Consider the following 70306-nt stretch of genomic DNA (forward strand, 5'->3'; position numbering starts at 1 on the left):
ATGCAGAACATATCAGTGATCTGGAAGACAGAATAATGGAAATCAAGCAGGACAGCAAAAAGAAAAAAGAATTTCTAAAAGTGAAGATAGGTTAAGGAACCTCTAGAACAACATCAAGAATGCTAATATTTGCATTATAGAGTTATCAGAAGGAGAAGAGATAGAGAAACGGGAAGAAAACTTATTTAAAGAAATAAATGCTAAAAACTTCCCTAACAAGGAGGAAAAAAGACATCCAGGTCCAGAAAGCATAGAAAGTCCCAAACAGAGGTGCCTGGGTGGCTCAATTAGTTAAGTGACTGTCTTTAGCTCAGGTCACAATCCCAGGGTACTGGGATTGAGCCCTGAGTCAGGCTCCCCACTCAGCGGGGAGTCTGCATCTCTTTCTCCCTCTGCCCCTACTCTTGTGTGCTCTCTTGCTCACTCTGTCCCTCAAATAAATAAATAAAATTTTTAAAAAATGAAGCCCCAAACAAGATGAACCCAAAGAAGCCCATACCAAGATACATACTAATTAAAATGTCAAAAATTCCAGACAGCAATTCTTAAAAGCAGCAAGAGAAAAGCAAATAGTTATGTAGAAGGAACATGCATAAGACTATTAGCTTATTTTTCAGCAAAACCTTTGCATACCAGAAGGCAGGTAGTATGATATACTCAAACTGTTAAAAGAAAAAACTTACTTCCAAGAATACTCTACCCAGCAAAGTTTTCATTCAGAATTGAAAGAGAAATAAAGAGTGTCCCAGACAAAAGTTAAAGGAGTTCATCACTGTGAAATAGGCCTTACAAGAAATGTTAAAGGGACTTCATTAAGTGGAAAAGAAGATATTAACTAGAAGTAAGAAAATTATGAAAGAAAACACTATATGAAAGCAAACATATAATGAAGAAATAAATCAAACACTTACAAAACTAGTATGAAGGTTGAAAGACAAGAGTAGTAAAATCAACTCTATCTACAATAATAAGTTTGAGGTTCACAAAATGAAGAGATGGAAAACATGACATCAAATACATAGACTATGGGGAAGGGGTAAAAATACAATGCTTTTAGACTGTGCTCAAACCTAAGTGAGCATGAACTTAGAGTGCTATTACATAGTGTTATAGATGAACCTCAAGATAATTACAACTAAAAACCTATAAGAGATAAAGAAAAAGGAATGCAAGCATAACACTAAGAAAGTCAATGATCACAGGGAAGAGAACAAGGAAGGAACAGAAAAGAACTACAAAAACAATCAGAAAACAATTAACAAAATGGCAATAAGTACATACCTATCAGTAATTATTTTAAATGTAAATAGACTAAATGCTCCAACCAAAGTGATATTTATGCAAAGAGATATTAAGATATTATGCAAAGAGAAATGGAAAAAAACTGGGGTAGCAATACTCATATAAGACAAAAGATCTTTTAAAACAGAGACTGGAAAGAAAACCAAGAAGGGCATTATGTAATAATAAGGGGATAAGTCCAACAAGAACAATATAACAATTGCCTCTACACAACATAGAAGCACCTAAATATATAAAGTGTTAACAGACATAGTAGGAAAAATTGACAGTAATACAATAATAGCAGGAGACTTTAACACTGCATTTACCCTGCAATGAATAGGTCATCCAGACAGGAAATCAAGAAGGAAACAGTGGTTCTGAAAGACACATTAGATCAGGTATATTTAACAGATATTTACAGAATATTCTAATAAAAACCAGCAGAATACACATTCTTTTAAAGGGCACATGGAACATTCTCCAGGACTGATCACATTAGGTTACAAAACAAGTCTCGATAAATTTTTAAAAGATTGAAATCATAACACGTAGGAGCACGAAAAGATGGTGGAATAGGAGGATCCCAAGCTCACCTCATCCCATGCATACACTTAGACGATATCCACATCAATGTAACCGACTCAGAAAATGAACTAAAGACCGAGAACAGACTCTTTACAGTTAATCATGGAGAGGAAGACACACACACACACACACACACACACACACACACTAGTAAGGGCAGAGACATAGTGGGTAACCAAACTACCTGTGAGACTAAGCACAAAAAGGAGAACCACCACAAGCATGGAGAAGGGAGAAGAACAGACCCCACACTAAGCACCCCAGAAATAAGGGACCTGCACTGAGAATACAAGTCCCCATAACATTCGACTTTGAAAAACAGAGGGGATTAACTTTGAGAGTTTTTAATCAGCAGAGCTTAACACCTAGAATTTTAAAGATTTTTATTTATTTACTCATGAGAGACACACACAGAGAGAGGCAGAGACACAGGCAGAGGCAGAAGCAGGCTCCCCACGGGGAACCTGATGCAGGACTTGATCCCAGGACCCCAGGATCATGACCTGAGCCAAAGGCAGACACTCAACCACTGAGCCAGTCAGGTGCCCCAACACCTGGAATTTTTAAAATCAAAAGGCTTGACTCTAGGAGACCCAGAAGGCCACAGAAAACAGTCCCTGCCCTTAAAAAGAGAGCATAACAAACAATCCCTCCAAGATACAGTCTAGAAGCAGCAATTTAAAAAGAACCTGAGGTTTGTAGGAAGGTTTATTTGCTAATCTCAGAAACTGCTCCAGAGGGGCAGAAGTCTTTAGGAGATTTCTCCAACAACAAAAGAGCTGATGGGTGCCATTTCTTTACCCTGCCTACCCCTCAGCCTTAATACCCAGACACCTGTGAGAACCAGAGCAAACTCACCAACTAGCATGTTGACACTATGCACCCTGCCCCACCCTGTTCTCCTGCAGACTCACTCCACCCAATGCAACCCATTCAGGAGGAGTTCATCCAAAGTGGCACCCGACAGTGCAAGAAGTCCAGACAGTGGCCACCATCACTCCAAAGTAACTCATCCTGAGGAGAGGGGAAGATAACCATACACACCAGGGTAACTGCAGCCCCAGCAGTGGGCTGGGGGTGGACATCTGAGATGACTGCTAGTTCTGCCTATTGACAAAAACCTCACAGGGGGTATCACAAACACTAGTTTAGAGTCACTGCACCCCCAAAGGACACTGGAAGCAGACATCCAGCCTGACTGCAGGCTGCACTCACCAACAAAAATCTCAGCAAACAGGCTGCAGGCAGGCATGTGGTTTGACCCAACTACAAGACAAAAGTGGTCCCAGACTGGTCCAAATACTGTCCACAACAGACAAAAAGGACTACTGCAGCAGACTGTACTAAGGCAAATGTGACTCAACCACAACAGCAGGGTACACAAAACACACATGAGAGACACCCTTGAAGAGCATGGCTTTGATGGACAGAAGACTGTACTGCAGGGTACCACAGGCCCTCTTCTTCATAAGGCCATTACTTTCAATATCAAGAGACATAGCAGACTTTCCTAATACATAGAAACAGAGTTAGACAAAAGAGGTAACAAAGGAATATGTCCCAAATGAAAGAACAGGACAGAATCACGGCAAAAGAGCTAAATGAAATAGAGACAAGCAACATGTCTAATAGAGAATTCAAAGTAATTGTCATAAAGATATTTACAGGATTTGAGAAGAGTGGAGGATCTCAGTAAGACCTTCAACAAATAGAAAATATAAAAAAGGATCAATCAGGGATGAAAAATTCAATACCTAAAATTAAAAATATACTGGAGGGTATAAACAGTAGACTAGAGGAATCAGAAGAATGGATCAGCAAGTTGGAAGACAGAATAATGGAAAGCAACCAAGCTGAACAGGAAAAAGAAAATAAATAAATACAAATTGAGAATCTGTTAAAAGACTCAGCAACACCATCAAGTGTAATAACATTTGCATTATAGGGATCTCAAGAGAAAGGATAGAAAAGGGGGTATAAAATTAAGAAAAGATAATAACTAAAAACTTCCCAAGTCTGTGGAAGAAAATAGAAATTTCACCAAAGAAGACATACACATGGCCAACAAGCACATGAGAAAATGCTCTGCATCACTTGCCATCAGGGAAATACAAATCAAAACCACAATGAGATACCACCTCACACCAGTGAGAATGGGGAACATTAACAAGGCAGAAAACCACAAATGTTGGAGAGGATGTGGAGAAAAGGGAACCCTCTTACACTGTTGGTGGGAATGTGAACTGGTGCAGCCACTCTGGAAAACTGTGTGGAGGTTCCTCAAAGAGTTAAAAATAGACCTGCCCTATGACCCAGCAATTGCACTATTGGGGATTTACCCCAAAGATACAGATGCAATGAAATGCTGGGACACCTGCACCCCAATGTTTCTTAGCAGCAATGTCCACAATAGCCAAACTGTGGAAGGAGCCTCGGTGTCCGTCGAAAGATGAATGGATAAAGAAGATGTGGTCTATGTATACAATGAAATATTACTCAGCCATTAGAAACGACAAATACCCACCATTTGCTTCAACGTGGATGGAACTGGAGGGTATTATGCTGAGCGAAATAAGGGAGAAGGACAAACATTATATGGTCTCATTCATTTGGGGAATATAAATAATAGTGAAAGGGACTAGAAGGGAAGGGAGAAGAAATGGGTGGGAAATATCAGAAAGGGAGACAGAACGTGAAGACTCCTAACTCTGGGAAATGAACTAGGGGTGGTGGAAGGGGAGGAGGGCGGGGGGGGGGGGTGAATGGGTGACGGGCACTGAGGGGGGCACTTGATGGGATGAGCACTGGGTGTTATTCTGTATGTTGGCAAATTGAACACCAATAAAAAATAAATTTATTATTAAAAAATTAAAATAAAAATAAATAAAAAAGACTGAAACCTTATCACACATTATATTCCCACCATATCAGTATGAAACTAGGAATCAATCCCCCCCCCCCAAAAAAAAGTTCTGGAAAAAACACAAACACGTGAAGGCTAAATAACATGCTACTAAACAATAAATGAATCAACCAAGAAATCAAAGAGTAAATAAAGAAATACATGGAGACAAATGAAAATGAAAACACAATCGCCCCAAATCTTTGGAACACCAGAAGCTGTTCTAAAGGGGCAGATTATAGCAATATAGGCCTACCTTAAGAATCAAGAAAAATCTCAAATAAATAACCTATATTTACACCTAAAGGACCTAGAAAAGGAAGAGCAAACAAATCCTTAAGCCAGTTGAAATAAGGAAATCAATGAAATAGAGACTAAAAGTGTCTCATGACTATTTAAGAGCAGAAATAAAGGAGCTAGAGAATAAAAAAAACCCAATAGAACAGATCAATGAAACCAGTAGTTGGTTCTTTGAAATGATCAAAAAAATTAATAAATCTTTAGCCAGATTGATAAAAAAAAAGACTCAAATAAAATTAGAAATGAAAGAGGATATATAGCAACCAATATGATAGAAATATAAAGGATTAAGTCACTAGGTTATGAAAAATTATATGCCAAAAAAGTGGACAACCTGCAAGAAATGGATAAATTTCTAAGAATATATAATCTCCCAAAATTAAACCTGGAAGAAATAGAAAATTTGAACAGATCAATTCCTAATGAATTGAAATGAAATTGAATTAGTAGTTTAAAAACTTCCAATAAAGAAAAGTCCAGGACCAGACAGCTTCACAGGTAAATTCTACCAAATATTTAAATAAGTTAAAACCTATTCTTCTCAATCTATTCCAAAAAACAAAACAGGAAGGAAAGCCTCCAAATACATTCTATGAGGTCAGCATTACTCTGGTACCAAAACCAGATAATGACACTACAAAAAGAAAACCACAGGCCAATATTTCTGAGAAACATAGATGCAAATATCCTCAACAAAATATTAGCAAATTGTTTTCAACAATAGTTTCAAAAAATCATTCACCACAATCAAGCGGGATTTATTCCAGGAGTACAAGTGTGGTTCAATATTTGTAAATCAATCAACATGATATATCACATTAACAAGAGAATGGATAAAAATCATATAATAATTTCAATAGATGCAGAAAAGCATTTGACAAGTATAATATCCATACATGATAAAAAAAAAAGCCCTCAACAAATAAGTCTAGAGGGAACATATCTCTAACATAATAAAGTCTATATATGAAAAACCAACAGTAAATATCATACTCAATGGTCAAAACCTGAGAACCTTTCCTGTAAGATGTGTAACAACACAAGGATGTCTTCTTACTGCTTTCATTCTACATAGTACTGAAAGTCCTCGCCACCACAACCAGACAAGTAAAATAAAGAAAACGCATCCATATTGGTAAGGAAGAAGTAAAACTTTCACTATTTGTACTATTTGCAGATAATATGCTATTATAGATAGAAAACCCTAAAGACTCCACCAAAAAACTACTAGAATAAATAAATTCAGCAAAGACACAGGATACAAAGTCAACATATAGAAATCTGTGCATTTCTATACACTAATAATGATGGAGCAGAAAGAGAAATAAAGAAATCAATCCCATTTACAATTACACCAAAAAGAAATGTAAAAACCTAGAAATAAACTTAACAAAGGAAGTGAAAGACCTAGAACTATAAAACACTGATGGAAGAAATGGAAGATGACACAACAAGTGGAAAGATATTTCATGATCATGGGTTGGAAGAATTAATATTGTTAAAATGTCCATAGTACTCAAAGCAATCTATAGATTCAATGCAATCTCTATCAAAATATGAATAGCATTTTCCACAGAACTAGAACAAATAATCCTAAAATCTGTATGGAGTCACAATGACTTCAAATAGCCAAAGCAGTCTTGAAAAAGAACAAAAATGGAGTTATCATAATTCCAGATTTCAAGATATATTATAAAGCTGTAGTAAGCAAAACAGTATGGTACTCACACAAAAACAGACACATAGATAAATAGAACATAATAAACCCATGCTTATCCGGTATGCCAAAGGAGATGAGAATATGCAATGGGAAAAAGACAGTCTCTTCAATAAATGGTACTGGGAAACTGGACAGCTACATGCAAAAGAATAAAATTAGACCATGTTTTTATATCACACACAAAAATAAACTGAAAATGGACTGGTAACCTAAATATGAGACCCAAAACCATAAAAATCCTGGAAAAAAAAAAACATAGGCAGTAATCTCTTAGACATCAGCCATAGAAACAGTTTTCTAGATATGTGTCATTTGGCAAGGGAAAAAAAAAGTAAAATGAAACTGTTGGGACAACACCAAAATAAAAAGCTTGTGCACAGAGAAGGAAACAATCTACAAAACTAAAAGACAACCTACTAACTGAGAGATGATATTTATAAATGATATATCCAATAAATGGTTAACATCCAAAATACATAAAGAATTTATAATTCAACACTAAAATAGCAAATAATCTAACTTAAAAATGGGAAGAGATTCTGAATAGACATTTTTCCAAAGAAGACATACAGATGGCCAACAGACACACGAGAAGATGCTCAACATCACTCATCATCAGGGAAATGCAAATTAACACCACAATAAGATACCACCTTACACCTGTCAGAATGGCTAAAATAAAAAATAAAAGAAGTAACAAGCATTAGAGAGGATATGGAGAAAAAGGACACTTTGTGCACTGGTGGAGTAATGCAAGCTGGTACAGCCAGTGTGGAAAATAGCTTGAAGGTTCCTCAAAAAATTAAGAATAGAATTACCATATGATTCAGTAATTCCAATACTGGGTATTTACCCAAAGAAAACAAAAACACTAGGTGTGAAAAGATATATATGCCCTTGTGTTCATTTCAGCATTATTTACAATAGCCAAAATATGGAAGCAACTCAAGTGTCCATCAATAGATGAATAGATAAAGATGCGGTATATATGCATACAATGGAATATTATCCAGTCATAAAAAAGAATGAAATCTTGTAACAACAAGAATAGATCTAGAGGGTACAGTACTAAATCACAGAAAGACAAATACCATATGACTTAAGAAACAAAACAAAGAGAAAAAGAAAAAAAAAACACGGACTCTTAACTACAGAGAATAAACTGCTGGTTGTGGGTATGGGTGATATTTGTGAGGGGGATGAAGAGTACACTACTCATGTCCATACAGTAATGCATAGAATTGTTGAATCATTATACTGTACACCTGAAAACTAATATAACACTGTATGGTAATTATACTTGAATTAAAAACTAAATTAATTTTTAGTATATTGCAATCATATCAAGCATCTTTTCTGACCACAACTAGATATAAAAACAGAAATCAATTCTAAGAAAAAACTTTAGGAAAAAACAAACACATGGAATCTAAACAACATGCTCCTAAATAACCAATAAGTCAATAAAGAAATCAAAAAAAAAAAAAACAAAAAACAAAAACAAAAAAAAAACAAAAACAAAAAAATTAAAAAAAAAAATAAAGAAATCAAAGAGGAAATTTAAAAATACATGGAGACAAATAAAAATGAAAACACAGTGTTCCAAAATTTTTGGAACACAGCAAGAGCAGTCCTAAGAGAAGTTTATAGTGATATAGGCCTGCCACAAAAAAACACACACAAAAAAAATAAAATAAAATAAAAATAAACAAATAAAAATCTCAAATAAATATTTAACCTTACAACCAAAAGAAGTAGAAGAAGAACAAATGACAAAGTTAGTAAAAGAAAGGAAATTATAAAGAGGAGAGCACACACAAAACAAAGGTTTAAAAATTTCAAAATCAATTAAATTAAGATCTGGTTCTGTGAAAAGACAGACAAAATTGATAAGTCTTTAGCAAGGCTAGTCAAGAAAAAAAGAAAGAGGACTCAAATAAATAGAAAGAATACTTACAAGCAATACAAAAGATTTTAAGAGACAGCTACAAAAAAATTATATACCAACAAACTGGACAACCTAGAAAAAAATAACATCTTCCTAAAATGTAAAATTTTCCAAGACTAAATCAAGAAGAAATGGTAAATCTGAACAAACTGATTACTAGTAGTAAAACTGAATAAATAATCAGAATCTTCAAACGAAAAAAAGTCTAGGACCCAACAACTTCACAGGTGAATTCTACCAACATTTAAAGAAAGTTAGGGGATGCCTGGGTGGCTCAGCGGTTTGGCACCTGCCTTTGGCCCAGGGCGCGATCCTGGAGACCCAGAATTGAGTCCCGCTTTGGACTCCCTGCATGGAGCCTGCTTCTCCCTCTGCCTGTGTCTCTGCCTCTCTGTCTCTCTGTCTCTGTGTCTATCATGAATAAATAAATAAAATATTTAAAAAAATAAAGAAAAGTTAATATCTATCCCACTCAAACTATTCCAAAAAATTGAAGAGGAGAATTGCCCTGATACCAAAACCAGACAAAGACACTTCACAAAAAGAAAATTACTGGTCAGTATCTCTAATGAAAATAGACACAAAAATCTTCAAGAAAATATTAGTAAACTGAATTCAATAATCCATTAAAAGGATCATTCACCATGAAAAGTGGGATTATTCAGATATGCAAGAATGGTTTAACAGCCACAAATCAATCATCATGCTAAAACACATTAACAAAATGAAGGATAAAAATCATATGATCATCTCAGTAGATGCAGAAAAGCATTAGGCAGAATTCAACATTCATTTATGACAAAAAACTCTCAACAAAGTGGATATAGAGAAAACATACCTCAGCATAATAAAGACTATATATGACAAACCCACAGCTAACAGACTCAACGGTAAAGAGCTGAAAAGCTCTTCCTCTAAGGTCAAGACAAGAATGTCCACTCTTGCCGCTTGTATTGTAAGTCCTCATCACAACAATCAGACCAGAAAAAGAAAGATCATATTCAATGATAAAGAAGTAAAACTGTCATTATTTACAGATGACATGATACAATACAAAGAAAATCTTAAAGATTTCACAAAAAAACTTTAAGAACAAATAATGAATTTACTAAAGCTGTAGGATACAAAATGAATATACAGAAATATGTTTTTTCTACATTAATAGTGAACTACTAGAAAGTAAAATTAAGAAAGCAATCCCATTTACAATTGTACTGAAAAGGATAAAATACCTAAGAGTAAATTTAATCATGGACATAAAATACCTGTACTCTGAAAACTAGAAGACACTGATAAAAGAAACTGAGTATGACACAAATAAATGGAAAGATAGTCCAGGCTCATGGATTGGAAAAATTAATATTGTTATTTTAATAAATAACTCATAATACTGAAAGCAATCTACAGGTCAATAGACACATGAAAAGATACTCAACATCACTAACCTTCAGGGAAATAGAAATCAAAACCATAATGAAGTATCACTGTGACTGATGGGAGAGTCCGCACTGTGTAAATGAAGGTTTCGTTTCTTGGATTCCCCAAGAAAGATTTATGTGAGGAACCATGCTCAAAAAAAAGACAGAGGAAAGTAGCAAGCACAAAGCAGCTAATTAAGGACAATACACTCTTAATAAGGGAGAGTGGGCAGGCCCAGGGGTGGCAACTGCACTGGGATTAGGGCTGTTTTTTCTTTTTATGTTTGCAGAGGTTATGGGTCATGGTCACCTTCCCCCATGAGGGGGTAGAAGGGTTGAAACCACAATATAAATATATTACAATGAAGTTACCGGTACTCTGGGGCAAAGTTTGAAGAGGAAAGCACATGTTCTGCACCTGTGGCTCTGGGTCTGTCATCACTGGGGTGTTGGAAGCCATTAGGCCAGGATGTTAAAAGCTACAAAGTCAGACTATAGTGTCCTCAGCCTTCTAACGTGTCACTTATTTATCACCACCCTTCCCTCCAGCTCAAGTCTAATTGCTACTCTATGGTAACCTCACAGAAGTTAGAATGACTAGTATCAAAAGATAAGAATTAACAAGTCCACGTGGGTGTGGAGAAAAGCAAACCCTCATGCATGTTGGTGAAAATGTAAATTGGTGCAGCTACTTTGGAAGTCTGTACCTGTTAATTCCATTCATCTATTTTTCTCATCTCCCTACCTTCACCCCCATCCCTCTGACAATCTTCAGTTTGTACTCTGTATTTAAGAGTAGGAATGATATATATCACTTCTAGTTCTGTTCTCCAGAATAAAATCTCCCAGAGTATGATCCACTTTCTTTCCCCCTATCTCCTAGTTGGTTCCTTATAGCCAACATGACTTGGAAATTCATATATTATAGATGCCAGAGCCTAGCAGGGCCTATTAGATGGTATGAAGTAGAGGCCCCACTTCCACCACTAGCCAGAAAAACCCAGACTGGGATTTTATTTATTAAACCAATAACATTAGGGGCTTTTATCCACTAGACTATGTTTAATTTTTCACATCAATTTGCTTTATGTAAGTTTAATCTGCTTAAAACAATATAAACAATTTTTAAAATTTAAATCATGTCGCTATCTATAAGATATGAGCCAGTATTCAAATTACAGCCACAATACATTTTGTCTAATTTTGATATATAAATTATGCTATCTCTGATTACATTTTATACAAATTAAATTTTCTATGACCCTACCTAGAGCATCCCACTTAATTCTTTTACCTATCAATGTGGGAATTACTTTATAGATAAAAAGACTGAGGTTCAGTGTGGCCAATCAATTTCTCTTAAGTCACTGAGCCAGAACTTAATCTAAGTATGTCTGGCTCTAAGTATGTCTTTCCACAGTACCACTCTAACTGATGTCTACTTACTGTCATGACACTTCCCAACACAGTTGGGCTGAAGTGCTCAGAGTTGATTTGAGGGCACTGCAATATGGACCCATTGGTGTGTTTTGGTGCTATAGACCCTATTAATTACAGACCTTTTAATACATTGCATTGGCCTTTGTCCATCTCTTATACTCTGATTCTACTCAAGATAGCCACTTACATAGTAAGTTTAAGTATCAATGCGCTAACCTCATTACAACAAATTTAAAATTAAATATGTCATATGTCCATTAAAAGAGGAGTACACCAATTTTCACTACAGCTTTCTTCATGATAGAAAAAAATCAGAAACAAACCAAATGTCCATCACAGGGGTATGAATAAATAAATTGTGGTATATTTATGTAATAGAATATCATTCATCAATAAATACAGTAAACTGCTAATGCATGCATCAAAATTGATAAGTATAAAAAGCATTACGGTCAGCAAAAGCAGTCAGATGCAAAAGGGGATTTACTATATAATTCCATTTTTATAAAGTTCAACCGGAGGCAAAACTAATCTATGGGATAAAAACTAGAAGAGTGTTAGAAAAGACACTTCTTTTCTTTCTTAAGATTTTATTTGAGAGAGAGAAAGAAAGAGAGGGTGAGCGCATGAGCAGCGGAGATGGGCTGAGGGAGAGAGAGAACCAGACTCCCTGCTAAGCAGAAGTCTGCTGCAGAGCCAAAGCTGGGCTCAATTCCAGGACCCTGGGATCATGACCTGAGCTGAAGGCAGCCGCCTAACCAACTGAGTTACCCAGGCACTCAAGAAAAGACACTTCAAAGTAATAGAGTGTTAACCAGAAAATATAACTCATTGTTCTACCTTGACCAAATAACACTATCATTCTGCTCCAAGAAACAGTTTCTCTCACTTCTCTCAGATGTGTCATAAGAAACTATATTTCCATGAAACTCTAGATGTATAATTTACATCAATTTCAATTTCCTTCATTATTCTGTTGGGTGATTAATAATAGTCTTAAGAGTAAGCAGTACACTACTTTATCAAGTTGGAATTGACTCCTTCACCCCCTGAGTGGCTCAAAGGCATTTATTAAAACATACCATTTTTATATGGTTTTTATAAAGAATAAACGAGAATTATTGACATAGAGATTACTTCATGAATGTTTAAAATGTCTTTTACATTTACTATAAAATGAATGACAAAATAGCCATATAACATTGAATCTAGTTGTAAATTAAATAGTTACAGTAAGGTGTAAGGGTACAGAGAGTAATGAGGAAGAGGCAGTAAAGGAATATTATTGCTTAGCAAAAATTTATTTTAGAAAATTATAATCTTTCATTTTTCTTATTTTGAGATAAGTATCTAGATTCTGTTAACCAAAGTCTAACTTGAAATATGAATTTTATTTTAGAAAACAAATGAGGCAAAAAAAATTTTCTCCCACTAGTATCATAGCTTTATTAAGTTCTGAAATTTCTGTGCCTTTCTTATGTTTCGGCACAGTAAGATATTTAGTTTTTCCATTAGATCCATCTTTTTCTGTCATCATCTTGTTTCCACTTTCCACTCCCACCCCGGTTACCCCAGCTATTGCTGGTATTATGCTTGTAACTTCCCCACAAGGTACCTGAGCTGGATAGTCATCCCCTTGCAATCCAGTGCCTCATTTGATACATTCCACTGCTTTCTTTACAGTCCTTTAGATCCGATTATTCTAAAATAATCTGCTCTTTTGTGAATTCCCCCCCTCTAGTACTAAATAAAATCTACTAACAATTTTTTTAAAGTTTTTATTTAAACCCCAGTTAGTTAACATACAGCATAATATTAGCTTCAGGTGTACAATTTAGTGATTCAACACTTCCAATGTAACACCTGGTGCTCATCACAACAAATGCACTCCTTAATCCCCATCACCTATTTAACCCATCCATCACCCACCTCCCCTCTGGTGACCATCAGTTTGTTCTCTATAGTTAAGAGTCTGTTTCTCTGTTTGCCTTTCTTTTTATCCCCCTATGTTCATTTGTTTTGCTTCTTAAATTTCACATATGGGTGAAATCATATGGTCTTTGTTCTTCTCTGACTTATTTCACTTAGCATAATACTCTCTATCTTCATCCACGTTATAATTATGTTTTCCTGTAATAGCTCAAAAGCTCCTGCTCCACATTCAAGTTCATACTTAATTAAGGTAAATGGGCAGAGTCTGCTAGTGTTGGTGCTCCTATGTCAAAGAATGAAAAGCCACCACCACCCATGGAGACCAGACATGGTCTTTGTGGTGGAAGGAGTGTTGGCCACCATGGTGGTCTGCTTTTTACTCTTTGACATAGGAGTACCAACACAAGCAGAGACTCTGCCCATTTACCTTAATTAAGTATGAACTTGAATGTGGAGCAGGAGCTTTTGAGCTATTACAGGAAAACATAATTATAAGGAGGACTTGGCTCTGGTTTGAATCAGCCTGAAATTGTAGGAAAATCCTTTGACCCCCACCTTAGATGTAAAGCCACAACACCAAGGAAAGACTTCATCTCCTGATGCCAGCTCATCAGATTTAACAAAAAATAAGGAGTGCAACATGTTTTAAAAGACCTTTCTGGGCAGCCCCCATGGCTCAGCGGTTTAGCGCTGCCTTCAGCCCAGGGTGTGATCCTGGAGAGCTGGGATCGAGTCCCACGTTGGGCTCCCTGCATGGAATCTGCTTTTCCCTCTGCCTGTGTCTCTGCCTTTCTCTCTCTCTCTCTCTCTTTGTGTCTCTCATGAATAAATAATTTTTTTAAAAAAATGATTTTTCTAACACTGTAGAGTTAAGTTACAAAACTTGACTTTTAATGGGCTCTCTAGTCCACCATCCCATAATTGTATTTACTATCTTCCTTATTCTATGGAAATACTGAATCTGGCCTATTTGGGCTGTTACTTAATTTTATATTTCTATCAAGAAATGACTATGTCTAGGTTTTTAGATATTTCTATCTAAAACTGAGAAAAAAACAGACATTTTTTACATATAGAAATTGATCTAAGAGGAAGACAGGTTAAAATAGGCATGTCAACATTTTTGATAGTGATAGTGATGATAGTAACAAAAATCAAGTTTTCCAGAGTTGTTACATTACTTGCTTAATTTCATTTATGTTATTTCTAACTTGACCTATCACTTAACTCACCATCACTTTATCCCATCTAATTTTATAAGTTGTTTTAAATTTTTTTAGATTTTAAAAAATTTAGGAGAGACATGGCTCTACCAGTAGAATAGAAAAACATATGTATAACCGTCTGGAGTTTTAAAATCCTTTTAGGAGGGGCACCTGAGTGACTCATTGGTTGTCTGACTCTTGATTTCAGCTCAGGTTATGATTTCAGGGTTGTGAAATCAAGCCCTGCCCCTGTCCAGGGCTCTGCTCTGGGTGTAGAGCCTGCTTAAGATTCTCTCTCTCTCTCTCTCCCAGTCCCTCTGCCCCTCCCCCTCATTCTCTCACTCCTTCTCAAAAAAAAAAAAAAAATCCCTCTAAGAAATGCACTTCTTAGGCATTTACAATCTTGAATCTAACTGACTGGTATTTTATTCTTTAGGGTAAAAGTAAGTAGGATTAGGAGGATGGAGGAACTCCCATCTGCAGCTCAAATTCAGAAATTGCAGGAAGACTTCATCTTCAGTAATAAGGGTCATATACAAGAAAATCAGTCATTCATCCAGTCATCCAGTATTTAATAAGTTCTTTCTATGTATGTGGTACCATGATAGAAATATAGGAAGTTATTTGGGAATAAGAAAAATCAATAAATTAACTAGAAAATCGAAAAAGAAAAAAAACACTAAAATCAGAAAATTTTAGGACAGAAAATCTAGATGAAAACCCAGGTAGGGGAGATAAACCAGCTTCAAGAAAATGAGACATACATAAATTATTCTTCCAAAAGGCAGATAATTGCTTGGAATGTACTAGGCCAGAGGTATCTCTAAGAATCCACTTTGGACACATTGAAGCAAAAAATATCAAAGTAAATCCCAATAAAAGTCCACCAAATGGCCAGCTGGCCTCAGGTTTCCCATGAGTGCTGTAACCTTTATGGTTGATGCAATGCAATGAGCCATATCACACAAAATTACAGCAAGCCCACAACTAAAGACTGGCAGTGATTTGTTTTCTGTGGAATCACAAACTGTTATTATTGCAGATCATTGCAAAGGGCTCAAGGCAATGAAAAACCTAAGAAATACCAAAAATATAACCCCAGCTGGTAACTAAAAGACTATGTTTGTCAATTCTGAAATCCCTGAAATGATTTCTCAGAAAACATTTTCAGTTTTTCACTAAAGAATGTACTGATTTTATATATATATATATATATATATATATATATATAATATTATATTAATATTAGGTATTTTAACACCACAAAGTGAACATTCATGAAATAATCAGGTTATTCACAAAGTAACTGAATAATTAGGGAACAGCATGAAACAGAAAGTTATTACTTTCTGTTGTTTTATTAGCTAGAAATTTGCTTCTAGCTAATAAAACAAAGAAGGGTAAGGAAAACTATTAATAAAGAGCAAGATCAAAAGTACCTCTGCATGTAGAAAAGAGTTTTTGTTTGTTTCTTCTTTCCTTAACTGTGGCTGGTATGGGTATAGACATGACTGCCTTCTAGAAATCATTATAGATTCCCTCCTCCATTCTCAGGTACATTACAGTGGTATACGACCCTTCAAAGCTCAACTCTTTCCAATAAAATCTTATTCCATAGTATTCAATGTTTCTCCTTAGGGAGACATTAATTTAAATTAAATTTTTCTCCTTAGTGGGTAATAATGAAAAACAATGCGACATACTCTAACAGTCTTTTAGTCATTCATTCTTAGTCATTATTTCAAAAACATTTATTGAAATAAATGCCCAACATCCAGGAACTGATGAATGGTCAGAGATATAAGGGTAAATAAGACCCTCCCCCTGTCCTCAACAACTCTTAATATATTCAAACAGCAAGACTGTTAAGCAACTAGCCACAATAAAGGAGTGCTTGGAAACACAGAAGAGGTATCCAACTCAGCCAAGGCAAGAATAGGAATCAGGACAGGATCTCTGAAGGACAGGGCTTCAAAACTGAGTCCTAAATGACAAATCAAAGCTAGACAGACAAAGATAACATGTATAAAGGGTCCCAGAGAAACACATGGGGCACAGGGAGGGAAATGAAATACTTTAGTATGACTTAAGCTTAGTGTGAGGAAAGAAAGTATAAGGAGTGGGGCTGAAATCTTATGTAAAAGTCAGAAACTGAAGGGCTTTCATACAACATTGAGAGTTTAAAGTTTTTCCTGAAGGTATCAGAGCCACAGAAGATTTTAAGCAGAGATTAAAAATACATTTAGTCTTTTTGAAAATTTATTTTGGCCATGGTGTGGAAAACGGACTGCAGAGAAAGTAAAAATATTCTTATATTAATCCAGGTGAGATAACATTGGCCTCAAATAAGATAACCAGGGCGTGATGGGTATGGATGAACGTAAGATCTGAGGGCTGTGGAAATGACAAGAATTGACAGCAGTAGAGGCGATAGAGATAAAGGACAGATAGATGATAAGGATGACATCAGTTTCTAGCTTAAGCAATTGGAACAGAAACAGAAGGAGGATTAGTTGGAATTTGAGGTAATTTTGGAACTTCCAGGTAGAGATTTTCATTATATGTATGATATTCAACCGTGAAACACAGGAGGAAAATCCTTGTTAAAAACCAAATGAGTAAGTGAAGCCATGAGAGTAAAAGAGATCATCAAGAGAGACCTTGGAGAATGAGAAAAGGAAATGGACAAGGACAGAACCCTGAAAACAAAAACATCTAAAATATGCTTGAGAAAGAGTAGCACATAAGAGCAATTGAGAAATAATAGGAAGGAAGAGAAAATCAGACAATACAGTACATGCATGTGGTAGGTAGGTAGGGCTTTTGAAAGAGGAGAAAACAGTCAGTGGCATCAACTGTTATCAATTCTAGCAAAGAAAGTGACTGAAAGTGTTCTTCCAGTTAACTAGCAAGCACTCACTGACTAACCAGAATGAATTCATTGGTAATCTTTATGAGACAAGTTTCCACAAAGTTTGGGGGCAAAAAGCCATATTATAGTAGGTTGTGAAATGAGCAGAAAATAAAGAAATTGTGTCATTAAAAGGTGACAACTCGGGATGCTTGGGTGGCTCAGTCGGTTAAGTGTCTTCCTTTTGGCTCCAGTCATGATCCCAGGGTTCTGGGATTGAGTCCCACATCAGGCTCCCTGCTCAGTGGTGAGCCTGCTTCTCCCTCTCCCTCTGCCTGCCCCTCCCCCTGCTTGTGCATGGACACACACACACACACACTCTCTCTAAAATTAATTAATAAAAATCATTTTTTTTAAATGTTGACAACTCTCAAGAAACTTAATTGTGAAGAAGAGAGAAATATATGAGTAGCTGGATGGGAATGTGTATGAACGAAGGATGGTTTTTGTTTCTGTTTTATGAAGGAGATATGAAAATTAGGTATGAATGAGAAAGAGCCAATAGTAGAGAGAGTGATAAAGAGAGAAAGACACCTAGGAAAGCTGTAGAAACTTCCAACAAGACTTAACTGTTTTTCATTCCTCCCAAACCTTAAATAATGACTTGGAGAGAGAGAAACAAATTCAGGAGCTTTCCCTTGGAGACAGGAACCATATCAAGAGAACAGTCTATTAGTAGTCTGCCCTTAGATCTACCATCTGCTAAGAGCATTGTGTGTTAACCTTCACCTTGTCTTTTAGAAAGGGCAAGGAATCAACTGATGGATCTTACTAATGTTCACCTGATGTCAGTTTCCATGAGAATGTCCAGTCTTATGTAAATAACCATAGATGTGGTCTCCTTGATTCTATATACAGTAATTTAAATAGATACACTCCTTGCCCTCCAGAACCTCACAATAAAAAACAGATGACAGGGACACACATCTACCACCACCATGACCACATGAGGTCACAATATTACAGTAAGAGAACATGATGCTTCTTAAACAGGAATTTATATTAGGTACGAGTTTGGTATTTGTTATTTCTGGATATGAAATACATGAAAGCTTTATTGGAATATTGGGTGGGGTTAGGAAAAGCATTACTGGACTTCCACAAAAACAGAAGAGGCCTGGGAAATAAGTGGGGAGGGAGAGTGTGACTGGATTATAAATTCTGAGGAAAAAAACTTGTATGTTGTATCTCCCACCACCAGGCTTACAAAAAGCTCAGTGAATGACAGCAATTGACTGATTGTATAAAGTCCTAGATCCAGAGACTCATTAATAAAAAAACTAGGTTTTTCAAATAGGTTCAACTAAGGTTGAACAGGTAAGCCTGGATGGAAGGCAGAATGCATTCTGGGAATCAAAGGATTAAAAGGGTATGAAACCTTAGACTGGCTAGACAAGGTTTTCAGTGATGGAATATTACAGACTAATCAGGCTGATGATGAGACAGTTCGGGAGAATACCGTAGAGATTAGTGTTGGAACCCAAACTAGATACTACTACCTCTTGGTTTCAGAGAGAAAAAGTGGATTTGGAAGAACAGAAGTATTTGGTAATAAATAGAATACTGGCATAGCCAAGATTTTAGCATTTTACTAATGGAGGGGAAGAAATTTTAACATTTATTCTAGAAAATTCTAAGTTCTTAAGATTTCAATTAAGAGCTGCAAAGAGAACTCACATGAAAATAGGTTTTAAAAGTATTTATCTACTTTTTTGACTTGGTTATTCATAAATCTTACTTAGAACATCTTTTTTTTTTTTTTTAAGATTTTATTTATTCATGAGAGACACAGAGAGAGAAAGAGGCAGAGAGAGAAGCAGGCTCCATGCAAGGAGCTCAATGTGGGACTTGATCCCAGGTCTCCAGGATCACACCCTGGGCTGAAGGCGGCGGTAAACCGCTGAGCCACCTGGGCTGCCCATACATAGAACATCTTGCAATGTATTCTAGCAGGCGAGAAGTATAAATGACATTGGAAAAGAAAGTTGGGGTCAGATTTTTTATGTTAACAGAGTTTTACCCATGGTTAAAAGCTAGCAAAAGCAGTATCAGGACTCTACCTCAATCTTTGATTCTAAATCCTGTGGTCCCAGAAATTTTGGAAGGATAAATGGGCAATATGCCACAGTTAGACTATTACTACTATAACTTGGCAAGAAGTTGAGGACTTGAACAAACAGGGACAAGAAAGGGAAGCCTGGGAGCTCCTGGGTGGCTCAGTGGTTGAGCATCTGCCTTTGGCTCAGATCGTGATACTGGAGTCCTGGGATCAAGTCCCACATCAGGCTCCCTGCAGGGAGCTTGCTTCTCCCTCTGCTTATATCTCTGCCCCTCTCTCTGTGTCTCTCATGAATAAATAAAAAAAGAAAGAAAGAAAATAAAAAAAGAAAAGAAAAGAAAGAAAGAAAGAAAGAAAGAAAGAAAGAAAGAAAGAAAGAAAGAAAGAAAGAAAGAAAAAGAAGAAATGGAAGTATGGATTCCAAAGAACTGTGGAGGTGATGTTAACAAGATCTGACAACTGAGTATATGGTGCAGGTAAGAAAGAAGGATACATCACAATGAGTGTGGGGTTTCTCCAGAGATGACTCACCACACAGTGCAATTTGGTTGTGGCATGCCAATGAGATGAATGTGTGTTCTTATGTCATCTAAGAGAAGGAATTCATAACAATCTGCTTAAATAAAGATTATCATGACAATGAGACTGCAACAAAAAGTACTGCTGAGACGGCCCTGATTATAGAAAAAGCAGAATTATTAAGGATCTGTGATTTTTTTTTCCCCTCTACCACTAGTCCTTAGAAAATATGTTCCAGTATTTTCTAGTCAATTGAGAGGTAGAGTTTGACTGGATTAGAGGGTTGCTGGAAAGTATATAGCAGGGTTAAATAACTTATTGATACTAAGAGATTACAGAATATTAGAAATTGAAAAAGTATTAGATATCACTTAGTCCAATTATTTCCATTTTTTTAAAAAAACCATTTATAGACCATTTCAAACATACATAAAGTGAAGAAAAAATAGCATAATGAATCCTTAGGGTAACCTATCACCAATTCAATGGTTATCAATTTATAGCCACTCTTGTTTTATCTTTATCCACACCCTCAGGTAACTATAATAGTATATATTTTAGTATGAATCTCTAAAATAAAAAAATTATTTTTTAACACGTAATAATGTCAGAAGGTGTTAGCAAATGCTATATCCAGTAAGGGGTTAATCTCCAAATATATAAAGAACTTTTACAACTCAACACCAAAAAACCCAAATAATCCAATTGAAAATGGGTAGAGGAATTGAATAGACATTTTTCCAAAGAAAGATATAAACAGTCAACAGACACATGAGAAGATCTCAACATCACTAATTATCAGGGAAATACAAATCAAAACCACAATGAGATCTCATCTTCTACCTGTGAGAGTGGCTAGTATCAGAAAGACAAGAAATAGCAAGTGTTAGCTAGGATGTGGAAACAAAGGAACTCTACTGCACTTCCAGTGGGAATGCAAGTTGGTACAGCTGCTGTGGAAAACAGTATGGAGGTTCCTTAAAAAATTAAAAATAGAAATATTATATGATCCAGCAATTCCACTAGAAGTTCTTTACAGAAAGAAAACAAAAACACTAATCTGAAAAGACATATGTACACTTATGTTCATCGCAGCATTATTTACAAGAGCCAAGATATGGAAACAACCTAAGTGTCCATCGATAAATGAATGGATAAAGAAGATGCGGTGTATATACACAATGGAATATTACTCAGCCATAAAAGAGAATGAGATCTTGCCATTTGTAACAACATGGATGAACCTAGATGATATTATACTAAGTGAAATAAGTCCAACAGAGAAAGACATATGTGAATGTGATATCATCTCACGTATATGTGAAAACTAAATAACAAAACAACTAACAAACAACACAAAAAAGCGAAACAGACTCATGAATAGAACTAACTGATGGCTGCCAGAGGGGAGGAGAGCAAAAGGATTAACAAATGGGTAAAGGGGAGTGGAAAATACAGGCTTCCAGTTATGGAATGAACAAGCCATAGGGATGAAAAGTACAGCATAGGAAATACAGTCAATAATTCTATAATAGCAGTGTATGCTGACAGGTGGTAGGTATACTTGTTGTGAGCATAGCATAAGCTAGCTGTTCAATTACTATGCTGTACACCTGAAACTAATGTAACCTTAAGTGTAACTATACTTCAATTGAAAAAGAATATGAATTCAATAGAAGTTAGCAAATTTTTTCTAAAAAAATCATCACATACCCCCAAATTAACAATAATTTCTTAATACTATAAAATATTTGATCAGCATTCAACATTTCTCCAATTGTTTCATAATTTTTCTAGATACATCTCTGAAGTCTTTTTCATCTATAGATTCCCCTTCTTTTTAAAAATTTTCTTGCTACTAAAACAGAAGCCAGGCAATATGTCTTATAAAGTTACCCACTTTCTAGATTTTGCTAAATGCATCCCAATGGTGTCATTTTATGTATTCTTCCAAACCTTGTATTTCCTCTAACCTGACATATAGAGAGGCTTCATGAGATTCAAGTTCAATTATTTGGCAATAATGCTTCACAGGTGATAGAGAAACACATGGCTGGCTCTTTTTTGGTCCAAACCAAGCCCCTTATTTTTATTCAAGATTATTTATTTATTTGAGAGAGAGAGTGCATGTGCACAAGCGCATACCCTACTATGATCAGAGGAAAAGCAGAGGGAGAAGCAGACTCCCCACTGAGCAGGGAACCTGACCTAAAACTCAATCCCAAGATGCTAGGATCATGACCTGAGCTGAAGGCAGACGCTCAACTGACTGACCACGGAGATACCCCAAAAGCCCTTATTTTTTAAGTATGGATTAAATTAAAGACTCAGTATTGTCAAGTGGTTCACATAGTGGTAAAATCAAGAACAAAACCCAGCCTTTTTGTTCTCTGTTCTCTACTCCTTTCATTATATCATAAACTGTTAACATCTTGCTGAGTGATTATAATATACCAATTACTCTGCTATGTATTATATGATATGGTCCCACCACTCACCACTTATTACCTAAGCTATAAATCCAAAAGTCATTCTAGGTTTCTTCACTTCTCTTATTTTCATTAAGTCTTATTTTCATTAGTTTTATCCATTTGTTCCATCCTTTCTACCCCCACAGCTACTGGTTTAGTTTAAACCTTTTGCATTGCTTTCCTGAATCACTAAAATAGCTTCTTGGAGCCCCCATTCTCCATAACTATCTTGCTTTCTTCAACCCAAATCTACCTTTTCAACAAAAGATTTTTCTAAGTTACAAACTTAAATATATTATTTTTCTGCTTTAACCCTTTGACATTCTCTCATTTCCATGGGGGAGTCCATATTCGTTAATGTACCTTATAGGCCCCTCCATCACCTGGCTTTTGTCTCTCCAACTGCTCTCCTCTTCATTACTTCCACTCACAATATTCCAGTTTATTGAATCATGGAAGCTTTCTGAATGTTCCAGCAAGGATACATAGTGATTAAAAGTAGACTCTAGAATTAGACTTGACTCTAATCTCTATATTCCCCTATTTACTAGCCATGCAACCCAGAACATAATTACCATTTCTGTATCACTTACCTCACCTGTAGAATGGGAATAACCCCCTGAATTATTTCTCTCTCTGTGTGTGAAGGATGACTGAAAAAGCACAAGTAAAAAACTAGCATAAGAGCACTCAGCAAGTATTAGACACTGCTGGTATCATTATGCTGTTCATTCATTTCTATATCCTTTAAATCTATTCCTAAGAATGTTTTCCTTTTCTTTCTTGATAACCTCTCCCTAATTAATAACCTAGAAAATTCCTATTCTGATATCTAAGCCTTGTAGATATTTAATTGCTATGCCCTATGGCTATAAGTCTTCCTACACCACTGTGAAAATTTTAGACAGGGACCAGATCATTCTTATATTTGGCTCTTCATGGCCAGGAATATGGACTCTCCACTGTCCTGGTTCAGTGGAAAGATAAAAAAATTCAAGCTTGGTAAACTGAACAAAATTGATGCTGTTGACTTTAATTATATCAATATTAATTCACGAGTCACTGAAGCATATTTTAAGAAAAACATAAAATAATTCATATTAAAACATTAACTGTTCATCAGCTCCTTTCCTTTTTATTTAATTTCTTTTATTACTAAATTAGTAATGTAGAATTGAATCTGAGTATAAGCTTCCTTTGCTTTCAACATATTGAAAACATGTATAATTATAAAATTTTTAAATGGCTAAATCTTTTGCTATTTATTTTAACTCAAATCCAGTATATTATTATATATATTCAGAATTCAAACTATTCATCTTCTTCTAAACCTTCAATTAAATTCCACAATGCAAACCGCTTGGCACTAGAACCACATTTCATGTTTATTCAACTGAGCCTGTGTCTTGAAAAAGTGTTGAAGTTTGGGGGTTTTCTGGTGAGAATCCACGTTCTGACATCACCTTGCTCATACCAGTGATTGGCTGTTGGAAGGCAAAGAAGAGTTTATAGCCAGTCACAGAGAGCAAATGAGTGAGTGAGAGAGCAGAGGAAATATTCAATCTGTGTCACTCACTCCTGTGAGCCTGCTTCCTCACTCCAGAACTGCAAAAGGGTAAGATTTACTATGACAACTTCATTTTCTTAAACTTGAACACTCCACATTTTACATCTCTGGATCTGGTTTTGAATTTTTTATTTAAATGTTGATGTTACTGAATTGTATGGAATGGCTATGTAATTTAACATTTGCTTATCATTAAACTAGTACCTCAGACTTTAGATTCTTCCAAAAGGTTCAGCCTATTAATCTATGCAAGTAAATAACTTCTTAATATTGTGCACATAAACTAGAAAATTTTGCGTTCTACTTTCTACCTCTTCACCTCACAAATAACTGTTTCCTCGTTCTGATGTATTCAGGATACCCTGACTGAAATACTATTTTTCACTTGTAAATATCTATAAAATCAGTGTGGAAAAATATATACTACTAGAGAAATAAATAATCTTGGTAGTTTATGGTACTCTTCCCAATGAAAACTTGTAATTAGATTTCCAAAACTATCCTTTAAAAATGTTCGAATTGTTGTCTGGGTTAGTAGTGGTCACTATAGACGTCTTTGTTTTTTATGAATCACAAAGTAAATAAAATGAGATTTATGTAGGCAGCCAATTGCTGCCTACATGAACCACTTGGTTCTTTTTATATCATTCCTGCTATGTTTTTATCTAGTTGTTTTTATGGTTTGCTATGAGAAATTTATGTAATCAAAACCCTTTCTATAGTTCCATGTATTTAAGTTTTTAGCTCTTTAAGGGAGCAACTCGTTTCATAAAGCTGCAGTAATAATCTTCCTGTTTGCTGGCAAGCTTAACCATGGTGACAAAGTTCAAAGTATTATTTAAGCACTCAATAGCAATAAGAAAAACTTCTTAGATAGATGGGCCCCCTTCAGGGGCAAAGCCTCTTTATTGTTGTGTAGCCATTAAGAACTTTTACTAAAGTAGACAGACTGTGAGGAAGTATGTAGGCATCAATATCAAAAGATCTAGACTGCCACAAATAGAATGTGACTTATGACCCAAGACACCTTCTTCAGGCTTTACATCTTACTCGGTATAATGTTTTAGTGTTAGATACTCAGTAAGGACGCAATAAATTGTGGCTAATGACAAAATGCAAAATCAGACTGCAGAATATAGTATATGACATGGGTTTTATACTACATTTTAAATATTACTTTTCCAAGTGTGTTTATGGGGAAATTGCCATCATCAATACATATTGCTTATAAAATGCTGCCAAAGCTGTCACTCTCAGCTAAACACTCTTAGTTAACTTATGTATACGTCAATGCAAATACGGGGGTATTAGTAGTAGGCTTTTAGCTAAATTTATTCAACCTCTATTAAAATAGGATTTTATCAAATAGAATAAAATTAAAGTAGGATAGAATTTTGCCATCCCTCTCTTTTTATTTATGTAGAATCTATGTGGAGGTGAGATCTTTGCATGGCCACAAACCCCAGGAGAGTTTGGGAACTACTCTCATTTTGAGAGTTGCATCCTCAATTCCTCCATAGAACTGCAGTCTCCATGATGACTATTGCCTTGACCCTGAAGAGCCCTTGATCCATCCTGTGACAGTCTCCAACACTAGTGATGGAAAGCTTAAATGGAGCTGAAGAATAACATTTTCTGAGAAAATTTGCCCCTGAAATCCCAAGGTGAAGTTCTGATGAACTCTTCTCACAGAATCATCCTTAGACATGGTTGTTTGGTGCTACATGCTATGAAAGTATATTTCACATATTATGGATCGTTTCATACGCACACACACACAATAGAAACTATTCTAAGGTATTCATAAGAAGATGGCTTCTATTTCCCATCTCATAAATAAGCTTTTAATTCAAATAGTTTTATATAGAATATAGAATATATATGTATATGTAGAATCACTGGTGTAAGAGCAATCATTTAAATGTATTCAGTTTGCTTCTTTTTTTTTTTTAAGGTTTTATTCATTTGTGCACAAGAGAAAGACAGAGAGAGTATAAGTGGGGGGTTGGGGGGGTGGGAGGAGAGAGGAAATCATATTGCCCGCTGAGCCAGGAGCCTGACATGGTTCTCAATCACAGGACCTGGAGATCATGACCTGAGCCGAAGGCAGACGCCCAACCATGTGACCTACCCAGGCGCCATGCTTAGTTTTTAATTATTAAAAAAAAAAAGTCACATTACTACACTAACAATTCGATTTCTTAGCTGATATTCCAATGCCGATGATATTGGGATGCCTCCTTGTCTCAGTGTGAAGTAGTACACTAAGCATTCAAGCCTCTTATAGTAATGAAATGGTCTGCCAATGACAAATCACAGCCGATAGGATAAAACCAAATATGGAATTCAAGATTACTTGAACAAACAGGTAAAGTCAGTTTTTTACCACTTAAAAAAAGGAACAATTTTAAAATAAAAGCCAGAAATTTGGTCTTAATTAGTCAAAACTATACATGTACAGAAATGAAAACAAGTAGTTCATCTTCTAGTATGAATAGAAGTTACACTCCCAGTTTTAATATTTATTAACCTTACCACTTCATTAATTCCAGAAGCAATCACCAAAATGAAGACTGCTTTAATTTTGCTCAGCATTTTGGGAATGGCCTGTGCTTTCTCAGTAAGTTCTATATTAAAAACCTATAGTTACTACCCTTATAGTATTTTTATGTAAAAGAGATAGTATGTAATTATTAAATGTTCTTTTAAACAGATGAAAAATTTGCATCGAAGAGCCAAATTAGAGGATTCTGAAGAAAATGGGGTAATTGTTTAGCATACTTTCTTGGCCTGACTCTACTTGCCCAGATTTATTGCACATTAAACATGACTATATCATTTATTTTGTTTATGCAGGTCTTTAAGTATCGGCCACGTTACTATCTTTACAAGCATTCCTACTTTTATCCTCCTCTAAAACGATTTCCAGTTCAGGTAATTATAAAAATTAATTTTTTCCCACCCATTATAATTTAAAGGGGATCTTATTTAACCACAGGACATCTAAATTCAATTCTCACTGAAAGTCTGCCAGAAAGACTTACTTACTAAAAAAAAGTTTGCTTTTAATACAACACAATAAAATTTATTCCTAAGTTCTCTTTTAAAGCAGAGATATACACACAGAAAATAATAGCATTTGGGCCCAGTCTAGAATGATACAATAAAAGCAAATACCATGGTACAGAATTCAGGTATTTTGGCTAACTCATTGACAAAATGGACAACTTTATCTGTTATTGACAATCAGTGATAAGGCCACTGTCATGTTATAGACGAGTCAATACTGTCATACCACTGTTAACATTCAATAATTTAGAGTTCTTTAATTGATAAGGAAAAAATTTACTTCATAAACAGCAGAGACCATTTTTAAAAACACTCCTGATAATCAGTGGTGATTGCTAAAGATTTTCTGAACCTCTGACCTGTGTTGGTCAGCAGAGCAATATGTCATGCATTGGAACATAACTATAACAGGAGTGTATCTCAAGAATTGCAGAGGAAAGAGAAATTCACGAAGAAAACTGAAAGCTTGTGAGAGAAACAAAACATCCTCAAAATTTGTAAACAAGAAGAAAAATAATAAACACCAAAAATAAGAATTTCTGTTTTTACTGGGTTAACAGTAAAGAAAGCCTTTGAAAATTTGAGAGTGTGGTGTTGATTTACAATATTCAACAAACCAGAATTGTGCTATTTTTATTACTATACAGTTTGGGTTCAGAGCACCAATTATGCACCATTTGACCCAGGATTCCTAAGACACTAAAAGCAGTCAAGACGCTGAAAACGATGCCTCAGCACAGTGGCTTGGCAGAGCATCCTACCATATGTTGGGCTAACCCATTTCTAACTCATACAATGATAGGAAATGATAATCTTTAAGTATTTATAGCACCATAATAAATATGGGGAATGTATGTGGCCACAGAAATATGAGCACAGATAACACAAGAGTTGTGGGTTTTCAGAACTGTCTTCCATTCTTTGGTATACCTCAGACCCACAAATACACAGTGTTCTTTTGAATGTTTGCTTCATTCCCTTTCTTAAACTAAATGGAAATAATAAACTTAAATTTCTAACTAGCTCCTCAATTTTCCTAAAATATCACATTAATTAGAGATATCCCCTTCTATAAATTTTTATAGTCATATAAATGTGATCTAATTATAATATCCATAGTGAAAAGATATTAGGAGAGGTTATATTTTTAATTATTGATAAATTCAAAGTTCAAAAATCTTTACGTAGATTTTTAATATACAAAATTTAGAGAAATTATATGCAAATTCATTTCAACTAATGTAGAATTTGTAAGATAGTAGTATTTTAAAAATATTCAATAAAATGTACACCCCAATCCAATAGTCTGACCTAGGATTGATGATCCATTCTCTTACTTTACAGAGTTTGAGTTCTAGAATTTTCCCCTTACATGTCTACTTATATATTACCCTTAGCTCTGTACTATTTATTCTCTTAAGTCTATCATGTATTTGGTACCCAGATTGTTACCTTAAAATACATTAAGCTGTATTGGCCTTAAAATTTATGTTTTATGCAAACAAATCTGTGTTCACATATAATAATTTCTTTTTTTGAGATTTATCTATTTATTTTAGAGAGAGTATGCACAAGTGGGAGGAGAGGCAAAGGGAGAGGGAGAAAGAGAATCATCAAGCAGACTCTCCGCTGAGCATGGAGCCCAATGTGGGGCTCAATTCTACAACTCTGAGATCATGACAGAGCAAAAATCAAGATTCATCTGCTTCACTGACAGAGCCACTCAGGCGTCCCTATACATAATCATTTCTAAAATACCAACTTCCATGAAATATCATACTAATCATAAAGCTATCAACAGTCTACCTATAGCTTATCTATCTGCTTGGCTATAGAAATGAAAGTCTAAATAACCTTAACACCCTAAATACTTTTAATTGAGGAAATTGCTTTGTTTTGGAATCAAATGTTATTTGAATTATACGTGAATTCTTTGAGGGAAGAAACTTTATATTTATTATATTAGACTGATCTCAGCTATCACAGTGCTTGACACATGGAAACTGTCAGTGTTTCCAACTCTATCTCTTGCTACCACCCTCATTTGCAAAACAATGCCTGAAACATATATTTTGGGATTGAATAAATGGGAATGACAGAAGTTGAAAGGAGTAATGGCAAAATATACATACATACATATATGCGCGTGTGTGTGTGTGTGTGTGAATGTGTGTGTATTTGACTTCTGGAAGAATAATACGACTTAGTTACAAACTGGAAATAAGACATTAGAGAAAGAAAGGAAAAAAGAAAATGTCAAGGCTTCAGGGCATTTCATGAAGTTTCAAAATTGTTCTCACTGCAGACACCAATTGAAGAGAGAGGTGGTTGGGAAAGGAAGAAGGCTAGAGGTGAGGAAGCTTGTAAAGAGATTCAAACACACCCACAGAGACAAAATACATTGCAAAAATATGCTGTCCTATTAGCTAACAAATAGGAATACTTTACATGTAACACTATGCTTTACTCACCCTCTGAGCTAGGGAAAGCACAAACATTAAGGTCATGGCAGTAGAAGAGCAGGTCTAATTATTCTCTTTTCTATCCATGGTTATTCTTGGCTCAAGGGGACAAGTATTCCTTTTTCTTGGATGGATGACACAGCCACTGAAGAATGACCTCTACAGGGACAGCCTTAAGCATGAATGTTTCCTCATATCTGATCTTTAACCCTGAAGTTCTTCTGCAGCTATATTTTCTAAGACCACAGTACTTAACCGGGTCATCAGAATCAAAGCTAAGATTTGTAGGGCTAAAAATGACAGAATCTTAAGTCGGGTATCCATTTATCTACCTGGTGGCGTTAGGAGCGATTGCAGAAAGAGAAAGAAAATTCAATTTATCATTGAGAAAAAGATGAAAAATCTTCTTTACTGTCTTAAAGTCTCGATAACAGGTGTTTAGACATATATTTCCTTTTAAAAAGTAGCAAAGCTTCTTAACTTATATTTTTATATACAGACTTCTTGGTTTAAAATATTCTCATTCAATATTGAGCTCTTTAGAGGGATGGTACTCTATAAGTCTCCTAAATGAATAAGTGAAGTAATTTTGCTCTTATATAATTGTTACCTCATATATATAAAAATCTCATTTATATATATAGAGAGAGGCTTATTTTATGAAGTGGCTTTAATTAAACTGAAAGATACTAAAAATTACATGCAAATCTAATTTCAAGTCAAATTCTAATTTAAATTCACCAGGAGCTCATTATTTAAAAGAATCATTCAGTAACAACTTTATTTCACAATAAGCCTAATCATCATTTCATTACAGAGATTTTTGTTACAGAGATTTTTACAAAGATTCCCTCTCTGTAAAATAAATTGAACCAGATAATCCTCTTATTCTTACAGAGTTAGGCAATTTTGTGATTCATTGCTAGTTTTTACATATATAAAATGTTTCAACATATTTCCTATGCTTTTGGGGTTGAAGATGGAGTATCTCATTTCATATCTTGATCACTATAAAATGCCTTTTTCTCTCTAACCTCATTTTCTACATTCCCAACTCCTCATATCTTTTTCTCATATTCTCATTTGAACTATTCTAAGTAAATAAATCAATCAAGATGCTAATTAATACTAGTTAGGGAAAATAATTGTGCATATTTTACCTAATTCAATCAATAGGAAATTTCTTTCAGTGCTGAATGTATATATACATATATATGTACACAAATATTCATATATGTATGAATTCACATATATATACATTTTTTTAGAGCAGTAGTGACTCATCTGAAGAAGATGGAGACGGTGACAGCTCAGAAGAGGAGGAGGAGGAAGAGGTAAGGAATTTCTGCAGGATTTTTTTATAACAAACCAGGCAACATAAAACAAATAGGAAACTAGTCTACTGTAGTCTGGACTTAGCAAACAGCCACTGCCAGTTTACCAACTACCCACAGTCTTCTATTTTGGACAAGGGGAATGTTACTGAAATTAGAATCAACTAAAATTACCTGTTTAAAATACTACTGCAGGTACTTAAAGTTACCTGTTAGAGGTATACAAAAACAAAATGTCTCCATTATAAGTGGAAGAAGTATAAATTCTGATAAAAAGAAAAGAAAATATTATTTATACTTATGTGAACAGAAGACCATGGTAAAAGACAAGTACCTAAATTCAGTACAATACTTGTTTTAAGGAGTGAATTTAAACTCAATTTACAAAGTAGGTAGTATATGAAAAGCTAATCTTATATCCTCTATAACATTATTGTGATTCATCTGTCTTCCCTGACCCACAAAGTAAGGTTGTTCTAAAAGAATGGGAATTTCATGTCCTTTTGTCTAATAATACAATTTATATTCTTACAGAAATGCAAATACTCAAAATGTATAAATATATATAGCACTATATAGTACTACATATTTTATACATAACACTACATAGTCCTCTATAATAGTACAAATTAGTGTAGTTCCTGGCTAAAATTAGTGTAGTTCATGGCTAAAACTCATCTGTATATCTTGGAAACTGTGCTAACATGTTTATAACTGACACTCTTGCTCAATATACTAATTAGGTACATTTTCCTGGATAGTCAATTATAGCTATCCACTGTTTTGGGGACCTTCTAAATTCAGGTATTCTTAAGTGCTATTTATGAATGGGCAGTAACAGTCAAAAATGGATCATGTATAAACATCTGCTATCTTGAAAACAAAATGGTATGGGAACTTTAAAAGTGACAAATAATTAGTTTGATTTTTTAACCATAAAAGTATCATTTCCCGTACTATAATTTACCCTAATAGCTTAAGGAAGACCTTACAAGAATATCAACCCAGTACCAGGAAAAATGCCACCCACTAAATCCCACAACATTTTGCCCAAAGTTCCACTTAGTAATCTTACATAAGAACTAAGCTGGGGTAATCCATTTAACTACAACTATTTGCTGTACAGTGATCACAAAATTGCCTTGCAAACTAGATTTCCCAATTAGACTACACACCTTTTGGCAATAGTTCTTCATTTGTTATGATGGTAGTTGAGAATGGAGGATGATAAGGACACCTTTAAAACTCTGATGAAATCACACACACTCAGAATCTTGCCAATAATCTTTGAACATTTATCATCCTCCCAAAACTTATCTGCAAATTCCTTATGACCCAGAGGACTGGAGATCATGGGTTTCATCTCTGGTTTGGGGAGAAACAGTGCTGTACCCTTCTTGTATCTCCTCATATTGCCTAGCTCAGTTTCTTATACAATATATGGTGCCCAACAAATATCTGGTGGTTTGGTTTCGAAAACTTCAGAGAATAAATACTCCAAACATCATTCATTAAAAGTGATTACAGCAAAGTGGATGAATAAATCTTGAAGAGACTCTACAACTTCCTTTTCCCCATTTCTTCCCTAAAATGTCATTGACAATTCAGGTTAAATACACAGAGTCCCCAGGAATTGTATTCATATGAGAGGGTGCTTAGACATATTTTCTATTTGGTGGTCAAATATTTTTTTCCATTCCTAAACTATTCAGCCTCACTTAAAAAAAACCCTTTTATTTAAATATAATATATACAACACAATTGTCATATGTATATAGGTCATTGAAATTTCAGAAATTGAACACAGTGTAACCAACACCCATATCAAAAAGCAGCACTTGCATCCATTTCATTTTATTAACCAAACCCACAAAGAGCAACTGCTATTTTAAGGCCTAACAGATATTGGTTTTGCCTATTTTTTTTGTACTATATAAATGGAATCACACTTCATATATTCTTTTGTGCGTGGCCTCTTCCACTCTCAACTTCAAAGATTGATCTATATCGTTCTACAACTGTACATCTTTTTTTTTTAAAAGATTTTATTTATTCATGCGAGACACACAGAGAGAGGCAGAGACATAGGCAGAGAGAGAAACAAGCTCCATGCAGGGAGCCCGATGTGGGACTCGATCCCTGAACTCTGGGATCACGCCCTGCGCCAAAGGCAGACGCTCAACCGCTGAGCCACACAGGCGTCCCATACAACTGTACATCATTCATTCCCATTGTCAGTATCTCATTACTACCATAATATATTATTCTTCTGTTGATGGGCATTTAGGTAGTTTCCAAGTTTGAGCTATAACAAAGAGTGCTGTTGTAAACATTCTAGTATACCTTCTTGTGGACATATGCATTTATTTCTGGAGACCATTTACTTCAAAATAAAACTTCTAAGTCAAAAGGTCTGCATATGTTCAATCTGAATAGAGTCAACCAAAGCAGATGTGCTATGCTCTCCTTCTATCAGTACATCAGTTGCTCCATATTCCAGCCAACACTTGTTTCTTTCAGTCATTTTAGTCATTCTAGGGGGTTAATAATACTTTTTTTAAAAGTATTGCTAATTTTCTTATTCAAAAAGATATTTGAGACTTAATACCCATCAACAGACTGACCTGTTTTCTTTTTTAATTCATTGCAACACAATATCCTTAAATAAAGTATCTAAAAAAGAAAGGGCATTGTAGGAGAAAATACAGAAGTTCATGAGTTAAGAGTTTGGATCTTTAATCATGACCTTGCCACTAATGAACTACCATCTATTTGACCTCATGCAAGTTATTCATCTTACTGGATGTCAGGCTTTTCATGTGTAATATGACAGTACAAGACCTAAATTGTATGTTCTATTCTAAGAATCTTTCCTCCTTCTCCTCTGAAAGATTTAGTCTGTTGGAATAAAGCATAAACATGAAAAAATAAATAGTATGGTGTTTGTGGGATATTTGACACAATTAGCTTAGACACTGTTTGGGGGTAGATTCTAGTAGTCCCAAGAGTTTACTGAAATAGCGGAATTTACAAATTTGATGAAATAAACATATTCTTCTTTAGTCACTTTGTTTTAGTAATAAGGCAGGCTAAATCTGGGTTGTGTTTGTTTTATTTTTTAGATTTTATTCTTCATATAAATTTTTATTTTTTCATCTAACATTTTGGTTTAGAATTTGTGGGTTATCTTTTTTTTAAGTTTTTATTTAAATTCCAATTAGTTAATATGCAAGTTCATATTAGTTCCAAGTGTACAATATAGTGAGTGGTTCAGCACTTCCATACAACACCCAGTGTTCATCACAATTGCCCTCCTTAATCCCCATCACCTATTTAAACCCATCCCACTTACCTCCCCTCTTGCAACCATCAAATTTGTTCCCTATAGTTAAGTCTGTTTCTTGGTTTTTCTTTTTCTTTTCTCCTATGTTCATCTGTTTTATTTCTTAAATTCCAAATATTAGTGAAACCATATGGTATTTGTCTTTCTCTGGCTTATTTCACTTAGCATAATATTCTTTAGCTCCCTCCACACCATTGTAAATGGCAAGATTTCATTCCTTTTCATATATATATATATGTATATATATATATGTATATATACACATACTATATATATATGTATATATACACATACATATAACATACCACATTTTCTTTATTCATGTTTTAAAGTCTTAAAACATAGGATGCCTACTAAAGTGATCTTAGCATCATAATCTCTTTTTTTTTTTTTTAATTTTTATTTTTTTTTATTTTTATTTTTATTTTTTTTTTAATTAACTTTTATTGGTGTTTAATTTACCAACATACAGAAAAACACCCAGTGCTCATCCCGTCAAGTGTCCACCTCAGTGCCCGTCACCCATTCCCCTCCAACACCCGCCCACCTCCCCTTCCACCACCCGTAGTTCGTTTCCCCGAGTTAGGAGTCTATGTTCATTCATTTGGGGAATATGAATAATAGTGAAAGGGAATATAAAGGAAGGGAAAAGAAATGTTGGGAAATATCAGGAAGGGAGACATAATCTCTTTAAAAATACATCGAATGAATTCAATTTTCCAGTACTCACTCAAAGTAAAGTCTATGTGTATGAATTTCTGATTTTTTTTTTATTTTTTTATTTTTTTATTTTTTTTTATGAATTTCTGATTTTTAATATTAGCTATGATTCACATCAGATTAACTCTATTGACAAACAACTGTCTAACAACATAAAGGCCAAGAATAAAATGTTAAATAAAATTATAGTAATATTAGTAGGATTATAATAAGCATTCATTTGAGGAGTATTAATTTTTTTAAAACATCTTCATGTAATCAGATACTACTAAAGATCTTTTGGAGTGTTTAGTTTCTTCAATTCATAATAAAATTGATTGTGTGTCAAATGCCTAAAATCTTCTGAATGCTCCATACAATACAGAACTGGCTTATATACTGGCAGATGAATTTTGAATTAAATGTGTTTTCTTGTCTACATACTTGAAATTCAATGAAATATATTCACTTCAGTAAATAAGACATGCAATCAATTTGTTTGAAGAGAGGGATTTCCATAAAAATTCATTCTGAAAAAAATATCCTAGGCATAGTGTGAACATTCATATAAATCATCCTCATCATCAAAAACATCATGGTGCATTATAAAGGGCTCAGCTTTTTAAATTAGATACAGCTTCATTACATATGATAAGCCCTTTAACAAGTTTTTTAGCTTTTCTGAGCTCACTTTCCCTTTCTAAAGAGAACAATAATCCTTCTTACAAGTCTACTATAAGAAATAAGAAAAATAGATATAAGTTCTCGGCTGATTTGTCAGCATATGTAAGAATCCATTTACTACCATGTTGTAATAGTATTGATAAGACTTTAAGAGCCCAAGGCATGTAGAATACCACATACTCAGATATGCTGAAATTATCACATAAATATTTTTTATTGATTAAATAGAATACAGAAATGTCTAAGACTATGGTGAGGTAAATAGAATAACTTTGAGTTGAGTTCTAAGCAGTGAGAAGTGCAAATGGCATAAGAGGAATTAAAACTATTAGCATTAGGTGATGAACTGGCTGAGGAATATAATGTTTATCTCAATAATGACTCATGACTCCAACAAATTTTGAGTTCTCTTCTAGCTAAAATAACTTTTCTTGCTCTGGATATTTTCACCAGGAGACTTCAAATGAGGAAGAAAATAATGAAGAGAATGCAAATTCTGATGAAAACGAAGATGAATCTGACGCTGAGAACTCTACCCTCTCTGCTACACCTGGTTATGGAGAGGAGACCACACCCGGAACAGAGTACATAGGTCTAGCTGCAATCCAACTTCCCAAGAAGGTAATAATTCCTCAAAAATGTTAAATCTGATTTCATTTCTTTACTGAAATCTACAATCATCCTGACACTAAACACAGAGTATTTTATATCAACTTGTTGAAAAAGCGAGAGCAGGTTCAATTTCCCCATTTACAAATAAGGAAAGATATTTTCCCAGGCAAGTTCTCTTCCCATGTTGTTACACTGACTTCCTACATTATAACAGAAGACTAAGGGCAAGCATCTTAGCAATGAATAAAAGGTCCTGAAAGATGCTACTGCATTTCAGGGAAGAGGATCCCAAGACAAAGTGAATAGCAAAACTGTAGGAAACCATCTCCCACTCAGAAGGCATATTTATCAAGTACATTTTTCTCCATCAAAACTCAATGACAAAGGTACTAATTCTGAATTTTTAAAATACTCATCAAGTTTTTTGTAAGTTAAACTGGCTTCAATTCAAAAATACATCTAGAACAAGACCATAGGTATATCCTGTGTTGAATGAATGAATGATCTTAAGTTTTTACATTTTCACACCTAGATCTGAATTCTTTCAAACTTTTCTTTACAGGCTGGGGATATAAGACACAAGGCTACAAAAGAGGAGGAAAGTGATGAAGAAGAAGAAGAGGAAGATGAAGAAAATGAAGAAAATGAAGCAGAAGTGGATGAAAATGGGCAAGGTATAAACAGCACCAGCAGCAACAGCACAGAGGCAGAAAATGGCAATGGTAGCAGTGATGGAGACAATGGAGAAGGTGAAGAAGAAAGTGTCACTGAAGCCCATTCAGAAGGAACCACAGAGGCTGGAAAGCAGAACAATGGTGGCTCTAAGACAACACTCTCTCCAGATGGTGGGTTTGAACCTACAACTCCACCACCAGAGCTCTACGGAACTACCACCCGACCATCTGGGGAAGCCACCTCCAATGGATATGAGGAAGAGTATGAACAAACAGGCACCAATGAATACGACAATGGATATGAAGTCTATGAAAGTGAGAATGGAGAACCTCGTGGGGATAATTATCGAGCCTATGAAGATGAGTACAGCTACTATAAAGGGCACAGCTATGACAGCTATGATGGTCAAGATTACTACTACCACCACCAGTGAAGGCTCAGCCTGGGATGAATTCATCCATTCTGGCATTTCATGTGGCTACCATTTTCAAAGTTCAACTCAGGAAGGTGCAATATAACAAATGTGCATATTATAATGTGGAATGGTGCTACTATTCCAAAGTAATTTTCTGTAATTGCTTCTGTTGCTTTTCCCTGGTATGTTATTGAAAGCTTATTGTAAATCAGGGCCATTTAAACTAATCTAAGATTGAGTTCAACTAAGTGTTTTGAGTTTGTAGTTCTATAAATAGTATTTTAATATGTTTGTACTATTATTATCTGCTAAAACTACTCTTCATGCAAGTGCTTCTAGGAATTAACATTAATGACACTATATACAAAATATGTGTAGTTCTTTAATCATACTACCTAACACTGTATATTATGTTTAATTACCATTATCATCTATTTTTATGTGATCTTTATGTATATTCTATCTATGGATTTTATCACAAATAAAATGCAAACCTTCAAAAATGTTATAATAAAGAAAAAAAAGATTCAGAATTGAAAAAGATGAGTCCAGGAGGGAACAACTGAGCTAATGGATTTATCCACTTATTTATCCAGCTTATTTCCACTATGGTTTAAGACTCAGAATAACTATAAGTATTTTGTCATAGATTTTGACCTGCTTGTGGGCACAGTCAACCATACATATCAGGAGAATAAATGGCTTTTGTTAGAGTTGCTAGATTTAACAAAGATTTAGGATGCCTAGTTAAATATGAATTTCAGATAAACAAAGAAAAACTTCTTTTTAAAAAAAAATTTTTTTTTAATTTATTTATGATAGTCACAGAGAGAGAGAGAGAGAGGCAGAGACACAGGCAGAGGGAGAAGCAGGCTCCATGCACCGGGAGCCTGACGCGGGATTCGACCCCGGGTCCCCAGGATGGCACCCTGGGCCAAAGGCAGGTGCCAAACTGCTGCGCCACCCAGGGTTCCCGAAAAACTTCTTAATATAAGTATGCTCCGTGCACTATTTGGCCTCTATGAATTATTTGGGATATACTTATACTAAACAAATCACTCATTATCTATCTAAAATTCAAATTTAATAGAATACTCTATTTTGTATCTGGCAACCCTACTCCTACTTGATTTGGTTTTAGGTGGGGTGGGAAGTGGGATGGAGTAGAAAATTCTTACACATACACACATGCACACCCTTAAAAAGTGGTTGCAGGTATCATGACATCATGATGCTTTACACCTAAATTCTTCAGTACTTATAAAAATAAAAAATTCTTCTACATAGCCACAATACCATTCTCATTCTCATTCTAAAGAAATTAAACACTGCTATGATAGTATTTTATAATATACAGATCATATTCACATTTTCCCAATTCTAATAATATCATGGATTACTAACTCATTTAATCCTCACAAAACTCTATCAGGTAGGTATCTTTGTCATCCCCTATTTTATTGATAAAGGAACTGAGTCAGGCACAAAGAGACATACAGCTTGCACAAGGCCACAAGTGGCAAAGCTGAGGGTAAAGGCAGACCGGTTTTAGAATCTGTGCTCTTTGCCATTATGCTATATTTATTAGTGTATATTTATCAGTAATGGGTGTTGGAGCCATAAGTGAGCAGGAAATCACTAATGATAATACTGCTGAAAAATGAGATTTGTCCTATATTACAATTTTCTTAGAACCAGCCAGGTTTTATGACTTGAGCCCTAAAGAATCTTTTCAAAGCAGTGGTCTTCTCATATTTTGGCATATATATTGTGCAAAGTGCATGAACTCTGGAGTTAGATGTTATTGAGAGTAAATAAATAACCTTCTTTAGTCCTCATCACCTCATCTCCTGCACGTGGAGTGTACTCAATAGTTACTGTTCAGAGCCTCACATGTTAATGAGTTGCTCAAAATCATCATCTCTCTCCTCTCCACTCCCCTCCCTTTCTCCATGTTAGCACTTAGGTGCATCTGATTGTTATAGAATTACCTGGTCCTTTATAATCCATAAAACATTTTTTTTCTTGCCCTAACGTATCTTTGTAAACAAAAGTGTTTGATGAGATTGAGGCCTTGGGAACAGTGTAATCAATACTTTTTATTTGACAATATAGGTAATCTTATTTATTTGTGACTTATTGTCACAAACTATCTCAACATTATCATAGAATCATCAAATCTTAGATTTGAAAAATATCTTCAAAATCTGTGAAGTTTATTTATTAATATTCCAATATTATTACCTCTTTTAGCAAAATTAGTTAATCTTTTCTGTTATGGTTTCTTCTTCCTTTGCTTTGGGCTTATGGAATGGGGGTGTCTGCTCTGTAGTCTTCCACCTCAGGGATTTGAGCTAGCTCACTTTAATTCCACCATTGCTCCAAGTATCCAGGAGTTTCCTTTAGACTAGTGGGGAATTTTTTGGAGAACTATGGCAAGAGGTTCACTCAGAGTGGGTCATGGCTGCAGAGGAAAGATTCACAGCCTAGCCAAGACACCAAATGAATGGGTAGTCTTATGATGAGAACTATAGTTGGTTAACTACCCAGGGCCTAGATGAAGGCAACATGATGTTCTTGGGTAAAGACTAGGGAGTAGATTGGTAAAGGCTGTGACTTAACCCAGCTCTTGGGCACCCCAACAATGACCCTTACAGTAATTCTGTCAGTCATATCATGCAAAACTTTCTTCATGGAAGGCCTCCTCGTCAAAAAATGTTTCCTACTTAGGATCATGTTAGAGTTCCAGACTCCTGCCATCCTAGCTAGCTAGCTTCCCTGGTCTCTTGCTTCAAATTCCCTTCTCCTTTCCAACAAAAGTTTTATTTTCTATATTCCTTGATAGTACCCACTGATGGTCCATCTGGCAGATGATGAGAATTCAAATTATTTGGAAAAAAGGGGGAGTATTTTTATTCCTCCCAGGGAAAGATAATCCTTCTCCTGTGAATCAATCAAACGACTCCTCTGAATAGAGAAAAGATAAAAAATTAAAGAAGTTATGTTTGCATTTGGAGGTGGGGGAAATCAAGTTTATCTTTATATCCTCCTATCCACAGAAAATTATTTTGCTATTGTTAACTTGTAGAAACCACACTGTAGCTGTGGTAAAGATCACAGATGCCCATAATACCTGTTCTCCTTTCTCTCTCTGAGTACAGAACCCTGGTTTTTAAGCTGGGCCTGTGGCTACAGAGCAAATTCTAATTTCTTTCACTTTCATTGGAGCTAGATGTGGTCATTCAATTTAAGTTCTGGCCATGAGTACCTTGGATGAGTACCATTTCTTGGTTGTCTTCCTAAAGAGAAGTATTATTCTCTTCCCCTTTCTCCAATTTCTCTCTCCTACTGGCTGGAATTCAACAATGATGGTAAGCCATCTATGACAGTGTGCATGAAGCAATAATCTTTGGATGGGAAGGTGCCAAGACAGAAAAAGTCTGTATCAGACCAGCTTTGGACACCTACCTCTGCAAATAAACTTCTGTTCTCTTTTAGTCATTGTGATAGAGGATCTCTGTTATTTACATGCAAATTATCCTAACTCAGTAGTTCTCAAAGCATAGTCAACAGATCAGTAGCAGCAACATCAGAAATGCAGATTCTAGAGCACCACCCAAGACTCACTCAATGAGAGACTGGGAGTGGACAGGTGATTCCTGTGTACTTTAAAGTTTGAGAACCACTATTTTCATTAATATAGTAGCTAATGCTTATTATATACTTACCGTGTGTCAGTTTTAGTCTAAGCATTTTACATATTTTACCTCATTTTTACATGTATTACCTCATTCTCAACAATTACTAAAAGTCTACTACATTTTGTAGGTAAGAAAACTGAGTTACAAAGACATTTAGTAACTTGCCTGAGATGATGCACTTGCTAAGTGGAGGAAAGGAATCTGCTCCAAAGTCCACACCCCATATATCTCTCACAGCTTCGTTCTTTATAGAGAAAAATCACCCTGTTAAGATAAGTGAATTTAACTGGGAATCAGAAGAGGAAATTTTGCATAAGAGTACATATAACAACCCTATGTTTTTACTACTTTGCCCTTTGGTATTAATAAGAAGATATAATTTTATGGGTTTCACATCATACTCAGGTGATCAAAGAAGGTTCTCTTTAAGAACAGAGACTATTAGTAAACAAGGAAAATATACTTTCATGCTATTGTCAAAATAGGACAAAACTTTGTCCCTTGTCAAGCATTAAAGCATTCCTCAAAAGGCAATGTAATTGGTAACAGGGCCATGAGAATCTCAACTGCATCTGCTAGGTTTGCATGTCACAATTCGACTGATTCAGCCAATAGGGAGACAATGAGCTCAAGTGGAGTCAAACAGTTTATAACTTTCACAGAGAGCAAAAGCAGTATCAGCATGATGTCAGCTCTCTGTATTGCTGGCCCCACAGGATGACACTGAGCTGAAGGGGCCAAATGACAGCAGAGGTAGTAAGTCATTCCGTTGTTGAGGAGCCAGCTCTCGCCTATGGCTAAGTAGAGAGACTTACAAAGAGATCTGCAGTTGAGCCCTAAACAGGAGAGGCTGAAAGTCCTATGCTCAACTGAAATCAGGAAGATGGATGAGAAATAGCCTTGTGACCAACTCCGAGAAGATGGAGAAGTGGGAAAGGAAATGCCTCTGGAATTCCTGTACCAGGCAGCTTATCACTCCTTGCTCTAAGAGGAATCACAGGGCACTTGGCCAAGACTCAGGTCAGAATGAAGTCAACCTTTGCCCATGTGGTCCATATGGAGACATGCCAGGTTGTCAGGAAGTGGCAGCAGAGCTCTTCCCCTACATCTTCTTCCAGATCCCAAAGTTTGGGAGGCTTATGAGTTTCTTGGATCATTGAAAGAAAACTGGCCACAGAGGGTAGCTTAGATAAACTAAGAAAGGTCTTAGGGCATGAGGAAGATTACTTCTGCAAGATGATCCTGCAGACATGCAGGCCCTCACCAGGCAATGGTACACTAAAAGTCTTCTCATCCCAGGCCATGCTGTGGAAGTGGATGGTCTGTGGTTATTAGTGTGGCCACAAGGCAGCTGCATCTTGTCACTTCTCTCCATCAAGGCATGAAAACTACTTCTGCACTCCTTTGGATCTGATGGCTTTGACCAATATAATTACAATGTCTCCATAACAATTCCAAGCTTAGCTCATAAAACTGGCCTAACAACTTCTGCTGTCTGCTCAAGGCCTGGAACTCATGAAATATAAGACAGAAGAGACCCCCTGAGAAAGAATAGAATATAATAAAATGTAATTTACATGGGAATTTTTATTCTTAAGCCAACAAATCCAGTTAATGAGATTTTAGCCCACCAAGTATTTTAAAGTGCTGAGCCACTGTAAATAAAGTTTTTAAAAATAAAGTATTTTAAAGTGCTGAGCCTATTCTACCAGAGAGAAAGGTCTGGAATATGGAGAAGCACCAAGGCACCATCTTAGATAGAAACCTCAGTCACGTCTTTGGATAACTTTGGATAAAATTTTGTACTTTCCCCACTCTGAATGTTCCAAATGAGAGATCCCAAGTGAGGACCTCATTGCTAACCCAAATCACGCTACAGAATACTGAAAGAAAGTAATATATTGGTGTTTTAAACCATTAAGTTTTAAGGTGGTTTGTTTCATAGCAATAAGTAACTGGAACAGGAAATGACAAAGAGAAAATCTGGGTTCATAAGAATTAAGCTAAAATAAAATACTATCACAATGCAGATAAACTTGATGTTAAAAACTAAAAACTGAGAGGACTAGATATGCTCCAATTTGGTAAGAAAATATTAGTTGTGCCCAATGCAATGAATAACTAGCTGGTAAAAGTTGTCATGTTCTTTCTCCTAAGGAGAAGATTCTTAGTCCTGAAAAACAAAACGGCAACCTCTGAAAAGCACTATTTTGAGAATGAGAGATATTTCCCCCTTGAGGTAACACAACAAAGTTTTACAGCCACTTCCAGCGATGTCACCATGTCCTGAAGGAAAGGCTGGTATCATTATAATTATATTTTAACTACATCCTCTGAGTTACATTTTAAGGTGTAATAAGACATCTTTCTAATATAAAAATAAAAGTAAATTATATTGACATGTCTTCTCTTTGCTAGTAATAGCTGAATGAGTAAACAAATAGCCTAGAGAAATGAACACAGCTAGCTTCATGCTGTTCTGTGACCCGCCGTGGTTCCATATCTGGCTGAAATTTTTATGTACTTCTGTTGAAATTCTCAAATACTGAGAGAAAAAAATAAAAACTAAAAATAAAAATAATTTTAGGGTAGATGAGAAAGTTGGTTGCAAGTGATGTTTTAGAAAAAGGGACCTTTTTTTAAATTCAAGATGAATATTGATATACACATGAATGAACATAACAGAAACATTTTCTTCTGCTAAACACAGGGTAAGACCCAGCACACCCATTCTGGACTCTGTTCTGAAGATCAAGGGCAAATAAATATTTCTATGAAAAGCCTAAAGCCTTAACAAATCTTTAAGGGTCTATCTAATCCCAACACTGTAATAACTCCCCATGGATTCTGGAGGAGAAATGTACATTTGTTGTGTATGTAAATTAGAAAAAAAAAAAGAATTACTATACATATGATATACTATATATATAATATACTATATACATTATATATAGATACATTTCTCCCCCCCTCTCTCCCTTTCTCTATCTATATGATGTTTACCCCTAATTTCCTAAAATGATACAGAGAAACGCGTTGCATAATAGTGTTAAACTGGGGACCAAAATCCCAGAAGGTAAAACTATTTACTATAATATTTTTAAAAATATATATACACTAAAGCAATTGGGCCTAGAGCACAACTACAGGGAAGATAGGTGTGACATTCCAGAAATAAATGGAAACACAAAACCAAACAACTAAAACCTTGTGTAGATTCCTAGCTAATTAACATTTTATAGGATTGCTCTTACTCAAGTGAAGCGTAAGAAATGAAAAGGACACCACAAAATGCAACATGTTGAATGGACTACTTTCATCTTAAAATCTATTTGAGGAACAACTCTGGGACACTGTGACCCAGGAAGGCCAGGCAAGGTACAAAATCTAAAACGAAGGTGCCCATTCTTGAACCATCAGCCAAAAACCAGAAGAAAATCCAGGTGTCCATTTCTTGTCTTCTCTATTGCTTCCTAGTTGTATTTTGTTTTCAAGTTAAATAGGGATGGTGTGAGGATAGACTTTTTTTTTTTTAACAGAACATTGTTCTTTATCTTTGGTTATTCACTCCTAACAAATGTTATTACAAAACTGTTTATGACACAAAAATGTTTAGAAAACTTATGTTGAGTTTTTGTAGTTCAAGCTTAACTCAGGGGGCGTCAAGAGGGTAGAAGTAACACCTTGACTTCACAGAACTTTAGCAAATAATCTTTCTTGGTTTTCCCCCTCCCCTCCCCCACCCCTGCTGCAGTTTCTTCTCTGCAACCTTAAAACCAGAATAGGCTACTTTTTCTTTTGTCAATTGTAGGTTCTAAATTTGAGGCCTAAGTTGATTTTTTTTTGAAGCTTTGAATTCACTTTAACTTTGGGAGCATATATATTTAGCTACTGCCAGTTTACTCCTTGCTAGGACTAGTAGCTAAGCAAATTTTTTCTCTTAAAGTTCATTGAATTTTCTCTTACTGAACAAAGATACATCTAGATAGAAATAAACATTTTCCTGTCAGTGACATAAAGGAGAAATACTTACAGCTTCTAGGCAGCTAGGCCCTGAACATCTCTGCAGCGAGCGTATCCTCCATAAGCATTTTGATGGGGTAACTAATTGACCGTAAAGCAACTGTGCTGTAAAAGATACATTTATGAAAAACAAAAGGGGCATTCATTAAAGAGGGCATAACGAAACATGAAAAATGAGTAACAAAAGTGAAAACACTTTGTTAAGAAATACAAAATATTGAGTACATTCAAAATGTATAGGACAGATTTGGGGCAGTGCTGCACAAATAACCGATTTTATTTCATGGATTATAACTAAACCTTTGTCTTCAAAGTCCTTCACTCACAATATTATACTTTTTTCCTTTCTTTTTTTTTTTTTCTTGATGATTAATTTCCTCATTTAGGCATTACACTTTTTCTTTTTTCACTAAAATTTCTTCCTTCATTAAAAAAAGTATTGGGGGTGCCTGGGTGGCTCAGCTGGCTCGGTTAAGCATTGGACTCTTGATTTTAGTTCAGGTCCTGATCACCAGGTTGTGGGATGGAGTACCTCCCCCCACTAAAATCAGGGGCATTAGGGAGTCTGGTTGAGTTTCTCTCTGCTCATCAGAGAATCAAGTTGAGTTTCTCTCCTTCTCCCTCTCCATCTGCTCCTTCCCCTTGTGCTTGCGGGTGCAAGCAAGTACTCTCTCTCTCAAATAAATAAATCTTAAAATAAAAAAACATAGAGAAGTATCAGTTTCTAAATACTAGGATGCATATTTGTAATTGAGCTTTGTGTCCCCTTGTGAAAGCCTTCTACACTGTTGTTTGTTCTTGCCATATTGTCACATGTCCACTAGTAGATGTCCCTAAGTTCTACAGGAAATGTGGGTTCAAAATTCTGCACCATTATATAGACCATTATGAGGTTAAGGTTTATATAATATAAAAATGGGAGCATTGTATCAATGGAGAAATCAAATCGAACTCTTAAGCCAAACTGTTAACCAGTTATTTTTTATCTTTTATGACAAAATTGCCTTACAGCCAATTCCTCATGTTGTGAAAATATTTATTTATTTTGTGTGAAAATATTTATAAGGAAAATTCTTGCAGCAAAGGTATCTGTGGCAAAGATGCTTACAATGAAAATACCAGACACATCTCTTACCAATAATTACTATTATTATTTCAATGTTTCTCCCAAAACCACTGCTTTTGCAGTTTCCCCCATATCAATAAAAGGCACTGCATTTGTCTAGTTGCTCAGACCAAAAATCTTTGGATTCACCCTTGAGTCCTGATTTTCTCTCACAGCCCACATGTGGTATGTCATTGAATCCTATTGGTTTTACTTTCAAAATATATCCAGAACTTGACCAGTTCCCCCAATCCCTTCTGCCATCACTGATTGAAGTCTTAATCATGGTTTGCCTGGATTACCTAAAGGTCTTCCAAGCCCATCTCTGCCTTTTCCTATTTCAATTACTCTGCAGTTACAGCTCTGCTCAAAACTGCCAAGGGTTCTTTCTCACTCAGGGTAAAGTCAATAGCCTTGCAATGATCTATAGGCCCCATGCCATCTGCCACCTACTACCCTTTTGACCTCATTTCCTGCTATTCACTTCATTTAGTCTCTCCAGTCAAAAGGTCCTCTTCTCTGTTCCTGGAACGAGTCAACACACTCTCGTCTCTGGGGCTCTCCTCCTCCTCTTCCTTCTACTTGGAATGCTCTTCCCCTAGATGCCATGTGTTTACAGGTCTTTACTCTTAAAGAGCCTCCTTCTTGGTGAGGCCTTCCCAGGTCTCCCTATCTAGTACTTCAACTTAGTGTCTTCATGTCCCCACCCCCAGTGCTTGTCATTCCTCTCCTTGCAATACTTTTTTTGTTATATGTAGTCTATGTCACTATCTACATCATATATATTACTTATTTATTTTATTTGTTGTCAGTCTCCCCACCAAATTACAAACTCCATGAATACAGGGATTTTCTTTCCTGTCCACTTTGCTTACTGCTACTTCCCCAGTGTCTGTCACATAATAAGCACTCATAACACATTTTTGTTAAATGTTGCTGAATTTAATACAGACTAAGTTGAAATTATAAACTTTCTACACAAAAGGTTAGCTAAAATTTTTCCACTTATGGAAATGTTAATAATTCAGAGTCCTAATTAATAGTTCTGAAATCAGTTTTAATTACCTGACAACATCATACACCAAACTAAGGTATTTATATTTTCTGTTTATCCTACTTTCTGGAACATTTGATAGCAGCTTTTCACCACAAAAACATTTTTAGATTAAAATTACTTTGCCCCCTATGGTTATCTGTGGGCACTGGTAACAAATTGTTTGCTAGTGCTAAGTAAGTCTATGCTGATTGGCCATTGGGAACTCTAACAAACTTTAAATTTCAGCAAAATTTGCCCAGAGACTGCTAATCCCGTGGAAGAAGCCAAGTATTCTGAAGGTAAAATATATCAGGTAATTTGGCTCTCTTGATATTCTTGATAGCAAATAATTTTATAATGTAGTTTACATTTTCAAGATATATGCCATCCAGGTAGGGAGACTGCTTTTGAAAATAAATATATATTGAAAGTATTCTCTACTCAACACAATGGTATAATTTTTAGTGCTTTGTTTTATACTCTTAAACTTCATGTGTTTAAACACATTAGAATGTGTTTTTATAAAATATAAAATGTGTTACTAAGTTCTGGAAATTATCCACTAAAATTGATACCTTGGTAGCAACTTCCTCTTTGATTTAAGTGTTAGCATTATCAAGATCCACCATAATTCAAAGAGTCTAATTTTTTTCTATACCTTCATTTATAAACCAGAATAAGGATAATATAAGCATATTCATAATTTTATATGAATGTGTTTGAATATGCATAGTTATTCATGCAGATATTTCTATTGATGAGCATTAAGTCATTTGATAAATGACTTGTATTGTCCTGATCTCTAAAATATGTGGATGGCTAAATTATAGTTAGGTTTAAGGTCATGAAAATTATATTGTTTAGAAGCAAATAGCCTAGAGTTTTTAGAATATATTTAATAGTTACATTATTTCTCCAAATAAAAATTTTTACCTTGAAATGTTTAAAGATTGCAACAGCATTTAGATTATTGTTCCCATTAAAAGTGTTTTCCCCAAACAATCTCAAAGAGTGGTATAAATTTTTTATTCTCGAATTCGTTCTATATGTCTGGGTGGTAGTCAGAAAAATACCTAATATTAATCAAAACCAACAGATTAATAATCCACTATTATATTGACTTTTTTTTTCAATAATGGCTACTTAATGTAAATGAGCTCACTAGCTCCTCTTAGTATTCACCAAAGTATAAATATGTACCTTTATCCATAGCTAAATATTAATGTTTAAGCATAATTTTGTTGAGCTCAATATAAAATATTATTTGCCTTTAAATCAACTACATGTAGATATTTCTGTAATAAAATGAAATCTACTACATGTAGATTTTTCTGTAATAAAATAGAAACTTATTCAAGATGGCATAGAGTCTTCATTATGATTACTGGCTCTATAGTTACATTGCTTGGATACTAATCCCAGTTATACCTCTCAATACCTGGGAATTCTGAGGCAAATTATTTGACTTTCTATTTCCTATTCTAAAACAAGAATAGTAACACCATCTAACCCATAGGGTTGTGGTGAGGCTCAATTAATTGAATATATGCAAAATTTTTAGAAGAGTGGTTAGCTCATTTTAGTATTCAGTAAATTTTAGCTATTAATATAAGGATTACACAAATTGTTTCACTCTGCAGCCCATGGATGGCTTCTAGCCCAGATAAATTGCTAATGAATATAAGGATATAGATTAGGGGATCTTACTGGCAGCAGACAAAATTATTTATTCCTCACAGTAAGCCTGCTTTGCTGGCACTCATGTAGAGTCTGTTATGAGTTCTTACACTAACTTGATACTATTATGAATTATACAATAATAAAATTAAATGATCTCTAAAAACGAAAGGGAAAAGTTTGGGCTGATAATAGAGCAAGTAAATGTATCTATAAAATTCATTTCTATCTCCTGACTTCATTGTTTTAATAATACTGGACAATTTTCACTTTCACACAGAATAATTACATATGAAGGCTCTTAGATTAAAATAATCTACATTTGGTTATAAACTATACATGGTTTTTTTAAAACAAGGAAACGGACTACTGGGAAAAGGATGTTTGTATATATTTTTGTATTTTATTTATTCTTAAGACTTCAGTTCATAATTGGCAATATTTTAGGGTAAAATTTTATTGTCTTTTTGCAGAGAGTCTCAGAGATGCAAACTGTCTGTTTGGGACTGCTTCTTTTCAGCGTGACTTGGGCAGCACCAGTAAGCATTTACGAATTCAGTTATGCATCATATTATCTCTTGCTCTCATTATTTCTCTAAGCAATGTTTCTTTCTTTTTTTCTTTTTTTTTCCTTTTTTTTTTTAGTTAGTAAGCCTTACCTAGTTTAGTTGCAAGAAAGTACCAAGCAAAAAGAAAGCATACAGCACTTGACACAAATGTCTATTACCAAGGAGGGCCTCAATAAATAATAAATATGTGCTGAATTATAAAATGTCAACATACTGCCTTTCAAGAAGTGCCACCAAGAGTATTTTTGAGAAAATCAATAGCCAGTCACAGTGTTTCAAATCAACTATTGTTTTTTTTTTTTTTTTTTTTTTTTTTAGGGTAAATCAACTATTGTTAATGAGTAAATGCTCAGAGACCAAATTATATAACACGTCTAAAGAACTTTCACTATTTTACTAAAAACTGAAAAAAAATTGACTTGGCTGTTTTAAAGCTGATCAACTAGATTTTGTAAATACCTGGCAATGGAAAGAAACCAGACCCTTTCTGTAATTCTTGTAAGACCCGACACTGAAATCGTGCTAATGATTTTTCTCTTCAACAAGAAGGCTAAAGATGGGAAGAAGGACTTTTAAGCTTAACATAAATTGAGCTGCAATTTCCTTTTGTGTCTTTTCTTCCTTCTGATTCACTCAGATGAGTACTCAGGATGTGACTAAATTATCTTGTGAAAATGCTGAGTGTTACTGATATTTTTTGCAGTGCAGACATAGTGCTAATTAGATAATGTCTGAAAAGCATCCTAGCTTTTCAGAACCATTTCAGTTGGGGAGCATGGAAACAAGTAGTCATTCTGTTGCCGGAAGTACTTAAATATAGGTCCTGAGCCAGTGAGTGACCAGCTGGGTGACCCAGTGATGAGCATAAACCATGCCATCTAGCGAGGACAGCAGAAAATTGAGGAAAGCATGGACCTTCTTAGCACATATCCTTTGATAGTCCTGTGGTGGGCCATACTGCCTAAAATAGACATCTGCCAGGCCCCATCCACACAACTCAGCTCAATCACGACCACAGAGGCATGTGCTTAGGCATGATGAGAATTGAGTGGGTCCTGCTGACTCAGCTCAATCCCACCAGCTGAGGATGAATCTATTTAAGCAACACATTCCAAAGAACAGCTGGAATGGCACCTTCTGACCATTTTCCAGTAAATGCTATGTCAATATCAATCCAGTGACCACTGATCAAGAGAAGGTGCCAGCATTGTTCTGCAGAGGGAGACAATGCCTTCTCCATTACAAGGCCACAGTCAAATGTGGGAGAACTGCAAAATGGGTGTCGGGGGAGAAGCGAGGGCTGCATATTGCAGATGAAAGAGGCTCAACAAGGAAATAGAGACAAAATTTGGGATTATGAATGGCTAAATGTGATGTTTCCTCTCAGATATATAGATTCCCTTTAGTCAATTACCTAAATTATTAATGGATTGTGGTATCAGAAATTAGAATATATTGAGTCATTTACATCTCTTTTGGAATTATAATCCAAATTCAAACTGTAGGAGAACAAAAGATTTCCTCAACCTTCTTTGTGTTCATGGCTCCAGTCAGAAAATTAAACTGACAAAGACAGATTAACAAGAGAAAAGCATACAAATGTTACTAAATTTCTATATGCACACGGGAGCTGTCACAAGAGAATGAAGAGTCAAAGAGGTGACCAAAGCAGGAAAATTTTATATCTTTTAGACAGGAAACAGTAAATTTGTAAAAAATTGATAAGACAAAGGGATTTAGGCTGAGGGTAGTCCAACTAAAGCGACAACAAAATTTGTTTGTGGATTTCTCTGGTGTCATCCCTGAACTGATGAAAGCCGGTCTTCAGGAACAGGACAATTTGTTTCCTACCTTTAGGCAGAAAAGAGGGAACTTTTTCTACATTTATGACTTAATTGCCTTCAGTTCAAAATAAGTTTTATGTCAAAGAAGCATATTTTAGGGGTGATATTCTGGTTTCCTCCAAAAACAAAATTTGAAGAAAAAAAAAAACAAAATTTGAAGAAAACAAAAGGTGGATATTGGACCATGCAATTCAATTATATTTATCAACATGCAGTTAGACTACAGACTTTGTTATAAGCTACTTTGTTGTAAGTTCATGACTTATTATTGCAAACTTTATGAAGGTTCTCTATACTATCAAGTATGTTTTTAATTCATGTGTGTGTGTGTTCTATGAGAAGATGCCAAATACCCCAAACCATCATTTTTTCTCTTGCTTAATATCTACCCATCTCATTTTTATGTTTTCTCTTTCCCACAGCACCATATTCAGAATTATTTTCACTGTTTTGATATTTTTGAGAAATGACTCTATGTTCTAAACTTACATAAGAACCAACATAAGAAAAAGTCAATCATGGATAGAATTATAAAATATGCCTTAAAGGTACTTAATGTAAAATTCAAGAACATTTCCTCTTATTATTAAAGATGATTTTTTGGCATACAGCAGGCCACTTAAAAATCTGTTTTAACCCTGGGAATTTGAGACTAAGGATTTGCTTACAATATCTCTTTTACAATATATCTTCTACTACTTCTACCAGCTGTTTAAGTGTAGACAATTTTGTTTCTTCTACTGCCTGTCTCACGGGGGTTATTAGGGGAATCAGATGAGATTATATATACAAAAGTAGTTTACAAACTGTAAAGTGCTATGTAAATATAAGGTGTTACTGACAAACCATTTTTGTTTCTAGAATATAATGGAATGTTAGGCAGATGTGCCTTGGAGCCAAGCCAACAGGGTACTTTTACTAAAGTTTTGAGTTTATTTCTAAGACAATTTTATCAGTTAGGGTCCAGTCAGGAAAATAAAATTAAAATAAAACAAAACTCTCATGATAGGCAGTTCAATAGAGAAATTTTATTTGGAGAATAGTTATAAAGTATAGGACAAACAGAAAGAGCAAATCATGGGTGGTGAGGCAACCCAAAGATTAAAACTACTACTACTCCTTGGGCTGAAGAAACAAGGAAAGAGGTGGTGTTCTCGGTGCCCTGCATGGGGGAAGGGACCCCAGAGGAGGCAGGAGCACAAAAGAGATGTGTCCAATCCGAGAGATACAGCCCAAAACAGAGACAGACCAGGAAAATATACCTTGGCCGCTCTCTTTCTACTCTCAATGCCAGGCTAGGCCTTCCATTAGCCAAACCAAGGCTGAACCCAGACAGCAAAGTTACTCAGGAAATGCAGTTTATAGAGGTCATTCTAAAAATTCTAAAGTGCAATATCTGAAAGGATAATTGCCTATATTTTACTGCAGAAAAATACAGATCATGGAGGCTTATTCAGGAAGAATACTCTCTAGGTGGATAAGGCCTTTTTATTTCATCTTTCCCTTCAGGGGTTCTCTCTCTTTTACGACTGATACATACCATCATGATGCCTGCTGTCACTTTAGCACATGCATATAAACACAAACCAGTCTTGACTACTGGTTCCTTTTCTGAAATCTGAGATAACCTAGGAGTTTCAAAAAGAAATAAGAAAGTTAAAATACTGGGAATAAGAGAATTGTTATGTCTGTTCTTTCACAGCAAGCTTGCTCCAAAATTCTCCGGTCCTCTTCTTCAGGCTCTCCTGTGACACCTAAATTTAAGCCCAAAAGCCTGGAACACGCTGCCCGGATCTATTCCTTCCTAGTTTCTGACCTTTCTCCACTTTAGTAGCTACCTCTCACCCCAAGTACTCTCAAGATCCAATCTGCGGGCCACTCCATTTTTCCTTCCCTGACAGAAATCTCTGCTCAGGTGACTGACAACAGCCAAGTACCATCCCTGAATGTGATCTTACCCCTTATGTACAGGGCTACAGTTTTACTTTTGCTGGACCAATAGCAGTATCAGCCCTTTGCTAATACAGCAGTTACTAAACTTATGCAATCACTGCACACGAATAATTCACATCACTGGGCTCTGAGTTTGGTTCACTGATACTAAACAACTCCCAATGTGCCAGTAAAAACTTATTTTTCAGTTGATATCAGCAACATCTAAGCTTCCATATCTGGAGTGCCACCCCTCCCCAGTGTGGCAATTCTGTGCTTGAATATGGTTCTATTGGAGATAGCATTGTCTCCCTCTGGAGGAAAAATGTGGGCATCCTCTTTTGTCCGACTAAAACAAATATTAATGTACTTTATCCATCTTCTTTGGTTGCAATGATTTTCTACATTGAAGAATAAAATTCAGCAAGAGAAAAATAAACGAGACATTTATTGTTTGCAGAAATGGATGAAGAGATGAATGTTTGGTGAAGTTTTATTTCTTGTTTCCTTCCAGACATTTCAGCCACCGACTGGGAAAACCAAGGATGACTGTGTGGAAGAACAGAGGGTAAACAGAATTATTCTTCTCAAATAAATCTATTTCAACTTTGTAAAGAAAAAAACTCCTGAGAGGAAATTTTCAACTGTCAAAATATTCTTGTGCACTTAGAAGGGAAGTGCAAAATTACACAACATAATTTTGGCACTTAGATAGAAAAGAGAAACATTCTGAATGGAAATTTGTTTCTCTTCACTGTGACTTCTTTCTTCCGAGGGAGAAGTGAGTAAAAAGCCTGGCATATTTATTAGCAAACTATTTTCCCACACATGTACATGAGAACAAAACAACAAAGGAGGGAAGAAATAATGGGAAAAGAGTTAAATCTTCATGTGGAATTCTGTTTACAAGGAGTTAGTTTTCCATATGCATGCAGAAAGTTAAACAAGTAGCCTCAGTTTTTCATGTCACCAAATTGCAGCCTACCATTGTTTCTCCTGGCCGTTTCAGAAAATTCTTTTCTAGGACCTAACAATCTTCTGTTCTTCATCACAGCTGAAAATTATGAAGGTAAAAACTGCCAACATCAGAGCCTGAATGCTCATGCTGTGAATCTTTCCAATTTGACCACAGACATGAATACTGTAAAACCTACATTTCTCCCAATCCGTACAGCCCCTCCCACCTGAAAACACTTCCAAATGCTCCATTTCCACTGAAATTTGATAACAAAATTAATATACCCTGCGAGAGAGAGCAGTTGTTTGTCATCCTTAGAGAAAACAGATTTACAGGCATATAGGAAAAAAAGGGACAAGGTTTATCTTTAGGAGCTGGCTGACAGACGCTCTCCTGTGGTTATAAGAAGCACTACCATTTGTCAGAGGCAGAATTTGACTTCACCTAAGTTAAAGAATATCTTGTACAATCAGAAAGAGAGCCAGGAAATTTAATGTTATAAACACATCTTAATATAATGTTATGTTTTTGTAGATAACGTACAAAGGCCACCATGAGAAACATGGGTATTATATTTTTAAGTATGTTTACACATCATCGGGGAGGAAAAATCAAACTGACATAAAGGTAAGCTTAATCTCTGACCGAAGATACTTATCAGGAGCCAAAATCTGGACTGACCCTAGGGGAAACTGTTATTGGAGACAACTTTCCTTTTGATTATTCTGGGTTTCTGTCTGTGGCGGGTGCCACAGTCCCTGGCTTCTTAAATATCTCTGCTAAAAGAGTTAAAAAACTCTGATACAGATGGACCACCCCAGGCCCTCATCCAAATCCTGCCCTGCTTCAGGACTTGCCCTAGCAGGTATGTGATACTGGTGGACCCCCGATGCCCATGCATTTTTCTTGCTTCTGAGTAACATTTGGCCTTTTGTAAGAAGGGTTTCTGAACATATTCTAGCATATATTCTAATGGTGAGGTTTAGAAAGCTAATAGGAGAAATCATTTTGCCCTTAAGAGGGACATGTTTTAGTGCCCCTTAAATTCATTCCACTGATGACTCCATCTGGGTGAGAATGCTTGGAAGAGAAAGAATAAGGGCCTTGTCCCTGGAATAGGACAATAATTCTTTTCATTCAGTCTCTTTTTGCAGATTCATTGGCCAAAGAGCTAGAAACAGCTTAAAATGCCATCAGCAGAAGGACTATTTACTTTTTCCAAATCTGGCTTCATTTCCCATGAAAGTAGTAGCTTTTCTTCAGAATGTTATTTTGTCCTGCTCATTATTCTTTAGATGGCATCTCTAATACTAACTGCCTGTTAAGCTAATTTGTTATACTAAGTTAAAATGTTTTTGTTGTAATAAATATATGTTGAGCAAAATACTATGTGAGATAAAATGATTAAGAAAACTTAATTCTTTCTCTTCAGGAGCTGAGTTAGAAAAAAAAAGACACTTATGAAAGTCATTATAAAGTCGATTCAGAATGTGCAAAGTGCTGTGGGAGTAGTACCCAAAAAACCATGAATTTAGGGGCTTAGGGTAGAAAAAGATTAGTTCCTAATCTGGTATTTAGGGAAAGCTACATAATGGAAATAATTGAGCTGGGCTTTGGAAGATGAGTACAATTTGAGCAAATGAGCAGATGGGAGAGGCCATTCCCCATGAAAAGAATAATATGAACTAGGGCACTGAGAGAGAAAAGCAGAGCATAGGAAATCAGACCACCCAACTGATACAAGGACCATCATGCAGGCAGTGATGCAACCAGAAATCATTTAAAATAACAAATACAAAAATGACTATTACATTCCACAGTTTAAAAGTTGTTTCATGTTTTCATCTATAAAAGAACTCTATTCAGTCTTTTTTTTTTTTTTTTTTTTTTATTTATGATAGTCACAGAGAGAGAGAGAGAGAGAGAGAGAGGCAGAGACATAGGCAGAGGGAGAAGCAGGCTCCATGCACCGGGAGCCTGATGTGGGATTCCATCCCGGGTCTCCAGGATCGGGCCCCGGGCCAAAGGCAAGCGCCAAATCACTGCGCCACCCAGGGATCCCTCTATTCAGTCTTTAATGAAATGGACACAATTCATTAGTATACATGCTACTGCTTTGTGGAGTTTTAAAAAATATTTTATTTATTTATTCATGAGAGACACAGAGAGAGAGGCAGAGACACAGGCAGAGGGAGAAGCAGGCTCCATGCAGCGAGCCCGATGCAAGACTCATCTATCCCAGGGCCCCAGGATGATGCCCTGAGCCAAAGGCAGCCACTCAACCACTGAGCCACCCAGGTGTCCCTTTGCTACTGTTTTCAAGGCAGTTGAAGCACCAGAAAGAAAAAAAAATTTCCCATGGCAAAGTAGGGAGAGAAAATAAGTTAAAAAGGATTATCATAGTTTACTGATTAACACAACTATTTAGCGCAAAAAGCCATATTCAGGGATCCCTGGGTGGCGCAGCGGTTTGGCGCCTGCCTTTGGCCCAGGGCGCGATCCTGGAGACCCGGGATCGAATCCCACATCAGGCTCCCGGTGCATGGAGCCTGCTTCTCCCTCCGCCTGTGTCTCTGCCTCTCTCTCTCTCTGTGACTATCATAAATAAATAAAAAATTTAAAAAAAAAAATTAAAAAAAAAGCCATATTCACAATGAGCAAATGAACTTGATTTCAAAGGAAGATATAAATGTCCACGTAAAACTTTCCAAGATTCAATGACTTAAAATAAGCCAAATGTTTAAAATACTTTTTATTCAGAAATAATTTACTGTAAAGTTTGTTTCGATCACACTTCCCCCCACAGAAAAATATTGCCTATTTTCAGAATATCCTTGCCAATATAAAAGATCAGTGAATATCATAACTGAAACAAATTAATTATTTCAAATTATATCTTAAAGATACTACAAGTTATATCTTTTGTATGCTGTGCATTAGCCAGTTTCCTAAGAGTAGAAGGCATTTCCATAAACTCTTTTTAATCTTGAGATTCATGCATGAGCTGATTCAACAATCTCCCCACTGTTTCCAATGGTAAGATACATGTGGAAAAGTAAGCAGTCCTTCAAATAAAATGATATTCTTATTTGCAGATAAAAGAAAGAGAGAAATAGGAAGTCCAAGCAAAATAAATTTCAGAGGGCATAGTATGAGGGGCCAGAAGCTCACAGAACCCTCCCAGAGGGTGACGTTCAGTTGGTACATGGAGAGAAGGGTCCAGAGTTAGTCTGTCTCCATCTGTCACTACCACAGTTAGGGAGGAACAGGTACTGGGAAATAGCATCCAATAATCAAGTGACTATTACTCACAATATAGAAGAAAGCAAGCAGCCATTTGATAAAGGGCTATATGTGGTTATGTATGAAATGATAGTTACCATCATTTGTCTTACACATTGACATTGTTCTAGATACTTTACACACATTATAACATTTAATAAAATCATTAATTGGGATGCCTGAGTGGCTCAGCGGTTAAACGTCTGCCTTCGGCTCAGGGTGTGATCCTGGAGTCCCGGGATAGAGTCCCACATCTCCTGCAGGGAGCCTGCTTCTCCCTCTGCCTATGTCTCTGCCTCTCTCTCTCTGTGTCTCTTGTGAATAAATAAATAAATAAAATCTTAAAAACAAACAAACAAACCATTAATTCTCCCAACAATCCTAAAAGGTAGGTGTCATTTTTCTTATTTTACAATTAAGAAAGCTGAGCCTCAGAGAAGTAAAAAAAAAAAAAAAAAGGTTTCTAAGATCACATAGCTCATAAACGGTAGAGTTGGACAACTCACTCTAATACCTGTGCTCTTTCGAAAGTACACGTACTTTCAACAAGCACTTGATTGGGATCAAGCTGCCTGCTGTTCCACTAAATGTAATTCCCCAATACCCTGGCTTCCCTGAATGTGGGTTTTCCATCTCCTTTGTCTTCCCTACACACTTGCCCTGTGAGTGCAAGCTTCTAACTGATTACACTTTTTTCCTTCATCTGGGAGCACTCATGTATTTGCACACACTTAATTAATACATCCAAGAAAATGTCCACATGCTCAATAAGAGCCAACAGACTGAAGTGGTGGCCAAAAAAGACAGGATGAAATTAAGCTGTATTAGTCAAAACAGGGCTGTGGCCAGGGCAAGGAAGCTACTAGATGCTTTGTGCTCAGGGCTGCTCAGGCCACATCAGAGTGTGGGGCCCCATGGGACCCCACAGGCTAAAGGAGAGCCATTCTTTACCAATTCATTCTTTATCCATGAAACTTGCTTTGATCATTCCAGAATTATCTCTGCCAACAAACTTCTATTGAATTAATAGTCTTTCTCTTAAATATCTGGTGGGTAATTCTTTTTAAATTGCCTAGGAATTATTAAATTTTTAAAATTTAATATATAATAATACTTTATGTTGAAAATTACACTTTAGCAGGAAGAAAAAAACAAAGACAATACTGCTCTTCAAAATTCTGGTAAGAGAAGAAATCAAGAGCCAGCACCTAAAGAAAACATTGCCCAGGAAAGAGAGAAAAACTTGTCCATTCTTGGAGCCAGTGAAAATAAAGAAAGTAGCAAAACCCAAACTCTTTTTGAAAACATACAGACCACAAATGAAGTTGATAGCATTAATAACAAAGAAAATGCCCACAGTGACCTAAAGATGTCCGTTTACCTTGAATCCCCTGGGAATAATGGGGCCGAGGATAAAGACAATGCTATCAACAAATCACATGACCAAGAAGAATATGGTACAGCTCTCATCAGAAATAATATGCAACATATAATGGAGCCAGGGACTGTGACTGAACTCTTGGCAGAAGAAAACAAAGAGAACAAACCCAGAAATATTCTAAGCAAAATTCCAGCAAGTGTGAACTATGTTAAAGTCCCCTCAAAAAATAGGAAGAATTATCAAAGAGATCCTCAAGCCCAGAATATTCCAGTTAAAAGCAAAAGCACCCATCATACCCAACACAACATTGACTATCCAAAACAGCTCCAAAAAGTCAAAAAAATCCCCAGTGATTTTGAAGGCAGTGGTTACCCAGATCTTCAAGAGAGGGGGGACAATGATATCTCTCCTTTCAGCGGAGATGGTCAACCTTTTAAGGACATTTCTGGTAAGGGAGAACCTATTGGTCCTGACCTAAAAGGTGCAGATATACAAACAGAGTCTTCCGGCCCACGTGAAGCTGATACTATCAGTCCTGATGCAAGAAGGCCAGGTTATAATGAGATCCCAGAAAGAGAAGAAAGTGGTGGAAGTACCACTGGAACCAGGGATGAAACAAGAAAAGAGGCAAGCACTGATGTAAGCCTAGTAGAGGGCAGCAACGATATCATAGGTAGCACCAACTTTAAGGAACTCCCTGGAAAAGAAGGAAACAGAGTAGGTGCCAACAGCCAAAATGCTCACCAAGGGAAAGTAGAGTTTCATTACCCTTTTCCACCCTCAAAAGAGAAAAAAGCTGAAGGCAGTAGTGATGTAGCTGAAAGTACTAATTATAATGAAATTCCAAAAAATGGCAAAGGTAGTAGTAGAAAAGATACAGAGCATTCTAATAGGAATAAAGTCATCTCAACTGAAAAACAAAGATTTCCCACTAAGGGCAAAAGTCAGAGCCAGCTTGTTCCTTCTCATGATCTTGATAACGAAATTAAAAATGAAATAGGTTCCCATAATGGCCTCAATAATGAGGACACTATAATAACACAAAGCAGAAAAAATCATTATGTACCCCACAGACAAAATTCTACATGGAATAAGGGTGTGCCAAAGAGGAAAGGCTCCTGGGGTTACAGAAAACCCCATTCCAGGAGAAGGGTGAGCCAGCCCCCTAGAAGGCATGATAGTAGTGAATCATCTGACAGTGACAGTTCCAGTGAGAGTGATGGTGACTAGCCCACGAGAAATTACCAGCAGGATAGAGGTTCAAATACCTCATCATCTGTAACCTGACAGAAAAGGGGAGCCACCTGAGGGCAGACCAGATGAGAAAGAGCAGAGCGGAGATTGAGTAAGCCAAGAAAACCAGCCCCTGGGGGAGATTTGTTGCTATCGTAACGGTCACAGTCTGAAATTCTATTCAAAGTTATGACGTTTGTTTTAAAGGAGAAAAATTAATTAAGGATTTGTGGAATAGTTCACATTTGAATAGATGTCATTTAAAACTAGTTTGTGAGTGTCACGAAAGCCTTCCTATGCTGTTTGCTTTATAGATATGAAGAACAACAATATCTCTCATATGGTAATCTGTAATTAAATAAACTCTAAGAAAATCTGCTGTCTGTGGTGCTTCATTTCAGAGACAACAAGATTAGTTCTGCTGCTGGCAAAGGCAGTGTTATGAAGTTAATCTGCTGAATAAAGCTTAGCCACGTTCTCTCATCCCACTGTACTTAAAGCAGCATTTCCTTCTTCTTCTGACCGCCCTATGCTCTAATGAAGATGTCCTGCTTCATAGCTTTCTATGTTCCCTTCTTGTATTGCACATTTATAACTTCTTGTAAGATCACCAGGGTGGTTCAGTCAGTTAAACATCTGCCTTTGACTCAGGTCATGATCCCAGGGTCCTGGGATCCCCCCCCACCCCCCCCGTCTCAACGGGGAGCCTGCCTCCCCCTCTCCTCCCCCATTCGTGCTCTCTCTCTCACTGTCTGTCTCTCTCACCCAAATAAATAAAATATTTTTTAAAAAGACAAATTTTATTCCCCGAAACAACTTACCACATTATCACTACTTTCATTAGTTCTGCCTCCTTCCAGACAAAGAAGGGAATGGGGTGAAGGGAGGAGGAACAGGGATACATTGAGAAGGAGAAGCACAAGTACAAAGCCAAGAGAAAAATTTACTTTGGCAAATATTATTCATCGACTGGTCCTAAATTACTTCCAGTTAATTTCTTTTCCCAAATTTTTCATATAGATGTTTTTCCACCTATTGGACTTATGACACTGTTGTGGAAATTGGACCCAAGCTGCCCGGTAAGGGAGGGGAATGAAATTCTGGAAGGCTTTTTTGCTCTTCCTGATAAGAAAAACTTTTACGACCAGAACCATGATTCCTCCCTTCTTTCCCTAATCTTCTTTGTTTGACATTAACACAATGCTTAAAGGTGCAGCAGCCATTCTGTGACCATGAAGAAAAGGGGTGAGATAACAGAAAATATATTGGTCTCTGCCCCCCAGTTCCTGGCATAGAACTCTGAAAATCCTTGTAATTTCCTAAGTGATAAGGGCAATTGGAGCATCTTTAATTCTAATATTTGGTCTTTGACCCAGGTTCCTGACAGAGAGTTCCTAAATCCCTTGAAATATCCTAGGTCTTTTGTTCTAATGAAGTGACTCTTGGTAGGCTCCTAGATGGGGGCTAGTCACTAGAGAGACTAGATAAAAAGCTTGAAATCTGGGGCAACTGGGTGGCTCAGTCAGCTAAACATCTGCCTTCTGCTCAAGTCATGATCCTGGGGTCCTGGGATGGAGCCCCATGTTAGACTTCCTGCTCAGCACAGAGCTTGCTCCTCCCTCTGTTCCTCACCCTGCTCATGCTCTCTCTCTCTCTCTCTATCACTTCCTCTCTCTCTCTCTCTCTCAAATAAATAAAATCTTAAAAAAGAAATAAAATAAAAGCTTGAAATTTTCAATCCTATCCCCTCCATTCTTCAGAGAGGGAAGAGGGGCTAGAAACGGAGTTAGTAGTTAATTACACACATGTGATGAAGCCTCCACAAACACCTCAGAAGTATGGTGTTCAGAGAGGTCTCAGGTTGGCAAACACGTGGAGGTGACAGGAGACAGCCTACCTGGAGAGGGCATGGAAGCTCTGTGCTTCCCACATACCTTATCCTTCACATCTCCTCCACCTGGATGTTCATTGGTATCTTTTATCATATCCTTTTACAATAAACTGATAAACAAAAAGTAAAGCGTTTTCTTGAATGCTGTGAGCTACTCTAGCAAATTAACTGAACCCGAGGAGGGGTTTGTGGGAAGCTCTGACTTATAGTCAATAGGTCAGAAGCATAGGTGACAACCTAGACTTGCAATTGGCATCTGAACTGGGGAGGGGGACAGTCTTATGGCACTGAGGACTTAGCCTGTGGGATCTGATGGTATCTCTGGGCAGATAGTGTCAAAATTGACATAAACTGTATGACAGCTGGTGTCACAAAAGTGTAGGTTTTCTAACACAAAAACACAAACACAGAGATACCACTAATGCAGCTCCATCAGCCTCCTGCCCCCAGAATCGTTCTATGAATAAAACAATTCTCCATGTGTTAAGCAACTATTCTTTTTTTTGATAGTTGATTTGAAATACTATTTGATATACCTCTCCATTTCTGACATACTTCTAAGTTGAGAAGGGTTAAGAGAAGAAGAAAGAGATAGAAGGTAGAGAAAGGTGTCTAGTCTTGTCTAAGATGTAAGTTCCCAAACAGCAGAAATCATGACTGGTACATTCTGTACAGCACCTAGGTTATTTTTTTAAGATTTATTTATTTATTCATAAGAGACACAGAGAGAGAGAGGCAGCGACATAGGCAGAGGGAGAAGCAAGCTCCCCACGGGGAGCCCAATGCGGGACTCAATCCCCGATCTAAGGATCACACCCTGAGCTGAAGGCAGACGCTCAACCACTGAGCCACCCAGGCGACCCGCACCTAGATTATTGAGTTGAATAATTTGGATAACACAAATGAAAAACACCTATGTCAATACAATATCATGATGCCTTCAAAAAATCTAAACTGTAATTAGGTTGATAGAAGGTACCTTTTTTTTTTTTTAACAAAGCAGAAGTTGCAATATGAGCTATGGAATAAATCAGATTTTCCACATACACCCAAATAATAATGGCTAAAAATGCCATGCTCTGTTACATCCTTTAATCCACACATCATCCTTTATATGAGTACCTTTACTATTCCTATTTTACAGCTGAGGAAACTGGGCCACAGAACTGTTAGTAAGTGTCCCAACTAGTAAGCTGGGATTTGTATCCAAGCAGCCAGGCTCTTTGCTCTTAAATATTCACTGTACTACCACACATCACACAAGTAGATATACATAATGCATAACATGCATTACATATGTGGATGGGTGTACATATAGACACCTATACATGGAAAATGTACCTATATATCCGTACACACACACACACACACACACACACACACACATAGAGCAAGAAAAAGAGAACCTGAAGGTAGAACCTAAAATCAAGGAATATCATCTTTCTCTGATTTATCCTCCATCTTCTAGGTATAATAGTAATAAGTGCCAATGAAAAGAATTAACATATCACCTAATAAATTAGCATCAGAGTTCCAGAATAAACTATTTCCAGTACTTTGCTTTTTTAAAGATGAAAGACAACTTTGGTGCACACGTACACATGCAACTTGACACAATCAATGAAATGAAGAAAACTGTATCATAATTTACATTGCAGGGCAGCCCGGGTGGCTCGGCAGTTTAGCGCCTGCCTTTGGCCCAGGGCGTGATCCTAAAGACCTGGGGTCGAGTCCTACGCCGGGCTCCCTGCATGGAGCCTGCTTCTCCCTCTGCCTGTGTCTCTGCCTCTCTCTCTCTTTATGTCTATCATGAATAAATAAATAAAATCTTAAAAAAAAAAAAAAAAGAATTTCAATTGCAGAAAAATGAATTGAAATCAACCCGCTATTTATCTCCCAGATTATGTCAGACTTTCGCGTGTAAATGGTCTGATCACATGAAAAACACTTGGTGTCGTAAAGGGAGAGAATGAACTGATGGAGAAAACGAAGGTTTTCTTTGGGTAATTACAGGCCGGGGCTTCCAAAGGGCACCAGTCTTAGTCTGCTCTCTAGTGGGCACACTGCACGTTTCTATTCTCTGGCCATCTTTTGTTTTCTCTCACCGAGTCTGAGCGTTCATGCACGTTCCTTAGAACCCGGACAGTGTCCAGAGTCGCCCCCAGTGAAGGGAAACTTGAAAAGCTTCAGCATCTGGGTCGCTTTGCGGAGGGACCCGGACATAGGAGGCCGAGCCCTAGACTGAGGGCAGGCACCCGGGAGCGTAGCCTGCAGCCAGGCCGCGGGTATCCAAACTCAGGTTTCACTTTTGGGGGGGGGGGGTGTAGGGGGGACAAGCATAGATCCCCAAAACATTTAGGTTGCTCCACGAACGTTTCAGCTTCACGGAGCTGCCTTCTATACGGTGACTGAAACGGGATAATTCCGCCACCTTGTGCCCAAAAAGAAAAGATTGCTCGGGGCCCCGTCGTTCATTTCCACGCTATAGCTGCTTCCTCCAACCTCACCCTCCTAGACTTCCCTGCCTCCAAGTACCTACCTTGATTTGCAGCTAGAGTCGACCTGCTGTTAAAAATCCAGCGAGTTGGGACAGTATATCTGATTCTGTTTGACTTGACATTCAGCTCCGTTGAAAAACATTTGACTACGTTTTACAAAGTTCCATGGGGATCAAAAGGAGAGAAGAGATGCTCCCAGCCCTTGTTGAGACTGATTCAGTCAAGGAGAAAGGCGTTCAAAAGACACAAGGCGACTGTGGTAAATTCAATGGCAAAAATCTAAGTAAAGAGATTATAGGAGTTCTGAGGAAAGAGATGAACTCTAGCTGAAGGTAAGAGCAAACATAGAGTAAAATCCATTTTCCTTAAGGTATTATGAATTCAGAGGGGCTGCAGAAGTTCCAACAGGTAAAGGAGGGCCTGAGAGTCAGTAACCTTTAATGATGCTATACATATTTTAGAATTTGAGAAAGATCACTCCACAGGATGGGGAAGTGGTGGTGAGTGAGAGGCCTGGCAGCAGGGGTGGGAGTGGGGCGGGATTCCAAGGCAGGAGACCAGCTGTAAGAGGATCCAAGAACTATTGCTGTAGTCTAGAAGACACATTATATTGTCTCTCTTTTATTTTAAGATTTTATTTTATTCATGAAAGACACAGAGAAAAGCAGAGACATAGCAGAGGGAGAAGCAGGCTCCCTGTGGGAAGCCCGATGCAGGATCACGGCCTGAGCCAAAGGTAGAGGCTTAACCACTGAGTCACCCAGGTGCCCTGCATGGTCTCTTCACTCAGTCTTTTGGACCTGCTTTGAACTAAGTAGGTACTCAAGGTAGCAACAGTTTCAAAAACACTATGATGCTTTCACAGAAGCCCAGGTTTCAAAACCAGCTTCCAAAAAAGGTAAACCCTGCTAGTCAAGATATTGATACCTGGAATCACAGCTGTTAAAATATAATACTAGGAAGATATTGATACCTGGAATCACAGCTGTTAAAATATAATACTAGGGGACGCCTGGGTGGCTCAGCAGTTCAGCGTCTGCCTTCAGCCCAGGGCGTGATCCCGGAGTCCTGGGATCGAGTCCCACGTCAGGCTCCCTGCATGGAGCCTGCTTCTCCCTCTGCCTGTGTCTCTGCCTCTCTCTCTCTCTGTGTGTGTCTCTCATGAATAAATAAATAAAATCTTAAAAAAATATATGTATGTAATACTAGGGGCATCTGAGTGGCTCAGTCAGTTAAGTATCCAACTCTTGATTTCGGCTCAGGTCATGATCTCAGGGTTGTGAGACTGAGCCCCAAGTTGGGCTTGGCATTCAGTGTGGAGTCCTCTGGAGATTCTCTCCCTCCACCCCTCCTTCCATTCTTTTTCTCTCTCAAATAATAAATAAATAAATAAATAAATAAATAAATAAATAAATATTTCATCTATTGCTGAACATTTAGGTTGCTTCCATGTCCTGGCTATTATAATAGTGCTGTGATAAACATAGGGTGTTTATATCTTTTCCAATTAGTGTTTTCATTTTCTTTGGGTAAATGCCCAGTGGTGGAATTATTGAATCATACAGTATTTCTATTTTTCATATAATATTAGATATCCCAGAGGAAAAGGAGAAGAAATAGATGGGACTGAACAAAAGTCATGGAAAGGGGAATTGGGAACAGAGAGAGAAGCAGGGAATAAAGGCTTACAAAAAATTTGCTGAGGAAATCTGCAAAGGAAGAAAACTAAACTCCAATGTAATCTCAAAGCCAGAAACCCAGATGAAAAAAAAAACTAAAAATTATAAGTGGATTAACACAATATCTACAAGAAAATCTACATGAACGTATGCAGTTTTGACTTTACATTAAAAGGACTAGAACTGCAAGTGGACTGTTTTATTGAATGGACAATACTTTATAAATTTATGAGGATAGTGTAGAATAGCATATATGCTCCATATTTAGAAATACAGCTCTTGCTATATTTAATATTAAATAGATCATTATTATGTTAGGTTAATTAGCAATAGAATTTAAACAATTTTAATTTTACAATTTTTATTTAAAACAGTAAGATAGAGAAGCCTCTGAAAGATCTCAGAGAAACAAAGAAAAGATTAAAATGTAATGAAAACTGCTAATGAAAATAAGAACATAACACTGTGTAAAATGGAAGATAATAATGAAAACCGTTTTATGAATATAAATTCAAACATTTCTATGAAGCAGTCCTTTCTGGAAACATACACATCCTGAAAAATCTTAAAACCTGAATATATCACTAACCATGAAAGAAATTGGAAAATGTTATCAAAGAATTACATCCCCAAAAATCCTCATTGCCAAATGGTGCTACTAGTAGTCTCATACTTTCAATGAGAAGATAATTGGCATGATACATGCACTGTGCACTGTTTTGGAAGTAATGAAAAAGATGGAAAGCTGCCCACTTCCTTTTATAAAGCTAAGATGACCTTGATATTAACCCCTTAAAAAGATGAACAGAATAAGAAACTGTAAGACAGACATGACTTATGAACACAAATTGGAAAAATCCAAGCAAATTTAATTGCGAAAGTGCTTAAGATTTTTTTTTGCCTTTTTAAATTTGAGTATAGTTGACACACAATGTTACATTAGTTTCAGGTGTACAACGTAGTGATTTGAGAAGTTTATACATTATGCTATGCTCATCACCAGCAAACCTACCATCTGTCCTGCTACATCATTATTACAATAGCCTTGACTATATTCCTTATGCTGTGCCTTTATTCCCATGACTTATTCATTCTATAACTGGAAGCCTGTATCTCCCACTCCCCTTCACCCATTTTGCACTCCCTCCACCCAAGTCTTCCCTGGTAAATATCAGTTTGTTCTTTTATTTATAGGTCTGATTCTGCTTTTTGTTTGTTTACTCATTTGAGTTTTTTTTTCTTTTTACATTCCACTTATGAGTGGAATCATGTGGTGTTTATCTTCTTCAGTCTACCTTATTTAGCTTTATATAATACTCTAGGTCCATTCATGTTGTCTCAAATGGTACAATCTCATCCTTTTTTGATGGCTGTGTAATATTCAACTGTGTGTGTGTGTGTGTGTGTGTGTGTGTGTGTGTGTATCTATATAGATATACCACATTTTCCTTATTCATTCATCTATTGATGAACATTTAGTTTGCTTCCATGTCCTGACTATTATAATAGTGCTGTGATAAACTTAGGGTGTTTGTATCTTTTCCAATTAGTGTTTTCATTTTCTTCGGGTAAATGTTCAGTGGTGGAATTATTGAATCATATAGTATTTCTATTTTTCATTTTTTGAGGAACCTTGATAGAGTTTTCCACAGTGACTGTACCAATTTACATTGCTACAGTGTGTGAAAGTTCCTTTTTCTCCACATCCTCACCAACACTTGTTATTTCTTGTCATTTTGAGTTTAGCCATTCTAACTGATGTAAGATGATATTTCATTGTGGCTTTGATTTCTGCTTCCCTGATGATGAACATATTCTCATGTGTCTCTCATCTTATGTCTTCTTTAGGAAAGTGTCCATTCAGGTCTTCTGCCCATTTTTTATTGTATTATTTGTTTGTTTGTTTTTTATGTTGAGTTGTGTAAGTTCTTTATAAATTTTGGATACTGCTCCTTATTGGATATATCATTTGCAAATGTATTGTCCCATTCAGTAGGTTCTTTTTTTGTTTTGTTGATAGTTTCCTTTCCTGTGCAAAAGCTTTTTATTTTCATGCAGCAAAAGTACTTTTTATCATTAGTTTCAGAGGCAGAATTTAGTGATTCATCAGTTGCATATAACACCCAGTACTCATTATATCAAGTGCCCTTATTTTTTTAATTTAATTTAATTTAATTTTTTATTTTATTTTTTTAAGATTTTATTTATTTATTCATAGAGACACACAGAGAGAGAGAGAGAGGCAGAGACACAGGCAGAGGGAGAAGCCGGCTCCACGCAGAGAGCCTGACGTGGGACTCCATCCAGGGTCTCCAGGATCACACCCTGGGCTGCAGGTGGCGCTAAACTGCTGAGCCACCAGGGCTGCCCTAATTTAATTTAATTTTATTCATGAGAGACACACAGAGAGAGGCAGAGACATAGGCATGAGGGATTCAATCCCAGGACCCAGGATATCTATCACGACCTGAGCCTAAAGCAGACACTCAACCAGTGAGCCACCCGGTTGGCCCCTTCAAGTACCCTTAAAGAATTACTCAGTATGACCAAAAAGAATTTATTTTGGAAGTACAAAAATACTTCTTTAAATAATATTATAATATTAAAATATTAATATTTAATATTATAAAATCTAATTCTGCATCACATCAGTAGCTCCACTCTCATGAAAAAACAATGACATTTTTATTCTATTCAACAAATATTTGCATTCAGTTGAGTTCAGTTCAGATCTGTTAGTCAATAGATACTGTCATGGGTGCTGAGGATGCCGTCACAGAACTTATATTCCAATGAAAGGAAGACAAGCAGTATACATATGAAAAGAAAAAATAAATTATGTTAGATAGTGATAAATGTTGTAGAAAGGATAAAACAGGGGAGGGTGCTAGGAATTGCCATTTTAAATTGGATGATCTGCACTGAAGTGACATTCAGGCAAAATCAAGAAAGTGGAGAAAGCTTACTATGCAGATATGAAGGACAGAAGCTTTCCAAGCAGAATTAACAGCAAGTATACAGGCCCTGAGGTAGTATCCTGCCAGGTATACTGAGGAAAGCAAATATCGTTTGGGTGGATGTGCAAATGGGTAATGGTAGTAGGAGAGCAAGTCAAAGCAGTAGAAGCATAAGACAGAGTCTTGTAAACTAAAGAATGAGATAGAAATCTAGTTAGAGATTATGGACAGAAAGTGTAACTCTGACTACTATGGCAGAGAACAGAATGTAGTCTGGTAAAAGTAGAAGCAGGTCAAGTCTGAAGGCTGTTCTAATAATCTAGATGAGGGGTGTGGTGAGAAATGGTCAGATTCTGTGTGTGCAATGAAGTAAACAGAATTTACTGACAACTGGGTATGAGTTCTTTTTTTTTTAATTTTTATTTATTTATGATAGTCACAGAGAGAGAGAGAGAGAGGCAGAGACATAGGCAGAGGGAGAAGCAGGCTCCATGCACCGGGAGCCTGATGTGGGATTCGATCCCGGGTCTCCAGGATCGCGCCCTGGGCCAAAGGCAAGCGCCAAACCACTGCGCCACCCAGGGATCCCTGGGTATGAGTTCTTAAAGAAAAAGAACACAAGTGACTTTAAATCTTTGGATTGGGAAACTGAAAAAAGAGCAAAATGCTATTCTCAAATACCCAACACTAATTTCTGATTTTCAAATTACTAGTAAACAAGGAAAACCAGGAAGTAGTATACTTCTAAATATGATAAAGAATGTGTATTTTAAAAACCAATAACTTTATAAATAATGAAATACCAGTGGCATTCAGATTTCATTTTTATTTATTTATTTATTTATTTTTAGATTTAATTTTTAAAACCAAACAGTTTATAATGGAGAAAAATCCAGAAAATACTAAATATCTTTCATAAGTAAATTGAACAAATTATGGTAGAGTTCCATAATGAAATTTTTTAATTTTGAAATATTTTATACTGT

The 70306-nt window shown here is 36.2% G+C and overlaps 2 protein-coding genes across 4 annotated transcripts; both read left to right on the forward strand.

The window, feature by feature from the left end:
• Nucleotides 1–24225: 24225 nt before the first annotated feature.
• LOC121493397 (integrin binding sialoprotein) lies at nt 24226–38095 on the forward strand. Of its 2 annotated transcripts, XM_041759231.1 has the most exons (8): nt 24244–24309; nt 25685–25925; nt 26814–26881; nt 26975–27025; nt 27118–27195; nt 31061–31126; nt 36306–36473; nt 37027–38095. In XM_041759231.1, exons 3-8 carry the CDS (start codon nt 26828–26830, stop codon nt 37570–37572), a joined length of 963 nt encoding a protein of 320 aa, XP_041615165.1. In that variant the 5' UTR covers nt 24244–24309; nt 25685–25925; nt 26814–26827; the 3' UTR covers nt 37573–38095. The 2 variants fall into 2 exon arrangements, with proteins under 2 accessions (XP_041615164.1, XP_041615165.1); XM_041759230.1 differs by lacking the exon at nt 25685–25925 and having other exon boundaries at nt 24226–24309.
• Nucleotides 38096–49581: 11486 nt separating this feature from the next.
• On the forward strand, nt 49582–60292 carry MEPE (matrix extracellular phosphoglycoprotein). 2 transcript variants are annotated; one of them, XM_041759292.1, is made up of 4 exons: nt 49582–49635; nt 53956–54009; nt 54934–55026; nt 58820–60292. In XM_041759292.1, the coding sequence occupies exons 1-4, from the start codon at nt 49582–49584 to the stop codon at nt 60290–60292; spliced, it is 1674 nt and encodes a 557-aa protein (XP_041615226.1). The 2 variants fall into 2 exon arrangements, with proteins under 2 accessions (XP_041615226.1, XP_041615228.1); XM_041759294.1 differs by lacking the exon at nt 54934–55026.
• Nucleotides 60293–70306: the final 10014 nt, after the last annotated feature.

The sequence above is a fragment of the Vulpes lagopus genome, chromosome 6, assembly GCF_018345385.1.
Source record: "Vulpes lagopus strain Blue_001 chromosome 6, ASM1834538v1, whole genome shotgun sequence".
Taxonomy (NCBI): domain Eukaryota; kingdom Metazoa; phylum Chordata; class Mammalia; order Carnivora; family Canidae; genus Vulpes; species Vulpes lagopus.

Excerpts from the sequence above, each read along its gene's own strand:
- LOC121493397 (XM_041759230.1), top strand. The coding sequence starts at position 26,828 with ATGAAGACTGCTTTAATTTTGCTCAGCATTTTGGGAATGGCCTGTGCT. Across the intron at positions 27,026-27,117 it reads AGGATTCTGAAGAAAATGGG|GTCTTTAAGTATCGGCCACG; the intron begins GTAATTGTTTAG and ends TTGTTTATGCAG. Across the intron at positions 27,196-31,060 it reads TAAAACGATTTCCAGTTCAG|AGCAGTAGTGACTCATCTGA; the intron begins GTAATTATAAAA and ends ACATTTTTTTAG.
- MEPE (XM_041759292.1), top strand. The coding sequence starts at position 49,582 with ATGCAAACTGTCTGTTTGGGACTGCTTCTTTTCAGCGTGACTTGGGCA. Across the intron at positions 54,010-54,933 it reads ACTGTGTGGAAGAACAGAGG|ATAACGTACAAAGGCCACCA; the intron begins GTAAACAGAATT and ends ATGTTTTTGTAG. Across the intron at positions 55,027-58,819 it reads AAAATCAAACTGACATAAAG|CAGGAAGAAAAAAACAAAGA; the intron begins GTAAGCTTAATC and ends ATTACACTTTAG.